At 37.5% G+C, this 72,089-nt stretch overlaps 3 protein-coding genes across 3 annotated transcripts; 2 read left to right on the forward strand and 1 right to left on the reverse strand.

The window, feature by feature from the left end:
- The first annotated feature begins 1,116 nt into the window (after positions 1–1,116).
- LOC120000884 (protein RALF-like 24) lies at positions 1,117–1,784 on the forward strand. Its single transcript, XM_038849055.1, has one exon. It carries the CDS (start codon positions 1,205–1,207, stop codon positions 1,556–1,558), a length of 354 nt encoding a protein of 117 aa, XP_038704983.1. The 5' UTR covers positions 1,117–1,204; the 3' UTR covers positions 1,559–1,784.
- Positions 1,785–18,826: 17,042 nt separating this feature from the next.
- On the reverse strand, positions 18,827–21,428 carry LOC120000862 (adenosylhomocysteinase-like). Its single transcript, XM_038849024.1, has 2 exons — positions 20,643–21,428; positions 18,827–19,880 (listed from the first exon to the last, which is right to left on the reverse strand). The coding sequence occupies exons 1-2, from the start codon at positions 21,351–21,353 to the stop codon at positions 19,134–19,136; spliced, it is 1,458 nt and encodes a 485-aa protein (XP_038704952.1). The 5' UTR covers positions 21,354–21,428; the 3' UTR covers positions 18,827–19,133.
- Positions 21,429–28,984: 7,556 nt separating this feature from the next.
- Positions 28,985–31,983, forward strand: LOC120000869 (serine hydroxymethyltransferase 4-like). Its single transcript, XM_038849033.1, has 4 exons — positions 28,985–29,741; positions 30,498–30,888; positions 31,001–31,102; positions 31,500–31,983. The coding sequence occupies exons 1-4, from the start codon at positions 29,064–29,066 to the stop codon at positions 31,742–31,744; spliced, it is 1,416 nt and encodes a 471-aa protein (XP_038704961.1). The 5' UTR covers positions 28,985–29,063; the 3' UTR covers positions 31,745–31,983.
- The last annotated feature ends 40,106 nt before the right edge of the window (positions 31,984–72,089 follow it).

A 72,089-nucleotide genomic window follows, 5' to 3' on the forward strand; every position in this document is an offset into this window, starting at 1 on the left:
TAATCGGAATAAACTTTAGACAATGTAAATAAGCAAGGAATGCAAGATATGATATGGAAGGTGACATAAGCCACATCCCTGCAAACTGAGAATCAGTCCTGGGGAGGAGGTTTTGGGCATCAGGCACGTGTCAGGAGACGTGGCCTAACGTGATTGACTGAGTTGAAGTTCGTACCAAAACAGGCCGCGTTGTGCCAGGAAGTGGTTGCATCTTTTGCCTATTTTTGCATGTGAGGTACGAATATCATGTTTGACTGGTCGAGGTCAGAGTCGACAATGGGCTTCGATTCCTGACATCGTAGGTCAGGAGAGTCATAGTAGAGAGATTGTGATATCGGACGGTTAGGATAGGATTTGGCGTCCAATGGTGGGATGCCATGCAAATATATGAGTATGATTAGTTGGAAATAGGATTGAACGTTCATACCTTAGGCGAATATGGCTTATACCCTTTGGTTCTGTATCGTATGGGCTGCGTATAGGCTTGGTTGCTCAAGGGCTTGATCACCTATGGACTTTGTTGATGGGTTAGGACTGACAGGCTATGTTCAATGAGCTTGGGCTCTGGCTAACAACGCCCGAACTTTAGCTTTGTAGGGTCGTTTTGACCAAATATGCTGACTGAATTTCATGTTGACTATAAAAAAAGGTCGGGCCAGGCCAGGTTAGTTTTTGGCCATTACAATTATTAATTTATTGTGGTTCTCCCACGTACCGGAGTGGACATTACGATTACTGGACTGTTTAGGGCAGGGTTTAGGGGGAATGTCCAACAAAATTAATCTTGGGTCCCACCTCTATTACATAAAAAATCAAGTCAAATACGTATTCTAATACAGTCACATCAGCAAAACACAAATTTCTATATACTTTCTCTTCCCTCACAGTTTCTCTTTCCACCTAACCCAACAACATTCCATTCATCTATATTATCCACGACAAAACTACACCAAAACACCAAATACCAATACATCCACATCAACAAAACACTTCTCCTAATACAACTACATAAACAAAACACGTTTTACAATACAATCACATCAACAAAAGACTACATCATTGTTGGCCCAATAATTATATACCATTGCAAATGCGGTTACATGTCATATACTCATATCCCATCATTAAAGTTCTTGAATCTCACCATCGCTCTCTAAAAGAACCCAGATTACACAAACACCATAAAATTCCAACAAAGGATAAAATGTCCAAACCCGGAATCCATCTCATAATCAAACTCCACATACTACTCCTTTTAGTCCAAATCCATTTTTCAGTTTTCGCTGGGGGTTCAAATTTTGAAGACAGTGCAATTGATGCCTTATTGGAAAGGGGTTGTACCCAGAAGATTGGAGAATGCGATGAAGAGGCCGAGATGGAATCAGAGATCAGCAGGAGAGTCTTGTTGATGCAGAAGAGGTATATAAGCTACGAGACACTCAGGAGGGACATGGTTCCTTGTGCAAAACCAGGAGCTTCATACTACGCTTGTCATGCTGGACAGGCAAATTCCTACAGCAGGGGCTGTGAGGTCATCACAAGGTGTGCTAGAGGCTGATAAATGCTTTCTTTGGAGGGTAATGTGTTGCCATGATGCCTATGTAAGCTTTTCTTTTCTTTTTTATTTTTGGGAGAGATCTGTGGATTTCCAATTGAATCAATTTCAAAGCATTTAGGGAAGTTTAAGATGATTGGTTTTCTGTGTTAAACTAAGAAAACTATGATTAAGAAATGCACCTACTGATCAAGTGATTATGAATTAAAACCAGTTGTTTTGATTTTTACTTGCAAAACCCTTGTGTTTTTTTCCCCTGTTTTATGGATCAACTGTGACAGCTTCAGATATGTAAACTTAAGGTTAGCCGAAATTTAGGTTTCTTCCTCAAAAAGTGGAAGAGGCTTCTCATTTCAGCGATGCAAGAATGGAAAAGTGAGGGATTAGGATTACATGGCTGGATTAAGAGGAATTTGGAATTTGCTTTGTTATTAAGTTCTGGTCACTTTTTTCACGCTCAGTCTTGATTAATGCTCTTGTTAGGAACCACTGAGATCAAAGTACATTAGTTGGATTGCATGTTTTGATGTTAGTGGGATGACGTCCTATTTTATGTGTTGATGCATTTGTGCCATGTGCTCTGGTGCATTATCGGACTGCACTTCAGTTTCAATTTCATAGTGACTCAATTCTTGTGTGAGTCTATGGGAGTTTACTTTCTATTGAATGTAGGCAACAGCATTAGCCCAATTCCAGCACAAACTTTTTGAAGAAGTCCTGAAATAGTAAAAAGGGTAAACAACTCCAGTAGTCCAGTGTACAAGGCTCCCATAGTGGGCGCGGTCGGGGACAAGCAAGATATATGCAGCCTTCCCCTGCATAATATGCATAGAGGCTGTTTATGGACTTCTTAGTTGCACCTCTGCAACTTAACCACTGGGTCTTGAAATAGTATTCGTCAATTTTTATGATGATTTACTGTTACTGTTACTGGAACTTTATTCAATGTACATCATTGTCTTGAAATATCATCAGATATTTTATCTTTAATTTGCTTTTCCCCAAGTGATTATAATATCCTTAATCTTTCTCTGCTGAATTGTTGCTCTTGCTATGCTCCATATTCAATAGTATTTTGTATAATATCCATGAACAGACTTGTGCATTGTTTCGTGATGCTTTCTTATGTGCTGTTTACAATGCTTTGTAATAACAATACTGAATAGATTCTCTATACCATAATTTGGAAAAGGATCACGTAAGGCTCATGATTGTTTCTGAATCAAATAGTAATAGACGTTAAGTGCACTTTGTCTGGCTTGGGAAATACTATGGTTCAAGATATACGCAAATTGAACATAATCTTTTCATCTGTTTTTTTTAGATTAAGTGAAACCAATGTGCATTTAATTGCCAATTGTCATGGTTCCAACACTTGATCGTCGATAACATTTTGGGTTATATATTTACCAATCTGCTGCTATACATCTGTTTCCGTTTGTTTTCTTGTTTATATTTGGCTCCACTTACTCCGTATTGCATGCTGATCAACTGCTGTTGATGATCTAAAGATCTCAAGAAGTGACTCTGATGAAGCTCATTGTCTTCAAAATACAAAAAAGTCTAAAAGAGACATAATGTTTCTGGTTGCATGTAATGTATTTCCCCTCCCTCCCAATAAAAGAAGTCACTCCTGACATCACACTCTTACTTCTACACCTACTTTGCTCTGCAATTCTTTCTTCTTCTTCTTCTTTTTTTTTGACACCTACTATGAGGTCCTGGCACAAGTTCCTCTTCCTAAAATCAGAAAACCAATAGCTTTCTTTAATCTCTTGATTTCCATCTATGTACATCAAAATTCCCAACAGTTACTTTGATCATATAGCTTTGTAGATATTCTCTTTTTGTCTAGTTTCTGTTTGTTTCATCAAGACTGTTTGTTAATTCGTAACCTCCAGTGATGCCAAGTGCCAAGGTTTGGACTGTAGTTGTCCTTCACAAGTTTCCCGTCTATTGAAAAGATTTTGCGATCTGTATGAGCCTGAGCCTCCTTTGAGGGCTTTGCTGGACAACGTGGCATCCTCGTTCAAATGTAGAATGATGCCGAAAAAAATAACGCAAGGCTCATGATTGTTTTTGAATTAAATAACAATAGACATAAAGTGCACTTTGTCAGACTGGGAATTGCTATGCTTGAAGATGTGCGCAGATTGAACATCTTTTCATCTGTTGTGAATTTTTTTTTAATTAAGTGAAACCAATGTGCACTTAATTGGCAATTATCATGCATCAACACATGGTCATTTATGACCTTCTTGAATTATATACTTATCAATCTGGTACTACCCTTCTGTTCCCATTCATTTGCTTGTTTATATTTGGCTCCACTTCCTCTGTATTTGTATGCTGCTCGTCTGCTGATGACTCTCTAAAGATCTCAAGAAATGATTCTGATGAAGTTCATTGTCATCAAAATTCAAGCCACTTAAAAAGAGACGCATACTGCTTCTGCTTGCATGTAATGTGTTTCCATTCCCTTCCGATAAAAGAAGTCACACCACACTCTTAATATTTGTTTCCTTGACACCTAGCACGAAGTCCTTCCACAAGTTGTTCTTCCTAAAACTAGAAATCCAATGGCTTTCTTTAATCTTATGAGTTCCATCCACGTACATCAAAATTCCCAACAGTTAGTTTGATCATACAGTTCTGTTGATATTCTCTTTTTATTTAGTTTTTGTTTGTTTCATCAAGAATGTTTTTTCATTTAGTAATCCCCAGTACTGCCAAGGTTACCACTGTAGTTGTTCTTCGCAAGGTTCTGGCCACGAAAATGACCAGCTGACTGGTTGGTCTGGCTTTCGATCCTATTGAAAAGATTCTGCAGTCTGTATGAGCCCCCTTCTTTGAGGTGTCTGCTGGACAATATGGTACCCTTGTTGAAGTATAGAATGATGAATCTTGTTATGGTTCTCACAGTAAGACCGTGGTATATGTCATTCTGTGGAAGCACGCGCCTGCTACTTGTTAGAAGCTTGGCGTATTTTCCTGTTGGGTGTCGTAGTGGAGGGCCTGGCCTTTCTAATGCTTATTCAGTCTGTGTACCCGCATGGCACCACTGATATGTCTTCCATCAGAGCATCAAGTAGCTCTGCAATGTCTGTAACATGGGACTTCAGTACTGTGAAATGATGAGGCACATAAGCAAACATTATTAGTCCAAAGGTTATGTTTTGATTACTTTATGTTTGCTAAGTACTGAAGTTGATATTTCGAATGCAAGTTTTATATCTTAGAGATGAGACTGTATTACTTAAGAGACTAGATTGGAACTGCAATTAATTCATACTTTGTCTTACAAGATGTTCTTCATTTCCTTGGAATGGCAGGTATGTGCAAAATGTTTGGATGACAACTCATGTTTATATAGTTTAGTATATAGGTTATGTCCGACACTGTAATTTTTTATCGGACAGTGGTGGGTTGATATGAGGTCCAGCCATTTATTTTGTGTCTTGACATTGACATGTTACAATGTCTTACAGCTAAGATATCTGTTTATAAATATCTGTTTGCCCAGAGATTCATGAACCCTTGTCTATTTCTATATCCACGTAAACTCTCATGTGTTTGCTTTTGGCAACCTTGTGACTTTGGTAAACTAGTTTTAATTGAGCTTTTGCAGGCCAAGGAAAGCCATTTCTGAGCATGGAATGCTTTGTAATTGCATTAACGATTAGGGAAGTAAGTGTTGCCTCAATGGCATGTCTCCCACCCTGCTGACTTGGACCAACTCTGCCATGAGGTTGCTGATGTGGGCTGCCTGCCTATCTCGCGCATGTATCCCAATGCCAATGACACCATCTGCCATCTAATTGCTGCCGTTGTGCTAAAGCCTATGCGTGCCCACGCTACCGCCTGCGCGTTCAGCGCAAATCCCACGCTGCTTGCTCACCATCTCTTGGACCACACCATAGCAATCTGCTGCAGCCTTGTCTTAGAGTGCCTCCCTCACGCTAGTCCTCGCCCTTCCTCAAATCTCAAATCCCGGCATGAGGAAGTCCAGTACTTATTGCTTTGGAGATGATGGTAACCTATAATTTGGTTAGGGATGGTCAACTATAAAGCTAGCTTAGGTCCTAAATTACCCTAAATAGTCAGGCATGATAAGGGTGTGTTACGTATTTTTATATCCTTAAACTCCCAATCGGAATGACAAGGGCTCCAATTCTCCCTCTAAAATCAAGTTAACTCATTAATTTATTTTTTGAAAATGACATATTAGATTTTAGTAGTTAGAAATGGTGTTTAGGGTTTAATTCTTAGTGCTTAGAGTTTAGAGTTTAGGATTTACGATTTAGATTTTAATTTTTTTCTTCTTAAAATCTACTATATTCTAACATTATGAATATCAAAATACTTAATCACACATTTTAATTCATGATTTAACATAATTTCCTCAAATCTCAAATCCCGGCATGAGGAAGTCCTAAATTGTCAAGCATGATATTGGTGTGTTTCATGTTTTCCTTCCATTTCATTGAACACACTTATCTGCAATGGTAGGGTGAGCTGAAGAATCGAACCACATGACGAGGACACGACAAGTAAGTTTAGCCCAACACTACTTATAGTACAATGTTGAAAATGGACACACAAGGACAAGATATCACAATTTCAACAATCTGGCCAACCACCAATACCCCTTCAAAGGACATAAGAAAACCACTTTTTCGTTAAAAACAGTTAGAAACAAATACCTATGGACCAAACAATTGAAAAAAATTTAATAGTATAATCTATGTCCGAAAACTTTGCACCATCTACTGTAGGGGTCAAAGTCAACCTCAGCAACTTACACGGCCCCGAAGCTCAACAACAACATAAAAGCCCAACAGAGGCTAGGGCCCCAAAGCCCAACAACAACAACATAAAAGCCCAACAGAGGCTAGGGTCCCGAAACCCAATAACAATCAGGCCAGAGCATACAGTCCAAAAAGGACTTGGTCTTTTAAAGGCAATACAAAGCCGATGTAAGTAAGGCCGAACCAATAACTAAGGGACGAAGCCGAAGATAAGGCAGTTCCTCGTTAAATGGTAACAACGAAACTACTGCAAACTACCGTAAACTCCCCTAAGCTGCCTTGAACTTCTCCAACTGCCACAACTGCTGGTAACTGCTCAAGAAAAGCATAAAAGGAGTTCATTAGGCTCAGGAAAGGGGACTTTGGCTGGGGGACAAATTCTGACTTTCTCACTCACTCTGTAATCACAAGTGATAAATAAAATATCATATAGTTCTGCACCGTGGACCTAGGCTCAAAGCCGAACCACGTAAAATCTCTTTGTTTTGTCTTACATTTACCAACTCACTTCAACAATTCGATTGTCGATAATTTACATCAATAGTTTGGCGCGCCAGATAGGGGGAAATTTTATCCAAATGGCAAACTCAGAAGATTCACGTGACGATGTTGTAAGCGAGAAGATGAAGGCTTTGATTCAACGCTTCGATGAACATGAAAGAAGGGTCCAACAGTTGGAGCAAGAAAATTTGACGGTTCGAAGAGAAAATCAAAAGCTGCTTGATCTTATGAATCAACCTCCAAGTCCTCACGTGATCGGAACCATTCCTGCAAGTGCTATCCCAAGTACTTCTGTTCGAATCAACGATGAACAAACAACACAAATTCCCAACGCAAGCGTTCCTTTGCCAGGATTTGTGCATCAAACAAAACCATCACTGGCATCGACGTCAACTCAATACCTAAGGCCAACGACACAATCCATGGCACCGTTATTTCCTATACCAACTTCATCTTCGGCTATCCCAACAGTTGGTGCATGGTCAAATATAACCACAACATTGCCAGAAATAATGACGCGGCGGAGTGTCGACAAAAGATTGGAGGAAATGGAATCAGCATTCTTCAAGATACCAGGCATTCCACCACCAATAAAGAAAAATCGTACTTTCCTCAAATCTCCATTTGTTCATGCCATTGCCATGGAAGAGCTTCCAAAGAAATTCATCATACCACATATTAAACCTTATGATGGTACCACCGACCCAGAATATCATGTGGATCAGTATAGTCAACGATTGACTTTGGTGTCGTACCCTTTCAATAAGCACGAAGCATGCATGTGTCGAGGATTTAGTTCAACTTTGGTGGGACCTCCTTTGAAGTGGTATCTAAATCTTCCAGAAGGGAAAATCGCTTCATTTGCACAACTGGTCGATGCATTTGTTGAACAGTTTGCAAGCAACAGGAAAATAATTCCAACATCTGATGATCTGTATCGGCTGCGACAGAAGCAAGGAGAATCTCTACGGTCATTCTTAACAAGATTCAATAAAGAAAAACTAGAGATCCCGGGGTGTTTAGATGAAATTGCAATCAATGCATTTCGCATGGCTCTTCTTCCTGGAAGCAAATTGTACGGAAAGCTTACTCGTTATTCGGGTAAATCATTTCAAGAAGTGCAGGCAAGAGCGAGCGTTCAGATTAAATGGGAGGAAGACGAAGGAAGACTTCCAGAGCGACTAACAGAGCAGCCGAAGAAATCTGAGCAAAAGCAAATAAGTTCAGAGACCCCGAAATATCCTCGCAAAGATCCTAAACCAATCGACTTCAAGAAGAAACCTCGATCTCCTGAATACAATTTGGTAATTCCACCAAATGAAGTTTTATCAGTGTTGAAGAAAATGGGAGATGCTGTTCGATGGCCCGACAAAGTTCGTAAACCACTAGATCAACGGGACACTTCCAAATGGTGTGAATTTCACAACGATTACGGGCATATAACAAATGACTGTTTTACCCTCAGAAAAGAAGTAATCCAATTGCTAAAGAAAGGTTATCTTCGGGATTTACTATCTGAAAGAGGAAGAGCAACGATGGCCCAAGCCGACAGACGAGAAGAAGAACAGAAACCACCTCCACCAGAAAAGACGATTAACGTAATATTCGGTGGATCGAAGATTAGCGGAATTACACACTCATCAGCAAAGAAACATGTCAAGCAGACAGAGAATTCTGAGGTATGGAATGACAAGCCGATGGTCCAATTCACGAGACAAATCATCAGTTTCACAGATGATGAGATGACAAGATTATTAAATCCACACGATGATGCTTTGGTCATCACTTTGCAAATTGCCAATTGTGAAGTTAAAAGAATCATGATTGACGATGGCAGCTCAGCGAATTTACTGTTCATGTCCACACTTCAAGCAATGGGACTTTTAGAAGCCGACATAATCATAGGTCCTATCCCACTCATCGGCTTCAGCGGAGAACAACAATATACCATCGGCTCTATTCCTTTGCAAGTATACGCGAAAGGAATAAATCTCCAGGTTCGATTTAATATATTAGATTGTCAATCTCCATATAATGCAATACTCGTACGACCTTGGATTCATGCAATGAGGGCTGTGCCATCAACTTATCATCAAGTAATACGATTCCCAACAAGAGAGGGAGTACAAGAAATATATGGGGATCAACGTCAGGCAAGGAGTTGCTATGAAAAAGCATTGAAAGGAAAAACTAAAGCTTTATAGCAATTACAGCAAAAGCTGATTCTGAGCAATCAAGAAGAACCGGCTAGAAAGGATATAGAAGAAGTCATCATTCATCTTGATTATCCAGAGCAGAAGATTCAAATTGGAGCAAACTTGGATCGTCAACTCCGAGAAAATTTAATTCAATTCCTGCAAGATCATAAACACATTTTCGCTTGGACGCATGCAGATATGATTGGAATTGATCCAAAAATCATCACTCATCTGTTGCAAGTTGATGATGGCTTCCTTCCGGTGAGGCAGAAGAGACGAAGGTTCGCTCCAGAAAGAAATAAAGTTATTAATGAGGAAGTTCAAAAGTTGTTAGACATTGGGTTCGTTTGAGAAGTCCAATACCCAGATTGGCTTGCAAATGTGGTTGTGGTAAAGAAGAAGAATGGGAAATGGAGAGTTTGTATCGACTTCACGGATCTGAATAAAGCTTGTCCAAAAGATTCTTTTCCACTCCCTCATATTGATATACTTGTGGATGCAACAGCAGGGCATGAATTACTCAGCTTTATGGATGCATTCTCTGGATATAATCAAATCTTAATGCATCCAGACGATCAAGAAAAAACTGCATTCATAACCGAACATGGCACATATTGTTATAAGGTGATGCCGTTTGGATTGAAAAATGCAGGAGCAACATATCAACGGCTCGTCAATCGCATGTTTGCCAGTCTGCTCGGAAAGACGATGGAAGTATATATCGATGATATGCTAGCAAAGACTCTGAGGGCCGAAGATCATATCGAGCATCTTAGACAAGCATTTGAAATTCTCGATGCTCATCAGATGAAATTAAATCCTCTCAAATGTGTATTCGGAGTCAAAGCAGGAAAATTTTTGGGATTCATCGTTACACAAAGGGGCATTGAAGCAAATCCTGATCAAATTCAAGTGATACTTGATATTTCTTCCCCCACAACAATACGAGACGTACAACGGTTGGCAGGGAAGATTACAGCACTAAACTGATTCATCTCCAAATCTTCCGAAAGATGTCACCATCTATTCACAACATTGAAGAAATCAGCCAATTTCGAATGGACAGAAGAATGTGAGATGGCGTTAAAGAAATTGACAGGATATCTAACCAATCCTCCAATTCTCACAAAGCCAAAAACCGGTGAGATACTTTATCTTTATTTAGCAGTTTCTGAATTTGCAATTAGTGCAGTACTGCTAAGAGAAGAAAACAATCGGCAACATCCGGTATATTATGTTAGTCGAAGCTTGCTAGATGCTGAAACAAGGTATCCTTTAATGGAAAAGCTTGTTCTAGCGCTTATCACTGCAGCACGAAAGCTTCGTCCTTATTTTCAAAGTCATCCTATCATGGTGGTAACGAGTTTTCCGATCAAAACAATACTACACAAACCAGAGTTGTCCGGAAGATTAACGAAGTGGGCAATTGAATTGACCGAGCATGATATCACGTATCAACCTCGAACCGCAATCAAAGCTCAAATTATGGCAGACTTCATTGTTGAATTTAGTCCAGGAATGATGGATAATGCTCACAAAGAATTGCATCAAAACAAAGAAGACAATGAAGCTATTTGGCAATTATTTGTTGATGGTTCGAGTAATGCAAAGGGAAGCGGCTTAGGTATCATCTTAATCTCACCACAAGGAGATCAATTCCCTCAAGCTATACATTGCGGATTTCACGCTACAAACAATGAAGCAGAATATGAAGCTCTAATTGAGGGACTGAAACTAGCAAAAGAATTAAAAGTTCGACGCATCCACGTGACTTCAGATTCCCAATTGATCGTTAATCAATTGAATGGAGAATACCAAGCAAAAGATGAGAGAATGAACGATTATCTGGAGTTAGTACAATAGTTGCAACTTGAATTCAAAGAATTCCAGATTAATCAAGTGCCTAGAGAAGAGAATCAGCAGGCAGATGCATTGGCGAACTTAGGATCAGCAATCCAATTGCAGGTAACTCAAAATATCCCACTGATCTATTTGGAATCACCTACAATAAACAAGCATTCCTTGGTGGAACGATCGTTCGTTATTACTGAAGATGATGATGATTGGAGAACATCATTCTTACAATATCTACAGGATGATATGTTACCACAAGATAAGAATGAAGCCAGAGCACTACAACGTAAAGCATCTCGTTATACAATACTTAATGATATTTTATACAAAATATCATATCAAGGAGTTTTGCTATGATGTTTATCTCAAGATGAAGCACAATATGCCCTAGCAGAGTTGCATGAAGGTGTCTGTGGAAACCATTCAGGTGGCCGAAGCTTAGCCGGTAAAGTCATGCAAACTGGTTATTATTGGCCTACGCTTCGTGACGATGCAGCCATATATGTGGCTAAATGTGATAAATGCCAACGATTTTCACAAATCCCACATCAACCCCCAACGGAGCTGGTCCCAATATCATCAGCATGGCCTTTCATGAGATGGGGAATGGATATCGTTGGAAAGCTTCCCCCAGCTTCAGGACAACGGGTTTTCTTATTGATCTTAACAGATTATTTCACAAAATGGGTAGAAGCTGAAGCGTATAAACAGGTCCGGGACAAAGAGGTTAAAAGTTTCATCTGGAGAAACATCATTTGTAGATTTGGAGTTCCTTATGAAATCATTTGCGATAATGGATCTCAATTCATCAGTCATAAACTCTAAGACTTCTATAACACCTGGAAAATAAAACTCTGTTTTGCATCGCCAAGACATCCACAATCGAATGGTCAAGCAGAAGCTACTAACAAAACGATAGTCAACACACTAAAGAAGAGACTAGAAAATGCAAAGGGAGCCCGGGTCGACGAACTCCCAGGGGTTCTGTGGTCATATCGAACAACAGCAAGAACTTCAACAGGTGAAACTCCATTTTCTTTAACATATGGAACTGAAGCAGTGCTACCAGTTGAAGTTGGCCTCCCAACAGCATGATTCGAATGGCAACGAGATGAGGAGAACAACATCATCCTTACTGAAGAGTTAGATATGCTTGAGGAACGACGAAACAACTCATCTGTTAGGACGGCAGCCTACAAGCATTGGATCACAAAATACTACAACAAAACAGTTAACCCAAGAATTTTCAATATCGGTGACTGGGTTCTACGCAAAGTTTTCCAGAACACACAGCAGTTGAATTTCGGAAAACTGGGGGCCACATGGGAAGGACCATACAGAGTCATAGATGTCGTCGGCAATGGTGCTTACAAGTTGCAAACCAAAGAAGGGCGGATACTTAACAACAGCTGGAATGCAAAGCATCTCAGGTTATATCTTTCCTAAAAAAAAAAAAAATTTAGTATAAGGATCTGGATGATGAATCCCTGAAATGTATATATTTTCTCAATCAAGTTAAATATATACATATATAAGCTTAGCATATATAAGTGCCTGACAGACCGTATTACATCACCCCCATCGTCCTATGCTTGATTATTGTAGGATCTGTTAGCATATTGGATAAAATATCAAAGTTTGGACGAAGGACAAAGCGACGAAGATTGACGTCCTCTAATTTCCCAAAAGGTCATGTATACTTAACCCTTTGTTTATTCTAAAATTATTATTTGCATCATAGTTCAAATCTTAAGCATATAGTTAAAGCTATGAACTTCAATTGATAAGAACGTAAAGGAGTTAAGATTGTATTTAAGATTAAAAGGGAAGGTACAAGATAGTGAGAATAAAAATATAAGTCTAAATATCGTCTTCGGCTTCAGAAGCGGAAGTTTGCGTTGCATCGATGACTTTGAATTCTTCATATTCTTTGATCATTCGATCAACTTCTTCCTCGTTTAAAGTTCCAGCCTTGTATTGCATCATTACTTCTCCCAAAGCTTTGATTCTTTCCTTTCCAGCAGCAAGAGCACATTCTCCCTTGTAGAAATCGGCATCTTCCTTTGATTCTGTCAGTTCATCCGATAGCCGATTCGCTTTCTCGATAGAAGCACTTAGCTCAATTTCACAGTCTTTCAGCTTAGAATCAACTTTTTGCAGGTCCTTTAATAATATCTCATTTTCTTGAAATTTGATCTTGAAAGCTGAAAGTTCCTCCTCCGTATCTTTTTGTTGCTGCATTATGTTGGACAATTGCCTACCCTGATCTGTAAAGTCAGTTTTCAAAGCAATGTGCCTTCTATCCAATTCATCAAATTTATCTTCAGTTTTCTTTAAAGCTTCAGTAGCAGCATTCTTCATTTTTTCCAATTGAGCTTCGGCCTCCATCCTTAACTTTTTCTCCTGCTCTTCGGCCTCCGAAATTTTTTTAATATCGGCTTGTAATAATCCACTGGAAAGTCGAAGACTCTTTACTTCCTCACTTAACTTTTCGACTTCTTTATCAATGTAAAGCTGAACTGACAAAGCCTGAAAGAATAAGACGAAGAAGATTATTTTTAAGCTAACATAGAAATACAAAGAGATTGAATTTTGAAAATACCTGAAAAGCATGAGAAATGCTACAAAGAGAAGCATCCTCAAGATTCAACTTAGAAGGAGTGAAACCAAGGGGATAAGCCAATTTGTGTAAATCAGGAAATAAGTCGGCAGGCCTCGAATAAAGGGGGATGTTAGGGATCGACATTTCGAAACTCCTCGCCGGGAGATCAGATTGAAGATCAGCACCTGATAATCTCAACTCCTTTTCAATTAGAGCTCTCAGAGGTGAAACTGGATGAACAGGATCTTTTCCTTCTCTTCTCACGGTCTCCTCTATCACTTCATCATCAGGAACCTGAATGATGTCATCGGTCTCCTTGTTCAATCCCGCACTTTCATCGACCAGAGAAGGAGACGATATCCTGAGTTTTTTCTTCCTTATAAGCGTAGAATCATCATCAATATTGCTCTCAGGAACTTCAGGAGCTTCAGTTACTCCAGCAATTGTTCCTAGCTCGCTGTGAAGTCTCAAGCTAGACTCATGTTTCCTCTTCGTCCTTTTCTCCTTAGAGCTTCTCGTGACTTTCTTACTTTCAGCAATCTCCTTAAGAGTCAAAGGAACGATTACTCTTGGAGCCATATGAGATTCTGTCAAAAATTAGAAAAGAAATCGTTAGAAACACGAAACAAAACCGAAAATATAAACGTTTTGTCAACTTACTTCCAAAAAGATACTTTGCTGAAACAAATTTCCAATCTCTTTCAGAACGAGGAATCGTCTTCAAAAACAATTGACAATTCCTCTGAGCTTCTTTAGTAATAGTTATCTTAAGAGATTTTCCTACAATAAAAAGACAATTATTCATAATAGGATTGAATGAAGATAAAAGAAATCTAACTAATTTTACCTTGAATATTCCAGGAAATAGGAATAGTGTCATCATCTTCCAAAAGAGTTTCCTTCTTCACCAAGAAATATCTCTTTTGCCAGTTATGATCACTGGATGTTGTCCCAGCAATCAAATTTTCCTTATCTTTCTTCGACAACATAAATCTACCTACATCTTTTTTATTTTCTTGCCAAGAATAAGCAGCAAGAAATTCATGAAGACCAAAAGTAAGATTGTATTATGCACTTAAAACTTCTAAAGAGAGCAAAATACGCCAAGAATTAGGCATAAGTTGACTGGGGGCAACTCCAAAAAATCTTAGCACAGATCTGACTAAAGGTCCTAAGGGAAATCTCAACCCACTTCTTAATGCTAACACATATACAACAATCCACCCTGGAAATTCATACGAAGTTGATTCACCAGGAGCACGAATTCGCATTTCTATCTCTTGAGGAATTCCAAATTCGGCCCTATAACTATTTAAATTTTCTTCTGTTAACACAGAAGCAGGGTCCTTATCTACTACTATATCTTCCTCAATAACCTTTTGAGTCTTACTCTTTGAATGAGTGGTTGGTAAAAAGCTAACCTTAGATGGACTAATTACCTTCTTGCTCGATACACCTTCGGATGCAGAGTAAGATGAAACCCTAAGACTAGCAGTTTGATCTCCTAATTCTTTTTCAGGTATATCACCTTCAGGAAACTCATCTTGAGTATCCCTAATAGCCTGACTTTCACTCGGAATAATCTGGGGACCAAAATTAGATTTGCCCCTCTCGTTTTCTCTCTCAAACCTATCAATAAATTCTTCAGAGGAACCGAACCAAGCCATGATTGAAAATTCGAAAAAGAAGAAGTCAAGAAAGGTATCGAAAGTCAAATCGTGTTCTTGAAGTTTTAAGATAGTGGGTGGTTACAGTAACCCATTAAAAAACCCCAATGATTAAATAGTAAATTCAAAATTCAAAAGTTAAAACTCCTCAGAAATCGTTCCTCTCTGAACTAATCAGAGCCGTTCGATTAAAAGTAACTTCTCGATAAATGGCGTAAAAGGCGGCGATACATTATCACATCTCCCTAACAACTAGTCAGAATCGAAGCACGATTCAACTTCTATAGTTGCACTCTTTTCCCTATAAATATACTGAAGAAAAACCAAAGAAACGCCACTTCTAAACAAAACCCTTCTACAATCATAAGTTCTTCCAAACTTCCTATTAGGCCTGAATATCAGAAAATAATGTCCAAACCACCAGCCAAGTCAAATGAAGGACCATCTGAAGTTACAGAAGAACTTCAACAATTGAAGTTCTATCCCGATGGGTATGATCCTTATCAACATGTCTCCGATCTACAAGATCTGGTGATACGCTTAGATAGAGACCTCCATGAAGCAGAACGAAGGATAATGGAACTCACCAGAGCCTACAAGTTGGCAGGAAGTTCACTTTATCGGCTTCGGGATATGTCAGAATATGCTGCCATGGAGGAAGATCCTCAAAAGCTGCGACAAACTTTACAAAATATTAATCTTTTTATGAAAAATAATCTAGTTAGAATGTATCATGCCTTATGGCCAAGACCTTAAAGGCTTGAGCAATTTTAACTATTTATAAATACTATTCCATGTTTATTTAATCTCTGTCAAAGATAAAGCTCTTAGACAAACCGAGAATTTCCTTACTAGATTCCAAATACATTCAATTTCTGTCAAAGATAAAACCTTTAGATGAAGCAAAAATCTCCCCGTTAAAAGACGAAACTTTTTAAAGGAAGACGAAGCTTTATTAGAGGAAGACGAAGCTACTCAAAGTTCCAAAAATAATTCAACTTCAATAAATTGGCATTAATTCTGATAAATTAACCCTCGAGCAAACCAAAAGGCATTCCAACTCCTCGAAAAGAGACATAGATTGAATCCATAACTGTCCATCTTTCCACTACTTATCACAACTTCCAATAACTTCTTTCATATTCCACTTGTATAAATATGCAAAAGAAGGAATTGAAAGAAAACAACATTTTCCATAAAAAATCTCTAAGGATGGATATTCCCAACTATCCACCCACGAAGAAATCTAGAGTTGATAAAGGTTCTACTTCCAAAGAGATCGAAGACGGAAATGATCCCAGATTCAACCTCTCTCCTATAAGAGAAGAAATATATGAAGACAATCATCAGAAAACCATTGAATCCCTACAAGAAGCTTTGATGGAAACCAAAAGAAGACTCGAGAAAACAACCGATAAAGTTGAAGACTATAGAAGACAACTCATCGTCTCAAAGTATGCCATCCAAGGCATCCGATATATGTCATGGGGCAGACAAGCAAGTAGCCATGATCTAGATAAATTGCACGAAGCGATCACTGAGATCAAAGTACAACTTAAATATGTTGTAGATGGAATAGATAGTGTTCTCTACACTCTAGATTAAAATTCCTGTTTATTTTTCTTCTTTAAGTTTTATTTCGAAAAAAGGTTCCCATGAAGTCTCATTTTGTTCTCTTTAATCAAAAAGAGACAATTTATCACAAATATAAAAGACGGGATATTTGGATCGTTTGTTTCGAAATTCAATTCCAAAATACGAAGAGACGCCATAATTTCTAAAAACGGTGCAACTGTTTAGCTTCCCCACGATCTCCAGGAATAACTGCTTCTTTGAACGTGAATCTTTCGTCCTTAAATACACGACAATTAGAAAGGAGAAGACATTCCTTCTTCCTTCCAAAAACCTCTCAACACTTAACAAAATGAGTTCTTCTTATTCAACGCCTGCAAAAAGAGCATTGGATGAGAAAGAGAATCCCATTCCTTCAAAGAGGGCAAGAAACGAAGATCCATCGTCTTCAAAGGCAGGGACCAAAGAGCAAGGTTCCACATCTCGAATCAACGATGAACCAGACGATTCAGTTGTTGAAATATTGTAGTGTCTAAAGAGTTGTATGAAGAAAACCCTCAAAATTCCATCGAAGGCTTGAAAGGACTCCTGGAGGAGGCCGAAAGAAATCTGCAAAATGAGTATGAACGAAACCAATCTTATACAGACGTGCTTAGAGCAGCCAGAGATGCGTTGAGCAGGGTTCGTGATAATGCTTGGGGTCATTCTCGAAATCAAAATGTTTATCGATTACAAGAATCCTTATTAAATCTTGCAGCCCATGTTGGGAATGCAATGAATATCATAAACGATGTTATTCGCACCTGGGCTCGTTAAGAGTTAGGCCACCGCATATTTATTTCTATGTATGAAGTATTTATCTTGACAGAGATGTTTTCATTGTTACTCTCATTGTTCTAAAATTGCAATTGCAGAAGAACTTCAATAGTCAAAGATGCAAAAATTGCAAACAGAGATGATGAGACGAAGAATTCTAAAGAAGACACAATCCCAAGCAAAATATTTCTAAGTTTAAATCAAACTTAGAAATAGGGGACAAAGTGTAGGGGTCAAAGTCAACCTCAACAAATTACACAGGCCCCGAAGCCCAACAACAACATAAAAGCCCAACAGAGGCTAGGGCCCCGAAGCCCAACAACAATCAGGCCAAAGCATACAGTCCAAAAAGGACTTGGTCTTTTAAAGGCAATACAAAGCCGATGCAAGTAAGGTCGAACCAATAACTAAGGGACGAAGCCGAAGATAAGGCAGTTCCTCGTTAAATGGTAACAACCAAAACTACTGCAAACTACCTCATACTACCGTAAACTCCCCCAAACTGCCATGAACTTCTTCAACTGCCACAACTGCTGGTAACTGCTCAAGAAAAGCATAAAAGGAGTTCATTAGGCTCAGGAAAGGGGACTTCGGTTGAGGGAAAAATTCTGACTTTCTCACTCACTCTGTAATCACAAGTGATAAATAAAATATCATATAATTCTGCACCGTGGACCTAGGCTCAAAGCCGAACCACGTAAAATCTCTTTGTTTTGTCTTACATTTACCAACTCACTCTCAACAATTCGATTGTCGATAATTTACATCAACATCTACAACATCCTTATCGATAAATTTATCATACCGAAATATTGGTAAAGATATACCTTATATTTTCTTTTTCAATAACCAATGTGTCGGTAACAATACGATAATGGATAATTTACCGCTATCATAACAACCCTACAACAAACAATGTGGATACTTCTCCAAACCGAAAAATTGTTTATGAAAACTAGGGGCCTTTGGAGAAAATGTGTCAAAAGCTAGGATCTTTTGAAGATGTTAATTGAGACTATTTTGAGAAGCTCTAATCCCAATCGAGTTATCAACAACAAAATCAAAATAAAAATAAAGTTGTGCAGAAGAGTTGAAGAGAGAGGAACTTACAAGGTTGACGAAGGGCAATGGGTTGAAATAGATGGAGGGTTGTGAGTTTTGTTTATCAGTGACGTAAACTTAACAATTTTTTATTTCAAATTTTTTAAATAAAAGGTATTTTGATCTTTTCATTAAATTTTAGACGTAAACTCATAAAATTTTACCTTGAATTTTGGAAGTAAACTTAAAAAATTTTAATGTAAACTTAACAATTGACCATCCCCACAGTTTAAACTTCAAATATAAGGAAGAAGTTGGTTTTTCTTGCTTATAATAATATTGATATTGATGAGCAAAAGATGTGTGCTTCTCAGTCCCTACACCTCCCCTTACCCATAAAAAAAAATGCAAAACATAAAAACTTGTTTTTTCCCGTTCTTTCCTTCTTGGTGAATGAAATGATATGATAATCATCTGCGACGAGAATAAATCTTGTCTCAGACTCTGGCATTCTCCCCTTCAGTACCTATAGTGAGCAGGCTTGTAAGGACCCTCAACAGGAACACTGATGTAGTCAGCCTGGTCCTTGCTGAGCTTGGTAAGCTTAGCCCCAAGCTTCCCAAGGTGAAGAGCAGCCACCTTCTCATCAAGGTGCTTGGGCAAAACGTACACTTTCTTCTCATACTTGCCAGAGCTCTTCTCCAACCATAGCTCCAGCTGTGCAATCACCTGGTTCGTGAATGAGCATGACATCACAAAGCTGGGGTGTCCAGTGGCACAACCCAAGTTCATGAGCCGCCCTTCAGCCAACACAATGATGCCCGAGTTGGTGTCCGGGAAGACCCACCTATCAGTTTGGGGCTTGATGGTGATACGCTTCACACCAGGGTAGGTTTCAAGTCCAAGCATGTCGATTTCATTATCAAAGTGGCCAATGTTGCAAACAATGGCATTGTTCTTCATCTTCCTCATGTGGTCAACCATGATGATGTCCTTGTTGCCAGTGGTGGTAACAAAGATGTCAGCCTCAGAAACCACATCCTCCAAAGTCAGGACTTGATATCCCTCCATAAGGGCCTGAAGGGCACAAATAGGGTCAATCTCCGTCACAATCACACGAGCTCCAGCTTGCTTCAAGGCAGCAGCACAGCCCTTGCCCACATCACCGTAACCGCATACAACACCAACCTTGCCAGCAATCATGACATCGGTAGCTCTCATCAGGCCATCAGGGAGCGAGTGGCGGCAACCATACAAGTTATCAAACTGTTTGAACAAAAATCACAGAGACTGTCAGTTAGACGTGAGAAGGATTCAAAATTTTGCTCATTCAAAATTTTGCTCATTCAAAATTTTGCTCACCCATATTAGCGACACAGCAAATCAGAATTTACCATCTCTTTAGTCAGCAAATATGGGAAACATTAAATTGCAATGAGAAACAAAGCTTCCACAAACCACGTAAACACAAAAAAAGGCACGCACCAACCTAAGCAATAAAAACATTACCAGCAAAATCATCTAGCAATAAGTTGTTCATTGTAAGCCAAGCCATTCAAATAATCAAACTGTTTGCACAAAAAATTGAACTGATTCATTGTACATTGTTCAGGATTCAAATTGCTCACCTATATCAATGTCACATTACTAATCAGACATGTCCATTTATGGGTTAACAAACAACATGATTGGATACAAAAAGATTAACTTTTCAGTTGTTAAACAAGTAAAAGATTGGAGTGAATCAGAACCATAAACTGCAATGAAAAACAGACCTCCAAGAAATGAGCAAACCATTACTAACAAATTAATTTAGAAATAGACATCATCAATCCAAATTCCAAACTTAGTGGACAGAATGAAATCATTTTCGAACCTTTACTTCACAGTGGAACTAACGAGGTAAGATCTTATAAAGAAAAACTGGATCTAATAGAAAAGGTTAGATATTTGACTAAACTAAAAAAAAAAAACACAGATCTATAATAAAGTATCCAAAACTAAAACCAGATCCGGATAACTAAATACCTTGCTCTTGGTGACAGAGTCATTGACATTAATCGCAGGGAACAACAGAGTCCCATTAATCTGCATCTGGTACAGCCTCTTGACTCCTGTTGTTGTCTCCTCAGAAACACCCACCAATCTCTCCTTCATCTTGTGGTACTTCTTGGGATCGGTCTTGAGCCCATCTCTGATGATAGTCAATACGATCTGGAACTCCGCGTTGTCAGTGGAGGCAGGATCGGGAAACTGCCCGGTCTTCTCATAGATCTCCTCAGCCTTGACACCCTCGTGGATCAAGAGAGTAGCATCACCTCCATCATCGACAATAAGGTCAGGGCCGCCATCGGGGCCCCAATCGAGAGCACGCTCGGTGCACCACCAGTACTCCTGAAGAGTCTCACCCTTCCAAGCGAAGACAGCAGCACTATCGCGGGCGATGGCGGCAGCAGCGTGGTCCTGAGTAGAGAAAATGTTGCAGGAACACCAGCGGACCTCGGCACCAAGTGCGGTGAGGGCCTCGATGAGGACGGCTGTCTGGATGGTCATGTGGAGGGATCCGGTGATCCTGGCACCCTTAAATGGCTGAGAAGGGCCGTACTCGGTGCGGCAGGACATGAGCCCCGGCATCTCAACCTCAGCAAGATCAATCTCGAGGCGGCCGAAATCGGCGAGGGACATGTCCTTGACCTTGTACTCCCGGCCACCGGCAGTCTTCTCTACGAGCAAAGCCATTTGTGATGAGTAGATGTAAGATTCAGATTCAGAACTACAAAGAGAGAAGAGTGGGGAGTGTTTGAGCGAATGTGTTGGGGTGAGAGAGGATATATAAATAGAGGAAGAATTATTGTTCACTGTTAGTAATTTTTATTTTTTATATTGCACTTAAAGGTAATTTTCTAATTGAGTTAATTCCCATGAATTATTCTTATTCTTTTTTTTAATCTTTTACAACTTTAAGAAATGTTAAATTATTTAGGTATTATAGACTTTTAGAAATATGTTGGGGGAGCGAGGATATATATAAATATGAAGAATTATTATTCACTTTTAGTATTTTTTATTTTTTATATTGCACTTAAAGGTAATTGAGATAATTCCCATGATAAATAGAAGGAGATATTATGTGAAGAGTGCCTATCATCTTACTACATAGTTGAAGCATTCGAGTTCGGTTCTTCTTCTTCAGTGGACAACATGAGTAGATGGTGGAGAAATGGCTTTGGTCTCTCCAATTAGTCAATTACCACCGAAGGTGAAGGTCTTTATCTAGCGCACTTGTCTTAATATAATACCTACAAGAGGAAATTTGGAGAAGCAACATGTACCTTGCACTCAATGTTGTCCTCTACGTGGGTATGGTTTAGAGATGATACAATACATGGACTATTTCAGTGTTCCTGGGCTAAAACCGAGTGGCGGGCTAGTGGTTCTTGGAGTGAATTGAAACCCGGGCACTTTATATGGGAGCTTTATTGAATGTATTTGTGGTATGAAGGAATCATTATCAGAGACAAATATGTAGATTTTCTTGATGGAGGTGTGGGAGGTTTGGAACTACCGGAATAGAATTGTACATAACTCAAGGGGTCGACAAAGTGGTGGTTTCTTTGATTGGATCCTTGATTTTCTGGTGGATTATCAAAAGTGCCTCCGACAACTACCTCATGCAAACCTGTATCACGCTAGGCACACCCTTCCCATGGAAAAGTGGCACTCAATGTTGATGCTAGGCTGGATAAGGAAACGGGGTATTTTTGCTATTGTGTGTGTGGCCAGAGATCATGATGGGCACCTCATTGCGGTTTCTGCCTCTTCGATTCGCCACCTCCAGTCTGTGGAATGTGCGGAGTTGTATGCTATTTGCGAAGGGATTAAACTTGCTGCAGAGTGTAAACTTGAGGTGGTAACAATTCATACTGATTCTAGATTAGCTGTTTGAGAATATTCATTCGACAGAGATTGGCCTGAATGAGGTCGGTAATGTGATACAGGATATTAAGTTGGCTTGTGAGTGTTTCTTGAATCTCATATTTCGGCATTGTCTAAGGACTGCTAACAAAGTAGCTCATTCTATACCTCACTTATGCTTTATCAAATGCAGCTCCATGTATTTGGAGCTCATCTCGTTGGCTCAAGAAAGTTGTAATGACAAATTTTCTATTGTTTGATTCTTAATAAAATACAGATTTTCCCTTCAAAAAACAGGAACTTATAAACTGGGGGCAAACGCTCTAGCAAACACCCCAAATAAGATAGTTTAGAAGCTCTAAAAAATTAGTTTCAAATTAAAATTTATTTTAGAGCTTTTGTGTGTATACTATTATAAACTTTTTAAAATATTAATTTTAATTTTATTTATCTAAAAGTATCTAGTAATTTATAAGTTTAAACTTTAAATTAAATTTAATAAAATATCTATAATAAAAATAAAGAAATTTACCAAAAAAAAATCATAAAATAACAAAGTATTATGATTTATACTATTTTTTTTTTTTTTTAGTTTTTATTCAATCTTTTAAATCAAACTCATACTTTTTCACAGCTTATAAGCTTGCATCAATTATAAGTTTCACCAAACACCTCATAACTTATAAACTTGCGTCGGCTATAAATTTTACCAAACACATCATAGCTTATAACCTAATTTATTTTTCACTACTTATAAACTAGTTTATTTTGACAACAAATAAGCTCTACTAAACGGATCCAATATATAATTAATTGTATCATTCAGTTTATCTTCCTAAATTTTTTATTACATGAGTTGGGAATTATTAACATGGTCTTTCAATTAAAAGGTGTATTTAAAAAAAATAATCATAGAGATCGAGAATAGATTTATTAACCCAATTATAAAAAAGAGGAGGTCAATAAAGCACTCAAAATCACCATTAAAAATGAAATTACAATCAAATAGACTAAAAAAGAATTTTTAAAAAAAAAACACAATACAAAAACGATCGTGGACATCCCGACAAGACCACCATATTAAAAGGTTTCATTTTGGACGACCTAAACGGCTAAACCATCATTAGAGAGAATTTGTATTTTTTATTAGAAATGAGAAAATGAGGATATTATAAGTTCGAGACGCATGACGTCATATTTGCAGCGTAGTTCGTGCCTCGTAACCAACCAAGTACACCAACAACAACCACCATGACCGACAAGACAAAGATAATGAATATAGACATAGAGGTGCCGTGGTGGATATCTTTTAATTAATTTATAATGATTATTAAAAACAGTGCAAATCTTCCTAGCTATTGGTGGTGTGGTTGGTGATGTGGTGACTAATAACAAAATATCTCCGACAAAGACTGCTTTAAAATATAAATATATGGTGTGGTTGGTGGGTGTGGTTGGTTCCGGCTGTAATAAAATTTTAGTTGACCGACAATTTTAGATTTTTTTTAAAAAATAATTATGAAACTTTTTTATATTAGAAAATCAACAATATTTTTTTTTATTACAAACAAAAACAAATTTGACGTGAAAAAAAAGACAAGAAAATTATGTACCATAAATATAACAACAATGTGTTGGGATCCCATTGATAAACATCTCAAAGACATTCAAGTAGTATGTGACACTAATTCATTGGGTATAATGACATTATAGAAAGGGGTCCGTTGAAAATTACACTCAATGAATCAGTGTCACACACTATTGAAATGTTTTTAATATTGTTACCACTCCTCCCCCACTTACTATTATTAATGCTTTCCTTAGTTTTTTGTTTCAATAATATGGGTATATTGCGGGTTTATCCCTTCGATCTCAGTTTGGAGATGACTTGGTTTCAATAACAATATATGTTCAGCGGTCCATCAACATGTTATATATTTGAAGCACAGATAGACATGATTTACGGTGGATCGGATCTAGAGTGTGAGTTTATCCCTTCATTTCATATATGTTTTGTTCAAGTTTTTTTTTAATTTTTTTTACGTTTGTTTGTTTAGTTTACTCGAGTATATCCCAGTGTATTTTGTAATCTGATATATTCCAGTGTAGTATGCTATAATCCAGTGTTGTCCAGCTATTGTCCAGTGTTTGTAATTTCATAGTGTAGTTTGGTGTTGTCCACGTTTGTAAATTCCTAGGCCACTTTTATGACGTTCGGTCTAATGTTTTGCTATCATGGTGGAATGAAATGGTAGGGTTTCAACTCTTTCAAAAAAAATACAAGAAAATATCAACTCATTAGATCTAATTAGTGTGAATGGCATCAACGGCCCCCACTTGCATAGACGGCTCAATTTTGAATTACAATAATATCATTAGTGTCTCCAACTCCAAGTGTGAGGAGGAGAACATGGATCTTTGCAAGCGTCGGTGGATGGTGGAGGAGAAGGGGAGAGTAAAATATCTGCGCGAGATGAGAGGTGCTGGTTGTTCACATGACCATGTCTAAACGTGCACGTGCAGGTTATGGAGATCACGATCCTTTTAGTTTCTAAGTACTAGACGGGACATTTGATTGTTAATTCAATGAGTGTGAGTGTGAGTGTGAGTGTGAGGCGAACTTGAGGCGAACTTGGGATGAACATTATCATGTTTGGTATGAAATGAAGAGTGAGTATGAGTTTTAGAATTTTAATTGTACAATTTTCATATTATCCAATTTTTTTTACATAAAAATAAGAATAGATTAATTTAATGGTTGCATTACTTATTAATAAGATGTATAATAGTCTTTTGAGTATTAAAACTCATTCTCCTTTTGGTGGATATTAGTCAATCTCATCATTTTGGTGAGCTTGGCTAATTTTCATAAGAAGGGAATGAGGGTAGGATGAGTTTGAGATTTCACCCTTCCAAACTCAACCAAACAAGAGAATGAGTGATTCTCACCATCGGCTAGTCTTATTCCTCTCTTTAAATGCCAATCAAATGTCCCATAATATAATTAATTCCTAACCAACGAGAGTTGGTTTGGTCGATAATCAATTGAATTAAACATATGTATATCTAAAATTCGATTTCAATCACAAACGTATCTAAAAAAAATAGAATCAATTCCGAGCTAGGTTTTCTATTTGGAGGTAGCATAGTCAATTTCTACGGACTTGTGCATAAAATTATTATGTACTTATCTGACAAACGTTGTTTCCAAAATTACTACGCAGACTCATATGAATTTACCAAAGGATAATAATGATGTGTTCTCATGTCAGACAATAAAATAAAATAAAATCTAGCACTAATAATACTGTGTTATAAAATAAAAGAAAAGTGTAGTTCTACCAACTTTGATCACTATTTTACTTTCTAGCTAGGAAAAGTGTAGTTCTACCAACTTTGACAAGAATATACACAAACATGTCCAAATCTCCTCCCTAGTTGGGTTGGTGGGTGTTTGGTGAAATATTGTTGGGTTTCTCCTTTCATATTCTATTAACTCAAAATAATATTTTATCAACTACCCCAAGTTGATTGAATGTGCTTGGTATGAATTATCTTGCTATATGATAGCTCAAGTTCGAATTACCAAAATCAAAGTTGATAATTAAATTAATGTTCTTCTAACATTTAGTGAATGAAGGATATACTTATAGGGGTTGGTGTAATTGAAGTTGGCCAATTATACTGTGAAAACGTAAATATAAAAATATTCAATGAAGAGTGAAGTAGTGGGAAGGAAAGTGTCTCTTTCAAGGGGATTGGTGTGATGGAAAAAATTGACCAATTCACTCCTTCAACAACTCCCATAATTAAACCACCAACTTTGCCAAGTCTCTAAAGTCACCGCTCACCAACTACAACAAGGGCTTATGGCATGGTGACAACATTGTGTACTCATTTGTTGCACAATCTCAAGTCCAGTGGTCACTCACAATGTTTTTCATTTCCTAAATATTTCAGAGCTTGAAATATTGTCTTTTCAGTACCTTTATCTTCTTGCGGATACTTTTGGTCCACTAAACCTACAACAACCAACATATTGGAAATTCAACTTGGTTACAATTGCTCTTTAAGTTTACCATATTAATGGCTTTTTAAGAGTTTCCATTGATAAGCTCACCTCAAATGTACACTAAAAATTTGATACGATTAATTGTTAGGGGGGTTACCCCTACTGATTATGACAATATGAATGGTTAGACATTGGGTGTTGAATGATCATGGTATGCTAGAATGCCCTTGATATTTTTGTGCAATTTATGCTTGTTTTGTGTAGGGATGTATCTGGAGGTAGCCTACTCTATTGGATTGTTTCATGTATCTTGATGTAGGCTATGTCAGTCGTGCTTCTAAATAAGACCAAACAGGGCATAAGTATTCCAATTCGACAGTGACGTGGATCATAATATTTTATATATTATGGGCTATTGAGTTTCAGTATTGGGATACTAGAATAGAGTTGTCTTTAGTCAGAAACTCTTTGTCTAGGTTTTTGATTAAGCGAATACTTGTATGTAAAGTTTCCTAGTTTCGTGTTTTAAGGAAGGTCCTTAAAATTAAGTTGTGTGATTGAAGTCTAACTAGGAAACTTGGATCTCAGAAGATTTACAGTCTAAGACGACTAGGGTTTATTGAAGACTATATATACGAGCCGTCTGAGATATGCAAGGTACCGAAACTTGTGCACAAATACAAAGTAGTTTCTTTTAACTTCGGAGTTTCGTTTCTTATGTCGTCTTGTTGAAGAAGAGTCTTGGTGTAAGGCAACTCTTGGTGGAGTGGATCACTTATTGATGGAGTATCAGATAGCTTCTTCTCAACTTAGAAGCTTTGGTTGTGGCCAAAGTTCGAAGCAGCTAACAAAGTTACTGAGTCTAGGAAACATACGTTGAATAGTTGGTGTATTAAGTTATCTTAGGGTTAGATCCTCTGTAATCTTTATTCACATAGTGGATTGTTTCCGAGATTGGTTACTTGATAGACTCGACGTTTTTTCTGCTGGGTTTTTCTCATTATTTCTGTGTGGTTCGATTATTGTAATTTGACTAATGGTTCGTGAAGAACACACTTTCATTAATTAATAGCATGCATGCCAAATTACTTTCACATATACTGTGGAACTCACACGAGCCTGAACTCAAAAGAAACAAACCATGCATGTCAACTCTCAAGCAGCTCACACAATCTCATCATTTAAAGTAGGCATAAAACACTTATAAGGCCTTCTACTACATCTCATATGAACTTTAAACACTCCTTTTATCAGTCAACATTAAACCCTCCTATTACATTTCATGTGAACTTTATATACTCCTTTTACCAGTCAACGTTAAGCTCTTCACTACATCTTATGTGAACTTTAAACCCTCCTATTTTTACCGTGCAACATTATGCTTTGATACTATTATCTTTGAATTAAATAAGATATTTTGTAACTTAAATACTAAAATAAGATATTTTTTAAACAATAATCTTATCTTGATAAATAAAAATAAAAAAATAAAAAAGTTTAATAAAAATGAACTATTTCAACCATTGATGGCTTGAAAATTCGAGTTGCGAAAGTCCGACTGTGAAGAAGATTCAAGTTACAGAATCTTAACAAATAAAAAATATAAATAACATATTAGAGAATTATAGTGGTTCAGCTGACAAATAGTAATTACATCTATTACAAAAGAGATCTGTATCCACCGTAAAACCCTCTAGATTAAATTTATCATTGTGACAAGTGTTATTCGTGTACACTTCGATATTGTCCGGTGCTTGTTATTCCGTTTTGTAATTTATCTATTAGTGTTTGTAAATTTTTAGACCACTAATATAGCGCTAGGCGTAATGTTTGTTACTATAAAATGAAGTGATGGGCTTAAACGCTTTATCAAAAAACCCTAAATGTTACACAAATACTTGTATTTTGAACAATTTAAAAATACGGCACTAAATGCTACTAAAATGTTGAATTGGCTACTATTTCAATCTACGTTTGGTTGTTGGATTATTTGGAATATCATATATGCTATTCCAAATGGCTTACTAAACTGGGGCATAATTGTAACAATATTTTTTCTTAGTTTCCTAAAAAAGGGACAAATCGAGATATTAGGGCGTGTTAAAATATGACATCGTAAATTCTAAAAGGGCTTAGAACATATAAAAGGAAAATTCCCCCAAACAAGAAACTAATAACATTTTCCTGTTTTCAGTTTTCTAAATTTGAAATCAATCGTATTTTCAATTTTTCAATCTGCCAAAACAATTTTTCATAAACCCTAAACGTATGATTTACCACCATATCAGCACCATCATTCACAAATAAATGAATAATACTAATTATTTATCAACGTAAACGGTAAACCTACCTACTTCAATTTTAGAAAAAAAAAAAAAAAACCCTTCAGGCCAAAGCCCATAAAGTCCAGGGCAAACTCTATTAAAAGCCCAAATTGCTCCGCCTCCTATCTCTCGCTCAATCAAGGTCGCCCGTATCTCTCTCCATTCCCATTCTCCCTCTCTCTCTCCCTCTCTCCGGCGATGGATCCAGTGAACGATTGGGGCAACACACCTCTCCAAACTCTAGATCCGGAAATCCATGACCTCATTGAGAAGGAGAAGCGCCGACAATGCCGCGGCATCGAGCTTATAGCCTCCGAGAACTTCACCTCCTTCGCTGTTATCGAGGCTCTCGGGAGTCCCTTGACCAACAAGTACTCCGAGGGCTTGCCCGGTAACCGCTACTACGGTGGAAACGAGTTTATTGACGAGATCGAGAACCTCTGCAGGTCACGTGCACTCCAGGTCTTTCATCTCGATCCTACCAAGTGGGGCGTCAATGTCCAGCCTTACTCTGGTTCTCCGGCCAATTTCGCTGCCTACACGGCGGTGCTCGAGCCTCATGACAGGATCATGGGGTTGGATCTTCCATCCGGTGGCCACCTCACTCATGGATACTATACATCTGGTGGTAAGAAGATCTCGGCTACCTCGATTTACTTCGAGAGTTTGCCTTACAAGGTGAATTTCTCCACTGGTTATATTGATTACGACAAGCTTGAGGAGAAGGCAATGGATTTCAGGCCTAGGTTGATTATTTGTGGAGGGAGTGCGTACCCAAGGGATTGGGATTACGCTAGGTTTAGGAGCATTGCGGACAAGGTTGGGGCACTCTTGCTCTGCGATATGGCTCACATTAGTGGCCTTGTTGCTGCTCAGGTATGGCTGATTTCTTTTGTTTATATTTGTTGCTGTTGGAACTGTTTTGGTTTTTGTTGGATCTGGGGAACTATTGGTTTTGGGAAATTAAATATACGATTGATCTGGTTTTCAAATACCAGGATCTGGAGTTTGTCAACTCTTGGTGATACAGTGATGACACTGCATTAGGATTGATGGATCGTGAGGTTCTGTTATTGGTTTAATAATTTACTTGCAAAGATTCAAAGAGGCATCTTGTGATAAATCTCGCATGCTATTGATTATTGTTGTGGGACTGCATTTTCAGTCTTTGCTTGTCTGCTTGTATTATTTCAATTCTGTAATAAGTGGTGCATGGGATAGATCTGTCTTTGCATCATCTTATATAAACTATGCGACTCGTGAGATAGGTTTTTGACATATGGGAACTTCGCAATCGCATCATTCTACATCTCACATTTTTTCATTTTTATCCTGCTTGATTGTTGTCAATCTAGATATTGGATAAGTTGATCATATTGCATTAAATTATTAATATATTAAAGTTTTTGTTTAATATGATGCAGACAATAAATGATCTCATCTGTTAAATCTGGATTCGAAATGTAATTTTGTATTTTAATTCTCGAATAAGACTATTTTCTGTGTGATGAAGTGGCATTATTGTCCTTGTAGAACATTGACAATAGGCTTCTGTTCTCAAGGGATATCAATTCTGGTGTTCCTGCATGAGTTTCTAATTGTCTAAGTATTTTCTTTCCTTCCTGGCTGCAGGAAGCTGCCAACCCCTTTGAGTTTTGTGATATAGTCACCACCACTACCCACAAGAGCTTGAGAGGTCCTAGGGCTGGTATGATCTTTTACCGAAAGGGACCTAAACCACCCAAGAAAGGCCAGCCAGAAGGTGCAGTGTATGACTTTGAAGACAAGATCAACTTTGCTGTTTTTCCCTCCCTTCAGGGTGGTCCCCACAATCATCAGATTGGTGCCTTGGCTGTTGCACTGAAACAGGCTATGACACCTGGATTCAAGGCATATGCTAAGCAAGTCAAAGCCAATGCAGTTGCTCTGGGAAACTTTTTGATGAGCAAAGGATATAAAATGGTTACTGAAGGAACTGAAAACCACCTTGTTCTGTGGGATCTTCGTCCCCTTGGACTGACTGGTAAAAGAATTTATCTCACGTGATTGTCTATCTAAGTGGTAACAGATTACTAAGTTAGGATTGCTTGGTTTAGTTCTCATTGTAAGATGTCTTTTATTTTCAATTGTTTCAGGGAACAAGGTTGAGAAGCTTTGCGACCTCTGCAACATTACTGTGAACAAGAATGCTGTGTTTGGTGACAGCAGTGCTCTGGCTCCTGGGGGAGTTAGAATTGGTATGAAGGGTTATATTTCAAAGTTTATGAACAACATGTTTTTAGTTGATCTCTTTTGAATGCAAACTACAGAGTTGGTGATGGGTTTCATGGCAATATCACACAATATGCAGATAGCTGATAAATATGTTTTAACTTGATAGACTCTAGGACAAGAGCTGTCTTTTTCGTCTTGTGGAGCTGCTTAGCTGATAACTTGTCAAACAGGTTTAGTGATAAATGTGAGCAGTTAAAAGAGTTCTTAGGTGGTCAATCTGAAATGTTTCAAAACTGCCTGCCACTGGGTTACACTTGAAACTCCATGTTTTTTCACTTCCTCTTAATTGCAAAATGAACAACTACTGGATAGGTTTAGTTCATTTTGATACAAATTGGCAATCGTGCTCTCTGTTGGCAGGTACTCCAGCCATGACTTCAAGAGGCTTGGTTGAGAAGGACTTCGAGCAGATTGGAGAGTTCCTCCACCGTGCTGTGGATCTCACTTTGAGCATCCAAAAGGAGTATGGTAAGCTCTTAAAGGATTTTAACAAGGGCTTGGTGAACAATAAAGACATGGATGCCCTAAGGGCTGATGTTGAGAAGTTTTCAGCCTCGTTTGACATGCCTGGCTTCCTCATGTCTGAGATGAAATACAAAGATTAGGCCAAGTGTTAAGTAGTATTTCTACGACATATCTGCATCCTTGGAAAGTCCTCTGTTTGATTTTCTGTCTGGTAGGCTATTAGAGCCCATTTTGTTTTAAATATTTTGTTGGTCAACATGTTTGGGGAAGTTTGATTCTACAATCTCCCAAGTCCCAATATCGTATGTATTTGTTATTTCGTCTTCGCTCATCAACAATAAGAAAGAAAGAAAGGGTTCTCTCTTTTAATTTTGCTTCACAGGCTTCTTAGAGTAATCCTTTCTTGGACATCTTTTCGTGAGAATGGGATCTGCTTTCGAATTAGCTTAACACAGTTAATTCTGAAAATATCCGCCTAAGACGTCCTAAAAGCAACAATGCTAAAGCAGCAACTGGTTCTGCTAATTTGCACTAAGAAAGGTTTTTTTGACTGCTCTGAATCAGAAAGTACAAAATAGAAAAAATGTAATCAAAAAATTCCAACCAAAATTTATGTGTAAAAAATGAAATAAAATTGATAGTTGATAAACTGAGAAGCCATTCTCTTGATGATCAATGGTAGTGTCGGTCGTCCTTGCCCTCGCTCATGTTTGCTTTGCGATTTGTTTTGATCCTGACGGTTCTTCTTTGACCTATTCGCTTGGATCAGTCTTTCTTCACTCTTTGTTGAAGGACCGGGCTTCCATTACGAATATTTCCCAAATGGGAACAACATTTCCAGCTTCTATGGCTCCACCTCTTCTGTCAACGCCACCCATCTGGCCATCTTACCTATTGTTCCAAACTACTCATACACAGAACCTACCCATATCCAATACTATGACAGCATTCACACACAATCCATTAGTGGCCCATATAATTTTCGATAGTGCTGCACATCCCTAAACTATTCATCCATAAATTTACATTTGCATGTCCTCTAGGCATGATTACATGACAATTTCAAAACGATTTGACAATCAAAATTTTCAAAAAGATTTGTTCTCTCAAATATTCTCTCTCCTCTCTATCCATTCCTCTCATTCTCTTAAATATTATGTCTCTTCTCCACCGATCCCTCTCATTCTCTCTCTACCCTCTCCACATCTCCCCTTCTACTCTCTCTCTCTCTCTCTCTACGAAGTCGTCAGACCAAGCTCAATTAGAGAAGGCGATGACAATGAAGGGTATTTGAGATTTCGATTTGGGTTTTCATGCGTATTTGAGATTTCAGTTTAAATTTTCATGGGTATTTAAGATTTTGGTTTGGATTTTCAAAATCTACAAGATCTACATGCCTCTTTGCAAAACCCATTCCTCCCACATCTCTATTTCTATCTAAAATCCTAGATCTCTCGATGTTACACTATTCTGAAGAGGCATAGTGCCTTATTACACTGTGGACATTTGCAGCAGGATTAGATATATTGTCTGACCAATTTCGGACAACACAATCAAACTTCGCAGTGACTTATTACATTGTCAATGTAATTAATTACACTGTCCACATTGATAGCGTAATAAGAAACTATCTCCATTTGAGCCAACGTATTCCAACAACAGAAGTGATAGAGATCCTAGTAAAAAGTATCACAGTCATCCCAATAGTGGACGTGTCACTCTCTTGTTCAATTACCAGGTTTTGTGGCCCCCTATACTTACATCAATCATGGGACAAGATCCACCACTGGGATAACTGGGATGCTTTTTACTGGGATGCCTAACATTTTTGTTCCAACCGGGGATTGCATTATTAGATTGCTTTCCAATTGGAACCTTGCACTAAGTCACTTTATCCATCTTGGTCAAAGCAATCAAACCCGATAGTGGCTTATTACACTTTTAATGTAATTATTTACACTGTTCATTAGGACAACGTAATAAGGAACCATCTACATTTGAGCCAAAGCATCCCAACAGTGGGACCTCAAACAAGTAGTGAAGTTATGAAATCTTCTAATCTCTTTGTTGATAGAATATCCAAAAAAATTGACGTCTTCCTCACTAATCACCTACATGAAACCCTAAATGAACTTCACAAAACTTAAAGAAATCGTTGCTCCATTTTTACTCACAGATGTTGCAGCTGAGAGAAGAAAGAGATGGAAGAAATAGAGAGAAGAAAAAGATGGAAGGGAGAGAAGAAAGAGAAGAGAGAGAAGAAAGAGAGATTAAAAATAAAAAATACTAGGACAACTAAGTGAAAAGGACAAAACTAAAACCTTGATGAGAGAGAAGCGAAAAAGGGAGATTTTGCTATTTTTGATTTTTTAATTCGGTCTAGACGGCATGCTAAGTTGGACAACCATCTAGATTATGTAATTTTATGGATGGAAAATTTAGCGATAGATATCATTTTCGTATAATTTTTTACCTAATGACTTTGCAATCAATAAGCTTATTACTGAAGTTGACAGATTATCATGAGTGGAGTTCAAACATGATCAATGCATTAGAGCCAAGAAACAAGCTTGGCTTCATTGATGGTTCTCTGCCAATTTCATCTGCAATGGATCCTAATTATCAACTATGGAAGTAGGAAATTAGTTTAATTAAAACATGGGTCATCAATAGTGTATCTTCACATTCAATTTGATTTCAGTAAGTAAATTGGCTCAAGAAAACAAACATCATGTAATTTTGCACAGAAAAGGTGTCCAACTCCTATTCGAAGAAGAACCATTCCAACACTATAAAAGGGTACTTTTCACAAGGTAAACATTCACTCACAACTTTGCATACTTTTGTGCCAAGAGCTTTGCTTCCTCAAGTTCTTGGTATTTGCTTTCTTGCTTTCTGACTTAAGCATCTGAGGGTCTTTCCCAAGGAAAACACCCTGGGTTTGATCTGATAGCTTATGTTTGTTCATCTTCTCAGCCACTTAGTCAGCCCTGCTCTGCCTGGTTTGATCCATCTGAGACGTCCGGTAACTCAAGACAAATTTATTGTCATCAATATTTTTAGGGTGTTTGGATATTTCTGTCATTAACAAACATGGATCAAATTTTGATCCTAAGACAGTACCTTGCATCTTCTTAGGTTATCCTATTGCCATCATGTTGGGAAATTACCCTAGCATTCTCCTTCGACAATATCAAGAACAAAAGAGAATTTAAACTTGGGAATAGAAACACAATCATAACACAAGCAATTTACGTGGAAAACTCTGAACTAGAGAAAAAATCACGGGTGTTGTCAAAAGACAACCAAAGAAAAAAATTCTAATATAGAGAAAATTTGTACAACCATACACTGATAATTTTTCCTCACCAAGAAACCAAAAAATACCCAAGAGCCCAAGAGATTATCATAAGCCCCAATTCAACTTATCTCTAACACTATACATCTTGAATCTCTCACCAAGAAACCTAGACAAAAATTGAGAAATACACCACAAAGTTATCCCCTTTTGCTTTCTCTGAATGCTCACCGCACTCAACCCATTGTCTTCTCTCTCTACAAAAACTATTCATGAACCACTAATATTTATAGTAGAAAAAATTCTTAGAATTTAATTCTATCTAGGAGTCTCTCCCCAAGATGTTTCTGATTACGAATATGATAGCAATCAAAATTCCTAACTAGAGACCAACTTGCAACTGCTCGTTAGCCTTTCGAAGAGCTTCCTCGCCCATCCGAATAGATGTCCCTGTGTCTGCATTTTACTGCTCCGCGATTGTCATCCCGATGGATTACTCCTGCCCTGATTTTCTTTGTCTTTTAAAAACCCATTTTTTGATCAAAATACTAATAATTTGCACATTGATAAAAAAACTTCCATATCTTTCGCTATACCACTTTCTTATTCGTAAAAAACATACCCACTCAGAAATATCTATTCCAAGATTTTTCCGTCTGGTTTAATGTCGAAAAAACCTTCTAAACATTATGGTGTAACCCTGACGCCTGGCTTTCCCAGGAATTCCTCAGCCCTCGACATACCTTTCCACCACACACCCTCTATAACCGCCAAGCCAATGCCCGTGCGTAAACTTGTGGACCCACTTTAAGTAACCCATCCTCTTCTATGGTAACTTAGAAATTAATTGACATGCCAAAAGGATAACTAGTTTTTTATGAAAAAAAGAGACTCACCATTAGCAATAATTTCAACATCTCCATATATTGATTTGAAGCTTTTAGCCGAACCTGCTCCACCTCATAATTTTTCTTTAGGTGTCAAGTTGTCCACACTTTATGTCTCGATGAAAGCTTCTGCTACCCCACCAGAGCTTTTCTAGGTAATAACTCTACCACCAAAAAACTCTACTCGGTAACATTTACATCAACTCCGACCAAGTTCTCCACCATGAGCATTGCCACCCATGCAAGAGTTCCACCTCCGCACCATATTCATCACACCCAGTCCAATACCTCTATTGGCACAGCATGTTTAAGCTCCACACCCGACTCATCCACACAGAATCAAACCTACTATGTTCTACCTGTTGTACCACATCACTCTTGTTGCACCTCTCCCGGCACTGTCCCTTCACGGCTCAATTTTTGCGTACATTTCCCCTTGTGTAATTCCGATTGGACTAACACAACTTTGATTTGAACTTGCCACAAGCCAAATTTATCTTGGAAAAAAATTTATCTTTCAATCCCAAGTTGAAACGTTTGAAAATTTAGTTATCGAGTTGGACCTGATAAACTTTTTGGGTCGATCAAAAGTTACATTACTCAAAATAATAACTAATTTAGGAGACAGTCAAATGGGTCAACGATAATGAGAATAAAATAATATTGGCACCTAACTTTGTTATTCTCGATTGTGCATTAAGGGTACGTTTGTTTTTAGAAAACTCATAATTTTCTGGTGGGCAAAAAATAATAAATTTTTCTTAAAACAAATGGACCCCAAGCAACGACCAAACATTTTTTTGTGTCTAGCTTCAACTTTTTGTTTCCCAAGCAAGTAAATGGACCCCAAATAAATGAATTTTTCATTGCCAAGCAAATAGTTCAACTTATGAATTTTTCTTGGGAACAAGCCAAAAGTGTTCTACCAACTTTGACAAGAATATACACAAGTCAAATCTCCTACCTACATGGGTTGGTGGGTGTTTGGTGAAATATTATTGGCTTTCTCCTTTCATATTCTATTAACTTAAAATAATATTTATCAACTACCCAAGTTGATTGAATGTGGTTGGCGTGAATCTTCCTAGATGGAACTCAAGTTCGAATTACTAAATTGAGACCTAGAAAGTTTGTAAGACATTTGAAGAAAGCAGAGCAATCTAACCCTAAACTCTCAAGTATTGAATATTTAACATAACTAAAGGCATGCAATTATGTTGAATTTTGGATCCATTAGCCCTTGTAGTTTGTATTTTGGATCAATTAAGCCCCTAAACTTATTTTGGACTAAACAAGCCCCTGCACTTTCAAGAATTGTTTCTGTTACCCTTCTTTATAACAGATGTTAAAAAATGCTTATTGGCACAAATTATTTGATATGACATTAAAAAAAACTTATAAATGATGAATAGCATATTGGTCCTCTAAATTGAGGTTCTAATATCCTTTAATTAGGGTGTTATAGTATTTAGTTAATGTATTTATGTTAGTTTTAAATTAATTTTGATTTTACAAGTATTTCGTCTTTATTTTGTATGAAATGAACGTAAATTAGATATTTTGGAGACTTTATGCAGTGCTGTGAATATTGCCACCCGAACATATGAATAGTGTCATCCGGACACCTGAGAAAAATGTGTAATTGAGGCAAAATAAAATCCGTTTGGACACCCTTCTGAGGTGTCCAGAAAGCTACTCGCGACTTAAACTCTGAAAATAGATTTTAAGTTGAGTTTTTGGGCATTTAACAATTGTAACCAATGGGGATGACTTTGTTAAGGTAGATAGATATTTTTTACTAGAGAAAATAAACTCCCAAATGCATGATTTCTCTAAATACTTGAGCTAATGACATAATCATCGATTGTGTGAGTTGATTATTGGTTGTTGTGAAATTTATGGAATGAATATGCTAGAGTTATGGTAAAATTGTCTTCGAGTGCGGCACTAGGTTGTTAGCAAAGTCAAGTCGTGTTAGGAACATTAATGCATAAGATTAGGTGACCTCCATATTTGTATTGAAGTTTTTATGCCCAATCTCCATTTCACTTGCATGATTGTTTGATATCACACAAATTCATTGTGCATGGTTGTGTGTTTGTAGTAATACCCTGAATATGAGAATTGAACATCCACTAGGAAGAATTAGATACTAGAGTTTTAATTCATTGTTTTCTCAAAGTCGCTTTTAGTTTGACACTTGTTCACATGCTTACTGAGTTCTCGATCGTTTTACTTTTTCACACTTTATTTGTTATTCTTTGAGTTTAGTTCTTTAGTTAGTTGTTTGCATTTATCTATAAAAAATTGTATTTGTTTCCCTATGGATTCAACTCCAAACTCCCAGAATTACTACTTTTTTACTACATTGCACGTGAGGTAAATCCACACATTATTTGGTGTCGATTAGTCGCCACCTCTACACACTTACATCACAATCAAAACGTATAACCAAGAAGCCAAGAACGAAGGTGGTTTCAGAGAAGAAGGTTAGAGGTGCTGGTGCTTTGAGTGCAACAACGAGAAGAGCTATCAAATAGAACAGAGGTATATGTCATATGGATTTCAATTTTGGTTGGCTTTACATTTTTATTTTGGGTTTCGAAAAGATAATCTAAGTTTTTCATTTTGGATTTTGATTTGTTCACTAGTATTAGGTTTTGATTTTTGGCTGTGTGGAGGGGTTTCAAATTTGGGTTTCAATTCTGTTTAGGGTTTTGTTTATCATAGATTGAAATTGAAATTAAATTTACATATTTTGTGGGTTTTTTTGTGGCATTTGAATTTAGTTTGGTTGCTTTTCTGTTATGTTATTGATTTTGGAGTACTTTCAATTTCAATTGTTGCAGGACTATACTAGTTCATAGTGAGCATAGTAGTGAAGGCATAGAAAAAGAAGAAGAAGAGTTCCTGCCAGAAGATGATGAAGAAGTGATTGCTGCATGAGAAAAACTTAAAAGCTTGCTGCATGAAAGTGACAAAGAAGAAGATGAACAATCAAGCAGCTGATGTAGGTAGAGATGGTGAAAATGATTATGACAATCAGGGAGCTTACGTAGGTGAAAATGCAAGTGGCAAACATGATGGGAATGACCAAACTGATGTTTGTATTGAGTATGATAGAGCACATAGTTCATACTTTGAATCTTCTGATCCTGGAAGTTATAGAGACAACATAGATTAGTTCATACTTTGAATCTTCTGCCCTAGGTGATAACTTTTCAAACAGGCTTAGTGATTAATCTAAAATGTTTCAGAATTTTCTGCCATTGGGTTACACTTGAAATTCTATGTTTTTTCATTTACTCTTTGTTAGAGCCTGATATAGCAGAATTGATTCTTTTCTGCTTGATCAAGGTTTCAGTAGAAGTAAAAATGAAGCTACGTTGTATGTGAAGAATGGTGAGGATCACTTGATTGTGTCCTTATATGTAGATGATTTTCTGGTGACTGGGAGTAATCCAAAGTCTGTGGAGCTCTTTAAAGCTCAAATGAAGGATGAATTTGAAATGTCAGACCTAGGTGGAATGAAGTATTTTCTTGGGATGGAAGTACATCAAAACAGTTCAGGTATTTTCCTTTCACAAAGGAGATATGCCTTGAACATTTTAAAGAAGTTCAATATGGAGAAGAGCAAGCCAGTTGCTACTCCACTTGCTTTGACAAGTAAATTGTCTTTGAACGATAAAGATGCCAAAACTGATGCTAAGGCATATAGGAGTTTAGTTGGGAGTTTATTGTACTTGACAGCTACTAGGCCTGATCTGATGTATGCAGCTAGTTTGTTGTCAAGGTTCATGAGTTCTCCAAGTCAAGTTCACCATGGAGCTGCCAAAAGGGTATTGAGATATCTTAGAGGCACTGTAGATCTTGGAATCTATTTTCTGAGAGGTGTTGGTGGTGTTCTTGAAGGTTATGTTGATAGTGACTATGCTGGGAGTGCTACTGATTTTAAAAGCACAATTGGTTTTATTTTTTCATATGGTTCAGGTGCTGTTTCATGGAACTCCAAGAAGCAGGAGATCACAACACAATCAACAGCAGAAGCTGAGTATATAGCTGCTGCTGCTGCTTCAAATCATAATATGTGGTTAAGGAAGCTTCTGTCAGACTTGGGGCATGTTCAAGATGAAGCTACTGTGTGTTGGTGTGATAGTAAATCAGCCATTGCTATAGCTGATAATCCAGTTCAGTTTGGCAGGACTAAGTACATGAATGTCAAGTTTCATGCTGTCAGAGAAGCTCAGGAACTTGGTTCTATTCAGATGGTGCATTGCAAGTCTGAAGAACAAATTGCTGATATATTTACAAAAGCTTTGCCTAAGGGTCAGTTTGAATTTCTGAGGAGTTTAATGGGCATGTCCAAGCTTAGTCTCAAGGAGGAGTTTGTTGGTTCTGAGACTTAAGCTTTACTCTTTACTGTGTTTGGCTTGGTCTTTGTCTGACCAAGAGTTATTTTGTATTACTAAGTTGACTGCCATGTCATTTGTTTTAATTATTTCTTTTTATCCTTTGTAAGTTGTGTTGCCAGGTAAGCGACTAGGAATATATATCTAGTTTTGTCTTGATCTAGTTGTTGTACTGGAAGTCGTATGAACAAAAAGAATGAAAGCTTGTTTTGATTTGTTTTTCTCTTCTTCTTATGTCTTTGTCTAATGTATGAAGATTAAAACCCTTTTGTGTTCGGATCTGTGTTGTTGAAGGAGTGAAGTTGCTTGTGTACTGATTTGTGTTTGATTGCAGCTTCTCTTTTCTCTGTCTCAAAATCAGATCAAGACAAGTTCTGGGTTCTGTGTTGTGACACTCTTACTTTCTTTGATGCGATATGGGTATTCAAGAAGAACTTGTGCAAGAGACATAGCTGGGCATCCCATAACGCCCACGGAGGGGCAAGGCTTCGAATGCTTCTTAGTTATCCTTGAAACAAGCAATGAAGTCAATGGCATAATAGTTGGGATTTCCAGCAAGACAAATGAGCAAATGAGAAGCTCAATTGAAGGCTTGAGAAGTGGCAGCAAAAAAAAGAATAAAGCAAGTCAACAGTATGATCAAATCTTCAGCATAACAATGAGCATGATTCTTGTCAGGCGTGAATGAAGCAAACCGTGTGCAGCTGACTATTTCAAGAATGCAGATCAAATTGCTATTTATTCTAGTTTATCATTTGGACTAAGTACATTTTATTTGGATATGAAAGAAAGTTTTTTGTATTAAGAGAGATTCCTAAGAGTGAGTCCTTATTCTTGAGAGTGATTCATGTATTGTTATCCGTATTTATCTATTTTAATCTTAGTGAGTTAGTATTATTGTGATTTCAATATTAATTTACATCAGAAACAGAAAGAAGAATGCGTTTGAAAAATTAAGGTGTAAACTAGGGTATGAGAATGCGTTTGTGGTTTATTCTCTGGGTAGAAGTTTTGGAGTTCAGATTGGGATGTCTCAATCGAGAGTTATTCTCAGCGGCATATCAATGCTACTGTCCGTGAGGGTTCGTTGGGGAACTCTTGGTGCATGACGTGTTTTTACGGGCACCCCGATGCAAGCAAACGGTCTGGGAGTTGGGAGCTGTTAAAGGCTTTACGTCATAGCTCTCAAATGGGTTGGCTGTGTTTAGGGGATTTTAATGCGATTTTGAATTTGACTGAAAAGGTGAGGGGTAATGCTACAATTGGGAGTCATATGAGTAGTTTTTCTGATGCAGTAAGCTCGGCTAGGCTGGTGGATTTGGGAGATCAGGGTCAGAGATTTACTTGGAGCAACAAGAGAAAGGTGCCTGGGAGTTTTATAAAAGAAATGTTGGATAGAGCTTTTGGAAATGTTGTTTGGATTAATATGGTGGTGATTTTTGAAGTCAAGAGTTTTGGAGTTTCAAACTCAGATCACTGCTGTCTAGAAATAAAATGGGGGGATTCTTTGCGGAAAAAAGCTTCAGGTAGTTTTGTGTTCAAGTATCAGCAAGCATGGGGTAGGAATCCTAAGTGTAAAGAGTTAATTAAACAGGTTTGGAGGCCTCAACAATCAAATATACGAAATGTTTTGATTGGTATCAAGAATAACCCGAAAGATTGTTGGCGTCCCCTTTAGATATGGGTGGCCAAAGTGAGGGAGGAGTGCCGAAAACAAGAGGAAACTCTTCTTCATGAGTTAGCTATGAAGACCCAAAAAGAAGATAATTCAAATCAGCTAGAATTGGCACGGATCAGAAGTCTTTTGGAAGGTATCCGTGATGAAAAGGAGTCGATCCTTAGACAACAAGCAAAACAGAATCGGTTAAAGGAGGTTGATAAAAATAAGCGCTATTTCCATGCTTGCGTAAACCAGAGAAGGAAGAGGAATGGTATTGATAGAATATGTGATTCTGATGGATTTGTTTGGGAGGAGAAGGTGGACATTCAGAAGGCATTCCATTGATGTTTTAATTCTCTTTTTACTTCTTCTGTTCCTCAACCTGTGGAAGACTATCTACATGATTTTAAGCCTTTGGTTTTTGAGAGTCAGAATGAGTTGCTAACGCAGGAAGTCACAATGGAGGAAGTATGTTTGGTAGTTCAACAAATTGATCAGATTAAAGCCCTTGGGCCTGATGGTTTTTTTTTCTGGTTTTTACAAGCATCACTGGGATGTTGTTGAGGGCTGTGGATAACTTTCTCAAATCTGGGGTGATGCCATCAGAGGTAAATCTCATGCATATTGCTCTTATTCCAAAGGTGTTGCACCCAGTGAGTGTTACGGAGTTTCGCCCGATTAGTTTATGCAACGTGCTACATAAGATCATATCCAAAGTTTTAGCCAACAGATTGAAACAAATTTTGCCATGTGTTGTAGGGGAAAATCAATATGCTTTTGTCCAAGGGAGGTTAATTTCAGATAATATCCTTGTGGCTTTTGAAGTTTTGCATAGTATGAGTACGAAATAGAGGGGGCACTCTAATTACATGGCCATAAAATTAGATATGAGCAAAGCCTATGATAGAATGGAGTGGAGTTTTGTGGACACAATTATAAGTCGGATGGGTTTTTGTTTGCAATGGAGAAAGTGGATTTTGGCTTGTATTATTCCTGTGACCTATGCTGTGATTGTTAATAGTGCACTGGGGGAGATAATTATTTCGTCCAAGGGGCTGTGACTAGGGGACCCACTTTCACCAATGCCTTTTGTTCTATGTTCGGAGGTGCTAAGTTTTTACTTGCAGTAGGAGGTGGAGAAAACTAACCTTCGGGGATTTCCTTTTTGGAGTGACTCACTGCTTGTTTCTCACCTTTTTTTTGCTGATGATAGCTTATTTTTCTGTCGAGCTACTAAATCAGATTGGCTTTGCATTCGCAATATCTTGGATGTGTATGAGAGCTAGGCAGATGGTGAATGTGGACAAAACAACGTTGTATTTCAGTAAGCACACACCTATGGGCACAAAGAACTTTATGACGAGTTTGATTGGGGTAAAGGAAATTAAAGCCTATGAAAATTATTTGGGTTTACCATCTCTAATGGGAAGATCAAAGAAGAAATCGCTGCAGTACATTGTTAAGAGGGTTAAACAGAAGGTCCATAGCTGGCAAAATAAATTTCTTTCTTTTGCAGGGCGAGAGGTTCTGATCAAATCGGTTCTACAATCGATTCCAACTTATGCAATGCAGATTTTTAGATTTCCAGTTAAATTGTGTCAAGAATTGGACCAAGTTTTTCGCTCCTTTTGATGGGGTGGGTTGCCAGGAGAGAAACATAAGACTTCATGGGTTTCTTGGGGGAAATTTTGTAAAGTTAAGGAGGAAGGAGGTTTGGTTTCAGAAGTTTAGGTTTCCCATTTAAAAAAAACAAAAGGTTTAAGGTTTTATAGTGTTAGAGTATAGGGTTTATATTATTAGAGTATAATTTTATAGGTTTAGTGTTTTATCGGTTAGGGTTTAAGCTTATAACATGACTATAGTTATATAGTTACTAGGGTTTAGGATTTACATTCATAAGGTTTTATAGGGTTTAGGTTCCCATTTAAAAAAAACAAAAGGTTTAAGGTTTAAGGTTTTATAGTGTTAGAGCTTAGGGCTTATAATATTAGAGTATAATTTTATAGGTTTAGTGTTTTATCGGTTAGGGTTTAAGTTTATAACATTACTATAGTTATATAGTTAATAGGGTTTAGGGCTTACATTCACAAGGTTCTATATGGTTTAGGGTTCCCATTTTAAAAAAACAAAAAGTTTAATGTTTTATAGTGTTAGAGTTTAGTGTTTATATTATTAGAGTATAGTTTTATAGGTTTAGTGTTTTATCAGGTAGGGTTTAAGTTTATAACATGACTATAGTTATATAGTTAATAGGGTTTAGGGTTTACATTCATAAGGTTTTATAGGGTTTAGGGTTCCCATTTAAAAAAAACAAAAAGGTTTAAGGTTTTATATTGTTGGGACCTTTAACCTTAGGATTTATGGTTTAATGGTTTATAGTATTTGTTTTATCATATTATTAATTTCATTATCATATTTAATCTTGATAAATATAAATATATAATATATTGAAGGTGTTACATTACATGGTAAGTTACTAAGTTGGTACTTGGTAACATGAATTAATACTTATTAATTGATGTATATTATATTTTTTTTGAATTTTTTATATAAGTATTAATAGATTTTTTTAGAAGAATATAAGTATTAAATTATTAATATGTGGAAAATTAATAACATAATTATATATTTATATGAATAATCATATTATATATATGTACACATATTATTCTATATATTATATATTTATATAATATGCTATATTTTTGATTCGATTCGGTTAATTTGGTTAATTTTTTATGTTAACCGAACTATTAACCGAAAACTGAAACACTCATAAACCTTTAACCGAACCGACCGATTGGTTAACATTAACCGATAAATTCGATTAACGGTCGGTCGGTCTGGTTCGGTTAATCGATTAAAACCGAATTGTGCACAACCCTAGACTTGATCCATAACTCTACTTCTAACACTCCCCCTCAAGCTGGAGTATAAATGCTTATCATTCCCAGCTTGTTACAAATATACTCAACTCGACTCCCAGATAAGGCCTTGGTAAATATATTGCTAAGTTGATCATTAGTCTTCACATGTTTCAACTCAATATCACATGCCTCAAGTTTCTCTGTGATAAAGTGACAATTAACTTCTATATGTTTGGTGCGTTCATGATACACCAGAATAGAGGCAATATGAATCGCTGACTGATTATCACACCACAATTGAGATGGTCCAGAGACCGGATATTTCAACTCCTCAAGAAGTTGTCTCAAGTATGTTTCCTCACTCGTGACATGAGCGAGTGCAAGATACTTAGAGTTAGGAATAGAGCGTGCCACAACATTATGCTTCTTACTCTTCCAAGACACTAAGTTACCACCAACAAACACACAATAGCCTGTTATAGACTTTCTATCGCAAGGAGATCTTGCCCAATCAACATCTAAAAAACCCTCAATGTGGCTAGGTCCCTGTTTACTATCTAGTAAACCTCGACTTGGATCTGAAAAACCTTCAAGGCGACTATACTATGTCCATGTTTACTATATAGTAAACCTCGACTAGGATGAGCTTTGAGATACCTTAGAATATGAGTTACAGCCTACCAATGAGGATAGATATTGACTTACAACACTCAAAGAAAAAGCAATGTATGGCCGAGTAACTACTAGGTAATTTAGCTTGCCCACCAACCGCTTATAACCATCGAGATTAGAATATAACTCACCTTCGTCACGTACTAGTGTCATACCCGAAATCATAGTAGTATCACTTAATTGGTTTTGTATCTATCATGCATGTGTCACATAGTAGATCAAGAGCATACTTCCGTTGGGACATGAAAATTCCACGTTTACTTCTCGTAACTTCAATGCACAAAAAATACCGGAGTGGGCCAAGATCTTTAGTCTGGAACATGCTCTAGAGAAAGACATTTAATTATTTCAAGATGCAATACATGTACTATCACTGCCAGTAATAATAATATCATCAATGCATACTACCAATAGGATATGCCCTACATCAGAATGACGATAAAATCCTGAATGATCCTTCACTGATCGACAATGACCAAACTATAAAACAATGGAACTGAATTTTCCAAACCACGCCCGAGGAGATTGCTTCAAACCATATAACGATTTCTTCAAATGACATACACGGCCATAAGACTCCCCCTTAGCAACAAACCCAGGAGGTTGCTCCAAAAACACTTCCTCCTTTAAATCACAATTAGAAAAGGATTTTTCACATCCAGTTGATGTAGTGGCCATCCCGAGGATGCTGCAAGAGAAATAAGAACCTGAATAGAAGCTAACTTAGCCACAAGAGAAAAAGTGACAATGTAACCAACACCATAAAACTGTGCATAGCCTTTAGTGACTAAGCGGGCTTTCAACCGATCCACTGAGCCATCAGGTTTGATTTTCACCACATAAACCCACTTGTAGCCAATAGCCGAGATAGAGGAACAAGATCCCATGTATGATTCAACTCAAGAGTAGATAACTCTTCCTGCATAGCCTGGCGCCAACCAAGAGTGGACAGGGCCTCAGAAAGGGACTGAGGGATTGAGACAGAGTCCAAAGTAGAAATAAAGGCCTACAAAGATTGAGATACCCCAGCATAGGAAATATGTGTAGAGAGGATAATTATCACAAGTTTGGCGACCCTTGAGCAGGGTACTAGGAAGATCAACATCCATTGGAGTGAAATTGAGAAGTTGATCGGTTGAGACATGAGAAGAAGAGAACTCGACGTGTGTAGTGAAGGCTTGATCTATACGATTTTTGTTTTCTTTTTTTTAAGGAATTAACCATAGATTTTTGTTTGCCATTAAAAACTATTTCTTTCTTTTAATAAAAATATATACATCATTAAATTTACAAATTTATTTATTTAAATTTTATAATTAAAAAAAATTCTCATCACACCTCAACACAACATTGTACCTGCCAAACACTAAACTACACAATACCTCACCTTACCACAACTTTTTTAGTGACGCGCCAAACACTTTTTGTCAATAAAACTCACCTCACAACACCAAAATACAAAGCACTCTCAAACAGACCCAACATGTGCACCTAAAATTTTTTAAGGGTAGAGAGTGAAGGACTGGTTTAGGTAGAAATACCTAAAATAGAATTGTCTCTTGAAGAACAGAAGATGACATTCGATTGATGAGATAGGATGCGGTGAGCTTAGCATAACCCTGAACACCTTAGGGACCTGCATATGAAACATAAGAGCACAGGCTACTTCCATTAGACGACGATTCTTACACTCAGCTACCCCATTTTGTTGGGGAGTATCTGGACACGATGACTGATGAATAAGACCATTATGATCAAAAAAAGGATCGAAATTGAGAATAAAAATACTCACGGTCATTACCACTACGTAAGACATGAAGTAAATAATTGTGTCCGAATTTCGGTAAAGAAATCACAAAATATTTGGAACAACTCAGATCGCTCACGCATAAGGAATAACCATGTAACACGAGTAAAATCATCAACAAATGTAACATAATAACGAAAACCAGATTGAGATAAAATTAGACAAGGCCCCCAAATATCCTAATGAACTACATCAAATGGAGCAACAACTCGTTTATTTACCCGAGGTACATGCATGTCCGATGATATTTAGCAAATTGACATGACTCACAAAATAAATCAGAAACAAACTCAAGTGAAGGACATAAACGCTTTAAAGTAGACATAGCAGGATGACCCAACCGACATTGAAGTTGCAACGAAAGGGATGGAACGGTGGAACAAGCCAAAGAAGATGGATCCACATCTAGTACGTAGAGTCCTTTGGAGGTGAGACTTTCCGTACCAATCGTCCGCTTCGTCAAATGATCTTGAAACTCACAAAACCAATCATCAAAAATCAAAGAACATTTCAAGTTCCTGGTAATGGCATTGACTGATAATAAATTATATGCCAAATCAAGTAAGTACAAAACCGAGGATGAAGTGATAGTAGAGCAGGCTGGCAGTAGCTGTCCTAGTCCCACAAACTGGAATATAGGATCTATTAGCTACCCGAACTGCAGGATGACTAGAAGAAGGTAAGTAATCAGAAAGAAAACCAATGGCACCAGTCATATGGTCAAAAGCCCCAGAATCAATAATCCAAGCGCTGGGAGCAACACTCAAGTAGGCAACTAAAGGTTTAGACTGTGATATTTGTGGATGGAGTCTTTTGATTAACCAGTAGGCGAGAGTACTCCTCAGCAGATAGACTAACACAGACCCTCATCAGGAGAATAATCAACCCCACTGGTCATAATATTAGTTGAACCATGTACAGGGGATTTTTCATGGAATTTCCAGTATCTATCCTTGGTGTGCCCGACACCATTACAGTAGAAACAAATAGTCCAACTCTCAGTGGCGCGACCTCTGCCGCCTATGCGACCACCACGACGACTAAATCCACGTCTACCAGAACCTCGACCACTAATAACACAATTCCCATATGCAGCTAAAGCAGTACTATCCCCAGGAGGTATAGGAAAGGAAGTGGGAATAACAGAGCGGTTAGCTTTAGGATAGGCCTCAGTGAGTGATGATTCAAACTCCGATTTGATTCAAACTCCGGATGCACACAACTCAAAAAAGTAAAGATTGCCAACTGTTCCCGTTGTTGACGCATTGCGGCAACATTAGAACTAATAGGAAGAAGTACATTAAACTCTAATACTACACAGGATAGGCTTTCTCATTTACATATGGGCTTGGCCCATAACTCTACTTCTAATAAGAAGAAAAACCGTGGAGTTGCTAAAAAGAGGAGTAGAAGGCATCCAGCCATTCAACTTCGACTCGTCTCTAGGGGGTAACTATGCTCTACAGCTTGAATTCTTTCTCTTTATTTTCTATGTCTAGCTAAGCTTTTCATCCAAGGTTAGGAGGATGCCTTAATCTTGTTTGCCATGTATGGATTCTAAATTTGTAAGTGCTTGAGATTGATTACAAATTCTTGGATTCTATACTTATTGAATTCTTGTGTTTATTCTTGTGATTGATAATCATTGGGAGTGCATATGAATTATTTGATGGAGTCATATAGACAATAAGATGTTGTATGACTCAATGCTTCTTGAAACCTTGAATTACAAATTTACATTACTCTTTGATTAGATTGTGTGTTTGTATGACTCCTACTTCCACAAAGTTTAATGAAGTCATAGTGTTTAATTTATGCCTATAAGATGCGTAGTAATCGAGTTTAGGAAAATTCGACTTAAGTGCGTTGAAATCGACTTGGGTACGAGATCTTTGTAATTGACTTGACACTTATTCGTTTTGTTTCTATTACATGATTAAACAAATTAATGGTTAAATCCGAAGCCTTAGTATTTTTCTCCATTGTTTGACAAATTCGAAACTTTCAAAATCATCTTTAATTGCTTTTTCAAATTTCTGAATCGAATCACTCACCCAACCATTTGTGTGGAACTTTAATTAGTTTTGGTCGTTTGTTTAATTGGTCTTTATTACAAGATTATGATATTGGCAATCACGGGATTGCATGATTACAGGATGTCTTTGTGTATATGTCACTTTCTTATTGTATAGTTATTCGCTTACCTTTATTAGCTTAGGAAGATCCCACTAGTGGTGGTTCACAGGTCTTTGATATAGGATTGATATAAGTTGACTGATTGTATAAATACAGTGTAATCACAGTAACAGAGATAAGACATTCCTTTCAAACCAATTACTTCTTTTCTTATTTGATAATATTTTAATTACAATCTCTAGGGAATAAATTTGTACTTGCACTCCTGTACTAAAATTGATTTGTGTGCTTGTGAGATAAATTGGTGCAGGTTTAAATTATTTTATAAGTTAAATTTGTTACTAACGCTTAGCGCTACTTGTGAGGCAACCTAAGTTTTGTCATATAAAAACTGGCGACTCTCCAATATCAGGTTGTTTCTCTCCTTGTTTACTGTTTTTTGCAAAAATTGGTACAATGTTTCGTTTAAGTTTGGTGTGACTTTACTGAATAAAATGCACTGATCCGTAAAATTTTTTGTAACATTTCCTTTGTGAAAGTTGTTCCATTTTCTGTCTTCTATTTTCCCATATAAATAAATCGTGGTAAATGAGTGTGAAAAATATTCAAGAACACACGTGTGTCTTTACATTTTTTGTTTCTTTAGCTACTTTACTATTTATTTTTGGTTTTTAGTTGTTGAGTCAGAGTCTTTACATGTGCCCTAAAAAAATAACAAAAAGAGTTTTTCTTTAGTTATTTTCATATCTCAATGCTGACATTTGATTGTTAATCTCTAAGCCTAATTGAAGTTTAATAGACGTTGTTAAAGAAGTTGTTAGGATTCTTGGACTATTGCGATCCTATGTGAGTACTATTGATCCTTGTGGACATATATAATCTAGTGACCGCAGTTTCATCCTTATTGAGAAAGTAATATGGATAATGCATTGGTATTCCTTGGATGATCTAAATTGCATTCTAGAACTTATTTCTCATACTTCTGGAGGCAAAGCTTGTATTTACGGACATGAAGAATATGATTAAGGCCTTCTTGTTTGCGTTTGAGCCTTTCTAGCCAAACCTTACATTGTTGCCGCTGGTTAGCCCCTAGAGACTTTCAACAAGCCTTTCCTTTGTTAGCCACACTATCGTCACCCATGTTAACCTAAACAATTATTATCCACACCCTTTGTTACCTGTGAAGCACGGACACGGACACGGGCACGGACACGGACACGGGCACTGCACGGATATGCCGACACGACAATTCTCAAAACTCTAAGGACACGACACGTCAAGGACACGGCAAATAAATATTTAATAAATATATTTATATTTAATTCATATAAATATCCAACTACAAATCAAAATACTATAAGTATATAACATCATATCAATAAAAATATTCAAAACCCAAACATACAAAACATTTTTTTGGTAAGTCCAAGCATAGAGAACATTACAATTAGATAGCTAATATATTTTAAAGTTTGGCTAATATGTATTTTTGTGTTCGACATTTACTTGTTTGATATTGTCGTCATGTTTAGAAGTTAGAATCTTCTCTTTGTCGATTTTCAATAGGATTAGGAATTGGCAACGTTAAAGTTGACCATTTGTTTTGATTTTTAATAGGGTTAGGACTTACGAATTGTCGACTTTAAAGTTGACTATTTGTTTTGAAGTGTCAGACACACATGCACTGCGTGTCTGAAATAATATTTAAATTTAAAAAAGAAAAAGAAATAACGTGACATGGTGACAGGTGTCTGACACGTGTTGGGCAAGTGTCGAACACTTGCATTGGCTATCAAACAATATGCCTCCCCTTCCTTTGGATTGGTTAGGAGAGGTGGCGAGGTCAAGTGGCAGTTCAACTGCAATAGCACATCTTCACACACTGAAATTCATTTGAAATCGATTGATTTTTGAAGATTGTTGAAAAAGTAATGACACTGATCTAAAAATATGGAAAAAAAATTTTGGCAAAGTTCTGCAACTCTTTCAACCAACTACTAAACATCTTTAATACAAGTTGATGAAGGAATGTTGAGAACCGACTGGATCTGATGATGATTTGCTTCAACGCCGCCAAGGGTTACCATGTAGCCTAGAAATTTTCCAAAGGCAACTCTGAACTAACACTTCACCAAATTCAACTTCATATTGTACTTTTCGAGCAAGTTGAATGACTATTGTAAGTGACCTTAGTGTTGCTCGGCGATCAAAGATATAACAAGCACATCATCGATGCATACCTATATTGTTTCTCCCAATAGTTCAAAAAATATCATGTTAACTATTCTTTGGCACGTGGCATTCACGTTTTTCAATCTAAAAGGCATTACCTTCAGCAAAATAAGCCTCAATGATGAATGTTGTCTTTTCGTGGTTGTCAGGATGGGTGAGAATCAGATTGAAACCAAAGAAGGCATCCATAAATCTCAAGAGCTCATGCCCAGCTATGGCATCTACCGTCATATTGATATGTGGGATGGGAAAAAGTCCTTAGGACAGGCCTTGTTTAGGTCTATGACATGTAGATAGACTCACCACTTTCTATTTTCTTCTTTACAGTGATAACGTTTGTCAGTCACTCTAAGTGATTAGCTTCTCTGACAAACCCATTGTCTAGCAACTTTTGGACTTCCTCATTCACTAGGTTCTGCTTCGAGGCAAACATTCTTTTCTTTTGGCCGACATACAAATAGTTGAGATCTACCTTTAATTGATACATAGCGACTTTAAGGTCGACGCTAGTCATGTTCGCATGCTATTATGCAAAACAACCATGATGCTTTTTTCAAGAATTCCACCATCTTTGATCGCAGATATGGCGCTAAATGAGCCCTAATTTGAACTTTCAAGTAAGGGAAGTCCTCGTGGATCTAAACTTCATCGAGGTCTTCTACTTTAGGCTTGTTCGGCTCTATGCTAGACATTGATTGGTATAATTGCTTCAACGCTCATGTATTTCCTCTCATTGTTGTTTTATAGCCATCACGTTAAGCCAATTACTCTCCCCTAATCTTATTGATTCCTTCATTGTTGGGAATCGTAGCACTTGATGGTAATTGGAAGGCACAACCCTTAGCTCGTGGATCCATGGCTTTCTAAGGATGAGATTATATGTTGAGGAGCAATCCGTTACATGAGACTTAGTGTGCAAATTCACTCATATGACGTAGACCGACAACACCATCTCACTAATAGTGTACATGTCGCCTTATTGCAAGAGACTCCACTGATCTTCGAGACCCCTATACTCACTTTTATCGTCTTTTATGGTTCAGTGGGAGCGTTCTCTCTTTCATCATTCCTGTTGAGGGTGGTCTTTTCCTTATTTGTCAACAAATTTTAGAGGTGCCCATTTTTTAAGAGTTTTGCTACTTCGTACGAATCATACCATAGTGTCATGCAGTCTGGGGTGTGGTGGAACTAACGCCATTTGAAGGTATCTCGATTGTCTCCCTTCATTTTTCAGGATGTCTCATTTTTTCCACATCCCCCTTATCACAACCACTGCTTCGTCCGGATCGATGTTGAGGGTGTATTATGGGGCCTTTAGCTTGCAGTCTTTACAAAAGAGACATTGTCCTAGTGGGTTAGGATTACTGCTTGAGCCTTCATATTGTGGCTCTGAGCACCTACCGCATTTTTCATCGTACTTGTCATCAACCTACCTATCATCTCCTCGCTTTTCATCATTTGAAACTTCACGAGCTACTTATAAAATCATTGTCAGAAAACAACCCGTGTCGAAAAGCCATAACTGTCATTTCCTCGAGACAATCAAGGATAGACCCCTTCTCTCGATTGAATAGCCCTACATAATCTCGAAAGGGGCTACCTCGACATTGTTTTATTTTGTAAAGGTCATCAAACCACTTTTGTAGCCTCCTTCTACTACCGAGTTATTGGACGAAGGTATCCACCAACTATGCAAACAATGATATATGGCTGATAAGTTTATGAACCACTCCAACGCCGAATCCGGAAGGCTGGATCCGAAGACTTCACACATACAGACTCCTTGTGGATCTCGTGGAATGGACATGGCGAGTATCTTCTACATGTAATGTGCAACATGACTATCCAGGTCTGAGGTGTCATCGTACGACTTCATGATTGGGAAATTAAATTTTTGTGACATGTCAGTGCAATCGAATTCATAGATAGGGAGTCGACATAACTGGTGGGGAGTGACTTCTGGAGACGAGTTGCTATCCCTGAGATTCTTCTTAACCGTTCTTCCATTTCTACAAACTTTCTTGCCACCTATTACATCGGCCTTGCAAGGTTGATGACTATAAAAGAGTTGAGCAGGAGGGCCATTTGATGGCCTGATAGAGTGGTCGTCTATGGGCTGACGGCCCATGGAGGTCAAGTTCTACATCAGTGGTTGTCCTTTATTGAACATCAATAGTAAAAGTTGGATATTGGCAATGTGACCTCGCTCCGACTTCATCGTAAAGTTGTGAATGAAGAGCACGTCTACTAGAGAATCCACTAGTGTATAATGTCCAAATGGTTACATATGCTCGATAATGCTTATGAGTTGGACCAGAGAGTATCGTGGTGGGAGGAGTGGATCGAACAGTAAGCTGTTCAATCCTTCCATGGAGGCTACGGTCACCTCCTTCAGGGCCTTCAAGAGATCAACAGTTTCTTTCATCCGCTCGTCTATCATAGCAATTGGGGCTGCCACTTCATCTACCTTGCCCCCTCGAGTCTTGACATCTTCTTGACTTCATGACATAGATTTTCAAACAATATATTTGTGCCTAAAACAATTATTGAGGTCCCATGGTGGGCGTAAAATTGTAAGTGCTTGAACTACAATTGTTGAAAAGCCAAAGAGAGCCACTAGAAACTTGTAAGACATATAAGCAAAGGTGATCAGAAATCTCTTAACATGGGGGTGTTAGCCAAAGAGCCTCCAATGATCAAGTTAGTAAACTTGAAGATCAATAGAAGTGCGAGAGAATGCACGTGAAGAAGTTTGACTATGGTTGAAGGTTCGGTTGGAATTGTGTTTGGTGATCGAAGGTCCGATGCGGACATAATTGATCATTTTTTTTGGTGAGGGTATCGATGGTAAAAGCTTGGAGTTTTTTTCTAGATTAATAGGCTTAGCTTCTTCAGGACGAAGGCAAGGTATTTTATAAAAAGGGGAAAAGACATTGTCAGTCATGAGGAAACAAGTTCCGAGACTGTCTTAGAAGAAAGGCGATTTATAGAATCGTGGAATTGCGGCCAGTCCTCTTATATGGGACAAATGCAAGTCTGGAGGTATTAGATATCAGGGTGAGTCAAAGATTCTGAAAATGAGAGTTAGTGATTGGTTGGCAAAAGGAATGTCCAAAAGTATGACCCATTACCAACAGAAAGGTGGACACAAGTTACAAGGTTGACTATAGCCTATAGGAGGATCAAGTTGATTGAGGGACTAGGCATAAGACTTAAGACTTGCCAGTGACTGGCTGATCTGTGAGGTCGAGTTGAAAACAGAAGAGATGTTAAGGTCGGAGGAAGGAGAACAGACCGAGTTGCAATGTGATAGGTGTGAGTTTTATTTGGAGCAGTGGACCCATGCACGTGCATGTCATGTTGAATACATACAAGCCTAGGCAAAATTCCAGGCCGATACCTTTAATGAGAATTTTGGACAACTATGTTCACTCAAAAAATACATGCACACATAAGTACCTATGAAAATGTCAATTACATTGCTGCCCTGCTATATATCAGTTCATGTTACTGTTTCAAACAGTAACATGGAAGAAAAAGTCTCCAAATCCATATGATTCTAGCGACGGTTTGCTACATCACCACCGTTGTTAGATTCTCCTCACTGAGATCCACATGCCCAACCAAATTCCGTCCAAAATGGCCATTGAAAAAGGAGACCCGAAGTTGACCCGTTTTGCTTGCATAATGTTATTGTTTCAAACAATAACGTTTGATCTCAGATTTGTAATAACAGTGAAACAATTACATACAATCTCATATATGAACTCAGATTACGATATGTCAATCTCAAATTTCATATTACATCTCAGATCTAACAAGATGAAGATGAACACTAATAAAAATAAGAATAACAATACGAAAATAAAGAAGATGATTGTGTAGGTGCGATGGTGGTGGAGAAGCGACGGTGGCGGTGGTGGAGATGGAGGCAGACAATGGCAGTGGTGGAGATGGAGGCAAACGTGAGAAAGGTAGAGATGGAGAGTATGTGTCTTAGATCTATGTATTTTTTTAGATCCATGACTATTGAAGAAGAAGGGCAAATGTGTGATTATGTAATTATTAATTTTCAAGGTACTCATGTGGGAAAGAAGTACTTATATGACAAAGTGTTTTTTTTATTTGTTCTTAAGTTTTCAACTTTCATAAAGTGGACACTAATATATCATTTTTTGAAAAGTCTAATAACTAAATCTTCATACTTGAAATGGGTTGTGGGCCTACTCCAAACGGGCTGGACGCCTGAAAGATGATATAAGGTCGTGGGCCTGTTGGTTAATTAACTTTTATTGGGCGATAGTCGTACACTCGTACCTATTGACTGGGCCTAATAGTGTTTAGCCCGTACAATAAGTACGAATGATTTTCTTGTCTCTTAAAATCAACAAGTACTATTCTTTAATTTCAGTAAAAGGCCATTAATGACGTTTGACAGTAACATCATTCAAGTAATCCCCTGTCCAGAACATTATTTCCACCAAGCTTAATAAGTGAAATTGTTTTAAGAAAACATGTCTTAGTCATGATGGTCCATCCATGGCACTCTAATAAATATCCCAACACAGCACATGCCGAATAGACAAGTTAATTATTAAAAGTCCACTGTTTTTGATCATCTTTGTCAATTCAACTCAACTGTTTGACATGGATTTGTACCCCCTCAACAACCACTCAATTTTAATTATTTTTTTTGAAATATTATCGTTATAACCCCTCTATTTCTCACAAAATTAGCTTATTCACCCCTCTATTTCTCACAAAATTAGCCCAACCAAGTGAACTCTTTTTCCATAAATCAAATGATGCTTTATTCTAAGTACACTAATATGGAAACAATAAAGTCACAGTTTTTTTTTCCCCGTTTTGATGAAATTGTTGAAGAATTTAAGATGAAGAGTTAAAGAGGTTGAATGACATATTTTACCCTTTATCCTTCCATTTTCTCATTCGAATAAACTAAGAAAACAAAATTTCAAAAAATAAAAAAAACACACTTAAGATTTATCTATTTTATTATTATATCCACTATTAACTTGGTCATCCATGAAAAGAAATATGGGGATGCATGCTTTATCTTTTTGTCCATGAGTAATTGATCTATGGAAAAGTTAGAAAGGTGATGGCTCTTAGGTTTTGCATGTGATTGTCTCCATGTGACAACATGCATGCACTATGAATAAACTGATCCCCCAACCATCAAAAACACACACCTAAAAAACACCCAAAAATGTCAAAATTAAGTTACGCCTGGCAATTTATTTCTCTCAAAAGTAATGATGATCATTTAAAAATTCACAAGATATTCGCGAATTAATTATTGAATCCATCAACTTGTTATGCAATCCAATACAAGGTAATGATAATGGCCTCTCACGTTGAGAGAGTCCCACCAATAAATACAAAACCTTAGACAAGCAGACAATTTAAAGACTTTTTACACTTCAACGTACCTACCGCATAACCAACACGCATATGCGTATATAATGTGGGTGTTTGGTAGTGCATTCGCACTGTGTTCAGTTGCATCGCATCTCACAGTATCATAGTTTTTTGTGACGCGCCAAACAGCTTTTGCGTTCCAACTCACCTCACAGCACTACAACTTTTTACCTCACAACACCTCACCACACCTCACAGTACTCTCAAACGCTTACAATATATGTTGAATTGTCATACGTAATCAAATTAGATAAATTATTTTATTTTAGATTAATGTACAATGCAAATACTAAGTGATTTTATATTAATATTATTAGTCATCTAATATAACCGTAATTTAGATATTCCAAACGCACCTCACAGCACCGCATCATAGTTTTAAAAGTGATGTCCCAAACAGCTTTTTGCGTTCCAACTCACCTCACAGCACCACAGTTTTATAACTCACAACACCGCACAGTATCTCACAGCAGTTGACAGCACTCCCAAACAGGCCCAATATATTGTTTGGCCCTAATTTGGTGTTTGTGCATGTCAAGCGTGCTAGAGACTCCTGTATCTCACGAATGGATCAAAAATGGATATGATTTTATCCAATGATTCTAAAAATGACCTAATTAGGTGCCCATTTGGTAAGCGAAAAGATTGATTTTTAATGCTAGCAAAAAAGTTATGGAAAAAAAAACTAAATTTAAAGTTATGCAATATACTGTGAGGTGTTTGGTTGACGCTAGCGGAAAAACTGTTGAATTAAATTATTATAATATTAAATTTTATGATATTTATATTTAATTTTGTTATTAAATTTAATCTCATAAATATAAATTTTTATTAAAATTAATTTTAAGCATAAAAATCTCTTAAAAGTTAATAATAATAAATTTTGTTTTTATTATTTGTAAAATGATTTTTTCTTTAAAGAATAATCATTATAAAATAATGTTTTTATAAAATTGCAAATGTTACACAGTGGGGGCCACGTTATTTAGAAAAAAAATGAATTATATATAATGCAAGTGGCCCCTCAGATTAATTTTTAAAAAATGGTAAACATCCTTAACGCCTCAAAAAAGTTGGGCAACGGATCCATTGGCGGGGATTGCACCGTTTGGTGCGGTGGAGTCGCAAAGAGGCGCCACTAGCGTTCTGTTGCACCAAACGGAGCCAAGGTAAAATAATGCTAGAATCTGCCAATACAACTTGCACTTATATTTAGCTAGGGGAGAAAATATGTCAATCAATCAAAGTCCTCTTGTCATCTATGATCCTTTGAGCACTAGCTGATGTAGAACAAGATTTGTAGTTTTCTTTATTAATTAGGAGAGAGTTTAATTATTTTTCTTTACATATAAAAAGGGGTCACCAATCGCTAGATAAATTCTATTCTTAATCATGCACTTTCAATTTACTAGTTTTGAGAAGAAGAGCTCCGAATACCAAGCAATCCCCCATAGTAACGTTTTGTGTTGACTTATGTGTCAGAGAGGTTTCCCCGAATATATCCTCAGGGTCCAATCTCACCTTACGCTCATTCTTTGTGCAGGAAGATCTTCATGCACTAGAACGGAGATAGTCTGACTAACTGATTCATCAATTAAGATCAGTCCTATTTTCGACTTTATCACGAAGAATTAGCACTTGTATTTCTAAAGTTTTGAGTCATTTCCACTTGCACCTCCATTTTATAAATGCTCAATAATAACATCACGATGAATATGATCTAGGTGTATTCGTGCTCAGACGTCATTGTCACTTCTTATCTAATATTCAATAGTAGATTTCGACCAAGCTTAAGTGAGATTCGTTCTAAAAAAACTGTCTTAGTCATGGTCCATCCATCGCACTCTATAGTCTATATATCCCCATACAGCACATGCTGAATAGACATGTATATTAATTGAAATAAATGTTTAGTCAACTTTTTTAATTATTTGTTGGATATGAAAAAAGTTCAAAAACAGTTGATCATCTATGTCGATTCAACTGTTTGACATGGATTGGTGCCCCTTCAACAACCACTCAATTTTAATTATTTTTTAAAAATATAATCATTATGACAATGATGTAATAAATATTCACCTTTCTCATGAAACTACAAGTTCAATCAGAGAAGCTTTCTCACTGTCAAACTAGGGTAAAGTAGGCTCAACATGCAAGAACACTAATCTACTACAATAATCAATCCTATGATTAATTAAACATCAAATAATTCAACCACATGAAATATCCTACACACAAAGACAGTAAAACAGATTTCGAACACTGATCATTCAAGTGGCCCAAAATAAGTAAGTAACGAAAATTTGAGCACAAATCAAATCAAAACAATGCAAGCAACCTAATAGCAATTCTAGGGCTGCAAGTAATGCACTTGAGCAATTTTAGAATGATTCAGAGCAATCCTCGTACATTCACTATCTAGCTTTACCAACCTATGACTTTCACAATCCACTAAGGATGTTCACCAACAGATTTCAACGGGATCAATCCCTAGGCAAAACGCCCACAATTCCATTCTTTGGATATCCTAAATCTAAAAGACTACCCTTTTATACTAACTTAAATTAAGCAAATTACATTAAAGATCTTGCCCTAAAGTTAAGTTGACTCTTTGACTGTTCTAGGTAAAAGACAAGAATGCCCCTAACTAATTATACGGCTCTCATCATTCCCCCTTTCTTCAAGAATGCCATTGTCCTCAAGGGTGAATTTGAAAAATCTCTCCACTATGTTGCCATAATCCTCTCTGGACAACGTTTGAACTTCTTTTGATTTCAACTTTGGAGATCCCGTAGCTTCTTTGTTACAACCCATCATCTCTCATACTTCCTTTAGACCCAATCATTGACTGGTAAGAAAATGGTACCAAATTCAAATGGCAAGAAAATTGATCGAACTCGAGTAGGATCCCAATTCGTAGTTCGATTGTCAATTAATGAACTAACGCTCTCTACACATTTATTGATAGGCAGAGTGAAATAGGCCTTAATGATACGCCGATTTGAAAAGTCAAGCCATACCCCACTCGCCATCTCACACCTTTTCGAACCAAACCAATAGCTTGCCATAAACTCCGCCTATGGAGGCGCTTTGTAAATCTATCTCGGATATACTAAAAATTAGATTCACCAATCAGAGCTGGCAAACCTAAATAACGGTCATTCAGTTTAGCTACTGAAATGCCTAGAATATTTGTAATAGACCTTACTACTTAAGATGAAGTATTCCAACTGAAGAAAACATTTGACTTCTGAATATTCACAAGTTGCGCAGATAGTTTTCTTATTTATGAATGACTTTCAAAAGCCCTTTGCATTTGGCATTGTTTGCCCGATAGAATAAGAGACCGTCATCCATAAAAAAACATGTGTAATACGTTGAGCGCCCTAGCCACCCGCACTTCTTGGAACAACCAATTAATGTGAGCAGAGTCGAGCATTCTTGAGAAAGCTTCTGCACATGATTGTTGGTTACTAAAAAACGATTTTAGACACGCAGTGGAAGCTACGTAGGATCGACTTAGCATAAATTTAAATCAAAATTTTAACTAACGATGCCCTACAACCCCTATGTATCCCACGACCCAAGTATGTTTGCGTAGCATGCGTCAAAAAAATTTATTTGGTTTCAAATAATATTTTTAAAATAACATACAAACATGTTAAATCAAGTTTTAATCTTTTGTACATAATCCTAGAATGCTTCTATATCTAAACTACCAATCTCTTTAATATCAAGGTCCTACGCTTTCTTCTTTTCTTGAACGCACGAATCACCATCTTGATAGCCTACGTCGTTTCCTTGGTATGCCCCTTAATCTCATTATGTACGAGCAAAGAAAAAAACACCGATTGATGGTGAACCAAAAATCAAAAGAAACAACGTATAATGGGATGTATCACTCCGCCACACTATATAATTTTCTCTCCTGTTTTTAACTTGGCCGAGAAGAAGCCTTAATTGTGTTCATGTGTGGTTCCCGTAACAATGCTATACACATGCTCCATTTGTATATTAACAGAAGTGTTGTATTTCTATATAAATAACAGGTCAAATTAGGTTTTGCTTTTTCCAATTATATTGGAAGTTTCCGATTCAATTGGAATTAGGAATAACACAAAACTGGCTTCATATTGTAAATAATTTTATCTTAGGTTATCTTTGAAAAATTAAACCCTAAAAAATTATATTTATTCGTTATACAAATTTTATTCTTGTAATATCCCAATAACTTTTGTAATATAGTGAAAATTGCCGATCTTCTTTATCTAGGACGAGAGACTAAATAGGGCTACCAAATGGATTTCGCAGAATATACAAATCTAGGCTCTCGAAATATTATCCTTTAACGTCAAGCCCTATAACTAGGAATAATATTTCAATCCAATATTCATTTGACACCACTTGAACTATGGATGAACTCCCAGAGATGTACAATTCTTACATCTAGGCTTTTCTTATTTAGAAACCTATCCCTGACCTGTGAGATGTGTATGAATATATCCTCCATGCAACACTCAGTAAGTTGGAGTGAGAGTTTGTAAACTATCAAACACTCCAAAGTCCATATTTCCTCTAAGCTCTTGGTTCCTTTGTATCTATCCACTAAGCATATTACATTGACCTATCGATCAAACTAGATACTAAAGCTAGATCTATAAGGACCACTATGCATAGTTTCTGGATAGATTAATTTGAACCTCTTAGGTGGGTGCGTACACTTCCGTAATCTGAAAGTACATGAATGACTATATTGTAGGTGTGCTCCCACACCCTAATGGCATATGCCCAATCCATTGAGTATATCGATAATAGTCCATGTCTCACTCATTGATGAATCAAAACGCATACGTTATAAGTGTGAAAGTATTGACCTACTCATAGGTGTGAAAGTATTGACCTACTAAAGCTAGATCTATAAGGACCACTATGCATAGTTTCTGGATAGATTAATTTGAACCTCTTGGGTGGGTGCGTACACTTCCGTAATCTGAAAGTACATGAATGACTATATTGTAGGTGTGCTCCCACACCCTAATGGCATATGCCCAATCCATTGAGTATATCGATAATAGTCCATGTCTCACTCATTGATGAATCAAAACGCATACGTTATAAGTGTGAAAGTATTGACCTACTCAAGCTTAAGAGATATCGTACTCCTACAGCTATAGGATGGACAACTCATAGATAATATTTTTGTGGTTGTTCTTTCCTATGTAAGTCCGTCAATGTATGTTACCTTACATACACTAGTGCACCAATCTGAGAATCGTCTCGAGTAGTCAAGACAAACCACTCCCCTATCTGGAGATGTCCATGCACTGCAACCTATATCAACAAAGTGCCTTGCTTCGTTAATCTAGTTGTAATAGTGAATCTTGTATCCGTCTATGTTCACACATAAAGTGTATTTGAGTATTCAAGATTACCATATTTAATATTCTATGCATTTACAGAGCATTCATATATAAATGAAATATTAAATAAAACATTTAAAACACAAATGCAACGATAACTATTTATCCATAAATTTTAGAATTGTCATCCTACATGGTATGGTTTTTAGGACACGCTCCCAACAATGATGAACAAATATGGAGAAAGAGTATCCCCTGTCTAAGCCCACGGGTAGGTCTCCAAAAACCATGAAGCTTCCCATTAACAATTATAGAATATTTAACTAACTGAAGACACTCCATAATCATGCACGCCCATCTATCATCGAAGCTCATTTTACACATAATTGCTCTCAGAAACCCCCATTCAACACAGTCATATAAGCCTTGATCATATCAAGTTTTAAAGCCATGCAAGAGTCCCGCCCACTACATTTGGTCTTCAGATGATACAAAAACTCAAAAGCAATCAGAACATTGTCTATTATTAATCGCCCTTTAACAAAAGCACTTTGGGAATAAGAAACTAAAAGGGGCATTAGGGACTTCAACCTATTTGCCAGCACCTTCGAAATCACCTTGTAAACGACATTACACAAACGTATCGACCGAAATTTAGACACCCGCTTAGGATTGGGCACTGGAATAAGACAGATATGAGTATCATTAACACAATCCTACATCCTCCCATTCTAAAAAAACTCTTTCCCCAGCTGGATGATATCCATCTTAACAAGTTCCCAATATTTTTGAAAAAAACAACGGAGGCATACCATTCGGCCCTAGAGCCTTCGTAGGATGCATTTGGAATAATGCTCGACGAATTTCCTTCTCAATAGGCAGCAACAATAACCTGTCATTCATACCCTCAATCACAACTTCATGAACATCTACAAACACATCTCCTTCATTAATTGGTATATCATACTGGAGTAGCTTCTCAAAAAAATTTATAATAATAGGTGCAACTTGCCCCTCCTCTTGAACCCAATTTCCCAAATCATCTTCATTCCTTGCTATTCTTTTTTTTTTTTTTCTGTCGTTGACTGGCTTTTTGTGAAAGAACTCTGTGTTACGGTCGCCAAATTGTAACCAATCAACTCCAGATCTTTGTCTCCATATCACTTCTTCCCTAAACAGAAGTTCATTAATCTCATAATTCAATTTATTTACCTCTGCTTGACTCTCCACTAGACGAGCTTGGTGCTGAACCCACTCCAATCTCTTATGTTTTGACCTCAATAGATTTTTGACACTCCCAAAAACCTCCTTGTCCCACGCTTTAAGGCATCTTTTTCATAGATGTACCCATACCTCCCTTCTAGCCTTGCTAGACTATCGCATCCAACCCATCATGTCGTAGCCACATCTTCTCAAACCGAAACCGCCTCGAAGAGGGACTTGCTAAATGACTAGGATTTAAATCAACTAGAATTGGATTATGGTGTGACTGATGAAACACAATGTGTGACCCGAACATTTGAAAATAAATTTCTGTAGTTCTCATCCGCAATAGCTTGGTCCAGTCGTTCATAAACCACCCCATCCTACCGATTGTTACACCATGTGAATTTTCTACCCAGATAGCCCAAGTCCTGCAAAGAACAGTCATCCAGACAGGATTAAAACTCTCTCATAGCTCTAATATTTCTTTGTCTACCACCCTTCTACTCAGATTGATCAGCAAGCTCATTGAAGTCTCCGAGAGAACCATCCACGATATATAAAGATTAACTGCCCTTACGTTGCCGAAGAAGATCTCAAGATCCAGCTCTTTTATTCGGCACTAGATTCCCATAGAAATCAGTGATTCTCCAAGAACAATCCACACCATATATTTGAACAATACCATCAATATGAGATTTTGAATTAATCAATAAACTTACCTCAACTTCCCCATACCACAACAATGCAGAGCTACTATTTTCCCCTAACCAACAAATCTAAACCAAATAATCGTATAGTAAACAGGTCGAATGAGAGGACTCTCCTACAGAATCCTATCTGAATATCTGACAAGACATAAAGTGCCAAATATAATATATATACCCGACATCACATAGGATGAATATAATATCTTACAATACATAGGCTAATTTTGCGCACCAAAGCTAACATATATTGTCGTTAGCATACAGTATTCTGATGTACAATCACCTAAAATGTACAAAAATATCTTCGAGTTACTTGCGGAAATTTCCAATTCTAAGTAACATATCTTATGAAAATTCAGCAGCATAACGACGCAAGTACACCAAGCCTAAAAATAAAATAAACTCAAACAATTCAGGAAATTCTGAAGCACTTCATATATTAGTGTTTGTACCATAAATGACCTCCACTCATATGCTGACATGTGGCAACATGGGACCTACAATTTGTAATGGTCAATCAAACTCCAAATGACACGTGGTGAGGGCAAGAAGAATATGAATTAATGTTTGTTCATTTTACAGGCAAGGCCAGTGCTAGTTGGCCTGAAATCCAGGATGCAGTTTCTGGAAATTAGGCTTGTCCAAAGATTGATGTCCAAAGGCTTTGAATTAGGGATATTAGGTCTTAATTATTTTAATTTTGATTTAAACTAATTTGTTTAACAAAATTCAAATTTTTAGTAGGATAAGTGTAAAGAAGCTCATGATAAATCAGAGTGTTTTGGCCGAACGTTCCTGTTTTCTCTCAAACACATTTTCAGCATCTTCAAGACAACCAGAGTGGAGAGTCACGTTCATCCAGCACTATGAAGAAGAAGAAGTCCTCCCACGTTGAACTATACATGAGCACTACCCAGATGGCAGTTGTTAGCCATTTTCCCTCAATTGCAAGCACGAAACCTACAATCTAAGAAGGTAGAAATAGGCACAGGCTCCCAGGACTCTTACATCCATATTGAAGAAGGAGCACGACCTAAGATGTTCCCCATGATGTCCATTACCAAGAGGTTGTAGTGGTTATGAAGCACTATGCCCTAACAGCTTAAGCAACAAACAAGATAACAGTTCCTCAAGACTTTCCATGTTTGTATTTGTCAAGAATATGCCTAGGGAACAGAAGTTGAAGATCACCATAGTCACCATGAAGAGTATAAAAAGAAGATGAGAAGTATACAAGCACCCCGCGTCAAACATAAACTCCGCATCTACATATCTTTACTGCTTTCTTAGGCAATGACTCCGGTTACTTATCTTTTCAATTAGTATGGATCCGGCCTACTAGTTTCTATCTCAACCCTTTACTTTTCACAGCATCCGTGGTTATAGCCCATGAGACTTTGTTTAGTTTAGCCTGTAAAGTGTCAAATGAGCTGTATATCAATCACATGATATGTCAAAAGAAAGATATGATACTGCATGATTATAGGATGACTAGCGTGATTGGTTCCTTAGAATAGTCTCTCTTAGGACTGTATATATAATTGATGTATACTTGCATATATGAATAACAAAAATAAGAATATATTCTTTTCCACAAACAGAGATGGTATCGGAGCAGTCAATCATGACTATCTCTTTACCAAATCCCAGCATACTTCCATAGCTTCTTTCTTCATTTGTTTTTTTTTCGTAAAGTCACTCCTCAAACACTATTATCATGGCTACCGACGATGACCTTGGCAAAGCCACCAACAGTGATCAATCCTTGATCACAGATGGATCTTCTTCACAACCTCAAGTTGTCACAATCCAGGGAGATAACTCCAGCTTCTCAACAGGGGTCCGGCTAGATGATAACAATTATTCTCTATGGCATCAAGTCATAGAGATGAAAATTGCCGGCCGAGAAAAACATGGCTGCCTGACCGGCGATATACCTCAACCAGCAACCACAGATCAGAATTACAACAAATGGCGTGCATCTGATTGCCAAGTCAAGAGTTGGTTATTCGATGCTATGCACCCAACTCAGATGAAACGGTTTATCCGTTACAATACAGCCAAACAAGTATGGGATGCTATCAAGAAGACATATTCTGATAGTTCAGATGAGGCCAAGATTTATGATCTTCACAGAAGGTCTTTCACAATGAAACAGAATGGGGCACCTATTACAAATTATTACGGTGAGCTTACTGAGATTTTTCAAGAACTTGATCAACTGAGCCCTAGTAACATGGAGCATCCAACTGACATTGAAATCAGACGCAAGGAGGTTGAACGGCTGCGAGTTTATATATTTCTCGCAGGGTTGGATAATAATTTTGATCAGATTAGAGGAGAAATCTTACGAATGGAACCAAAACCAGAACTTGAAGCAACTTATGCACATATCAAAAGAGAAAGTAACCGACAAGGAACCATGTCGGATACTAGTGTCACATCTGAATCCACGGCGTTGGCTACTACTCGATTCCAACAACCTCGACCACATCATCAGAATATTGATTCTACTCGTAATCGGCCTCCAATGAAGTGCACCAAATGTGGTTTAAATAACCATACAATTAAAGGCTGTTATGAGATCATTGGTTATCCTGAGGGATGGGTTCACAAAGGGCGAAAGAAGGAGTCCAGCAGAGCCTCATTTGCTTCCGCTGCTTCAGAAACTCTATCTGAGTCTCTTTCAGGTACATATGACTCAACGGCTTTGTGTACTTCAGGTAATATCTCTCAAACGCCTTCACTTACTTGTAATAGATCATGGATTATTGACACTGGCGCTACTGATCACATGACTTCTAGCTCTATTGGATTACACTCTACTAAACCATCAAGCCAAACACATGTTACTAGTGCTAATGGAACTATCTCTCCAGTATTGGAAGAAGGTTCCATATCCCTTACACCATCATTAAGCCTAGACCATGTTTTAGTGGTTCCATCCCTTGATTATGATTTGTTGTCTGTTCCTCAAATCATTGATTCTCTTAATTGTACTGTGTGTTTTTGGCCTTCATATTGTCTCTTTCAGGATCTTCTCACCAGGGCCGTGATTGGGTGTGGTACTAGGAGGGGAAAGGTGTATTATATGGACCTGACAGAAGACAACACAAAGAAATTGAGTCAAGCACATCATACAAGAGGGGACGAATCGATCAGAATGAAAGAAATTTGGTTGTGGCATAGGCGCTTAGGACATGCTTCATTTGGTTATTTGAAACATTTATTTCCTGATTTGTTTTCAAAATTTACCAAATCAGACTTTCATTGCGAAACTTGCATTTTGGCGAAAAGCCATCGTATTTTTTATCCGTTACGATTGAATAAGAGTTCTATGCCTTTCATGCTAGTTCATTCTGATGTGTGGGGACCGTCAAGAGTTCTTACACTTAGTGGTTATAAATGGTTTGTGACATTTATTGATGATTGCACCAGGATGACCTGGATCTTTCCTCTGAAACAGAAAAGTGAAGTCAATGCCAAATTCAAACAATTTCATCAATATGTCCAGACACAATTTCAAAGGAAAATTGCTACCCTTCAGTCTGACAATGGCGGAGAATATGTCAACAGTGACTTACATAATTTTTTACGCCAGAATGGTGTCGTTCATCAAACCACTTGTGCCTATACACCACAACAGAATGGTGTCGCTGAACGGGAGAATAGACATCTTCTAGAAGTTGTCCGGGTTTTTTTATTGGAGGCACATATGTCGCATCTTTTTTGGGGAGAAGCTCTGTGTTCTGCAGCTTATCTCATTAATCGAACACCATCCAACACTCTCCAATATCAGACTCCATATCAGACATTGGCCAACCTTCTCACCATTCCATCCACACCAAATCTAGAACCACGTATTTTCGGTTGTGTAGTATATGTTCAGGTATACCCACATCAACGTGGCAAACTTGATCCCTGTGCATTACGTTGTGTCTTTGTCGGGTATGCCCATACTAAGAAGGGCTACAAGTGTTTCCATCCCCCTACTCAAACCTTACATATCACGGCCGATGTTGTTTTTAATGAAAACGAGTTTTATTACTCAAAGGCAGATTCTGTGTATCCTCTGCAGGGGGAGAAAGATATATTTGCAGAAGATACTCAGTATAACATCCCAACTTCAAACATTTCAGGGGCTGCAGAGAAGGTCTTGGATCAAACTATGACAGGACAAACTCAAGAAATAATCGGTTCAGATCAACCTATATCCGAGCCACAGGAGGTGATGAGAGATGTATTGACTTCTGAATCACCAGCTCCTCCTACAGTACCATCACCACTCATCCAATCAGGTCCTATAGATCTTCCTCAGGTAACCGAACAATCTGTAACAAACATTTTATCTGAGTCAAGTCATACTTCACCTGAGTCTATTCATACAAAGGATATAGGCTATCAATTGCCTCCTCGAATAAATAGAGGCATTCCCAAACAACAATATGATCCAGACCCTAAGTCTAAAGTTAAATATCCTATTGCCAACTATGTTTCCCTTCATAGACTATCTCCGTCATGTGCATCATTTACATATCAATTATCTACTGTATCTGTCCCAAGTAATGTGCAGGAAGCTTTGAAAGACCCCAAGTGGACTCATGCAATGAATGAAGAGATGGGAGCTCTCCAGAAAAATTCAACATGGGAAATGACTAATCTTCCTAAAGGGAAGAGAACCGTGGGTTGCAGGTGGATTTATACAATAAAGTACAAGGCGGATGGCACCATTGAGCGGTACAAAGCAAGACTAGTGGCAAAAGGTTATACCCAGACTTATGGGGTTGATTATGGGGAAACCTTTGCACCGGTAGCCAAGATCAACACGATTTGCGTACTTATTTCTCTAGCAGCAAACGAAAATTGGCCATTACATCAGTTTGATGTAAAAAATGCCTTCTTGCATGGTGACTTGGAAGAAGAAGTCTATATGGATCCACCACCAGGATGTAAGATGGAATCCACCCAGAACAACATGGTGTGCAAACTAAAAAAGTCTCTATATGGGCTAAAGCAATCACGAAGAGCATGGTTTGGAAGGTTCAGCAAATCAATGAAGAAATTCGGCTACAAGCAGAGTAACTCGGACCATACACTTTTCATCAAACATAGGAAAGGTAAGGTCACTGCTCTTATTGTTTATGTTGATGACATGGTAGTTACCGGAAATGACTCAGAAGAAAAGGCAGCATTGCAACGTTATTTAGCCAGTGAATTTGAAATGAAAGATCTTGGTGCACTAAAGTATTTTTTGGGTATTGAAGTATCCCGTTCAGACAAAGGAATATTTCTCTCACAACGGAAATATATCCTTGACATTCTAACTGAAACGGGAATGTTAGCTTGTCAGCCCGCAGACACACCAATGGAGGAGAATCACAAGCTTGCTATATATCCGAACCAGGTACCAACCAACAAAGCAAGGTATCAATGTCTTGTGGGAAAGTTAATCTATCTATCACATACTAGACCAGATATAGCTTATGCGGTGAGTGTGGTGAGCCAATTCATGCATGCACCGAGTGAAGCACACATGGATGCCGTAAATCGAATTCTGAGGTACTTAAAAACAACTCCTGGAAAAGGCTTGATGTTCTCATGTCATGGACATCTAGATGTGGAAGGGCATACGGATGCAGACTGGGCAAGTACAATTACGGACAGAAGATCAACATCCGGCTATTTTACATTTGTAGGAGGTAATCTAGTTACTTGGATGAGTAAGAAACAAAAAGTGGTGTCAAAGTCCAGTGCTGAGGCAGAGTATAAGAGTATGGCATATGGAATATGTGAACTACTCTGGATTAGATACTTGTTGAAGGATTTGGGTTTTAAATCCAAACATCCCATGAAGTTATATTGTGACAACAAGGCTGCAATTGATATTGCACATAATCCTGTACAACATGATAGAACAAAACATGTTGAAGTTGACAGACATTTCATCAAAGAAAAGCTCGAGGCTAAGATCATTGAGGTATCATTTGTGAGATCCGAAGATCAACTGGCAGATGTACTTACTAAAGCAGTAAAAAGCCGAATCTTTCACAGCTCACTTAGCAAGTTGGGTATGGAAGATATATATGCTCCAACTTTAGGGGGAGTGTCAAATGAGCTGTATATCAATCACATGATATGTCAAAAGAAAGATATGATACTGCATGATTATAGGATGACTAGCGTAATTATAGGATGACTAGCGTGATTGGTTCCCTAGAATAGTCTCTCTTAGGACTGTATATATAATTGATGTATACTTGCATATATGAATAACAAAAATAAGAATATATTCTTTTCCACAAATAGAGATAAAGTACGCAAAATACATTCCAGAATGTATTCCCAAGTCGATGAAATTCCTAATGTATGCCATCAATGTGTTGTTTTCATTTCATTCCATTCCAATAGGAGTTGTATCAAATTCTAAGTCCTATTATGTTTTTTCCTAACTTATTAGTTTTCGTGCAAACACAATCCAAATACCCCTCACACTCATCCCCCAACAATATAAACGGGTCCACGAGTCGAGGACCACAAAAAAACCTATTTTCATACTCCACAATACCATTTAACATTAGTTATCCTAAGAGTTTGTCTATCATACTTGGACTTATACGATGCCGTATACGTGTATGCCATCATATTTTCAATGCATGTCGGATCCAACACTGGTCAACTTTGTCAGAGTCAAAATTTGGTCAACGTCGGACCTTCTTTTCTGCCTCACGTCGGGAGTCATTTGGTGGTGGTGTTCTCTGACGATGGTGATCGAAACGACCGTGTCATGGAGTTTTTAAAACTAGGTTCTATGGCTCGTGGGTATTTTCTTGGTCGATGGGTGGCTGTCAACAATGGTTGATGGTTGAAACTTGATCGGGAAGGTTAGACGCTTTAGTTTGGGAGTCGACATCCTCGATCGGTGGCCTTACATCGTTGTTCCCGTGTCAGTAGCAGTGGATCGCGAGAGAGTGCTTTCAGGGGTTGGGGTAAATTTTTTGGAAATTATTAGTTTTCTATAATTAAAAAGTTTACAATTTTACCTTCGGCATTTTTGCACCTTATTTATGATAATGGCATTACGAATTTTAGGTTAAGATTCCTTTTTCGATTTAAACACGATTTCCTACTCAATTTAAACACGATTTTTGGTCCTTCTCGGACTCAAAATTAATAGTTAGTTCAATTTATATTAATATTTCTAAATTTTCGAGCGTAACTTCCGGTATACCATGATCCAATTAGCTCGAATAACATGTCAACTCAATTCAACAAAAAAAAATTAGTATTTTCCAAGTCGGGTATTATAAAATCTAATTGAAATAGATATAATATATCCAAAATGATACATGTCCATAATTTTCTTATCCATAAACTTACATAATCTAGGTGACAAGCCAGATAGGTATGTCACATAGATTAAAAAAAAAAAACTTTATTAAAGAAGTCACATAGGCATGCCACATATTTATGTAAATTTATGAATATTTATTTTATGGATGTGTAATGATTCCGTGTATATATATATATACACACACTTTGGTCTGAATGGGCGACACTCAATATTCTTGTAATAATTAAAAAAAGAAAAAGAAAACTTAAGATGTGGATATCTGATAATCAATTATCATTGGACAATGTGACCGACCTATCATGGAATGAAAGAGTGGAATGTGAGAGCTAGTCTATACATGAACCTTCTTAGAAAAAGACCCTATTTTTTATGGGGTCCTACCACACATGGCCCTATATATTTATGCATTGCTAATATAATATTGGAAGTATTTTAGTCCTAACGAGATAGA

This window comes from Tripterygium wilfordii, chromosome 1, assembly GCF_013401445.1.
Source record: "Tripterygium wilfordii isolate XIE 37 chromosome 1, ASM1340144v1, whole genome shotgun sequence".
Lineage (NCBI taxonomy): Eukaryota > Viridiplantae > Streptophyta > Magnoliopsida > Celastrales > Celastraceae > Tripterygium > Tripterygium wilfordii.

What these genes read in the sequence shown, in the direction of transcription:
- LOC120000869 (XM_038849033.1), top strand. Translation starts at nt 29,064, where the DNA reads ATGGATCCAGTGAACGATTGGGGCAACACACCTCTCCAAACTCTAGAT. An exon ending in TCGTCCCCTTGGACTGACTG is followed by an intron (nt 30,889 to 31,000) that starts GTAAAAGAATTT and finishes CAATTGTTTCAG; the next exon opens with GGAACAAGGTTGAGAAGCTT. An exon ending in TCCTGGGGGAGTTAGAATTG is followed by an intron (nt 31,103 to 31,499) that starts GTATGAAGGGTT and finishes CTCTGTTGGCAG; the next exon opens with GTACTCCAGCCATGACTTCA.
- LOC120000862 (XM_038849024.1), bottom strand. Translation starts at nt 21,353, where the DNA reads ATGGCTTTGCTCGTAGAGAAGACTGCCGGTGGCCGGGAGTACAAGGTC. An exon ending in ACTCTGTCACCAAGAGCAAG is followed by an intron (nt 19,881 to 20,642) that starts GTATTTAGTTAT and finishes TTGTTCAAACAG; the next exon opens with TTTGATAACTTGTATGGTTG.
- LOC120000884 (XM_038849055.1), top strand. Translation starts at nt 1,205, where the DNA reads ATGTCCAAACCCGGAATCCATCTCATAATCAAACTCCACATACTACTC.